We start from the raw sequence: 62,787 nt of genomic DNA on the forward strand, positions 1-62,787 counted from the left end.
ACCTTTAGTTTTAGTTTTTCACTTCAGACCTTTCCCCTTATCCTGCTTTACTCATTGATAGTACAAGATGCAAATACTGCTCTAGATAGCCATGTCTCAATTTCAGCTTTCACAATCTTCCATGTGTGTGTGTAGGAAATTGCTAAAGATATTCCATATTCCAAGAGTAGAACAGGCCGTTTGATATAGCAACCGACAGGGTCCTTTACACCACCTTCCCAATCATTGCCTTTCTCCTACCCCTCCACCAAACTTCCACAAATACACACCTTATCTGACTGAGAAAGAGGGTCTTGGTCTAGCCATTAGCCCAAATTATCATTCAACTATCTATTTATTGATTCATTCAACAAATTATTTGTCCATAGTCCCTTTGTGTTAGGTGCTGGAATTCAGTAATAAATATGGCTACATAGTCCCTGCCCTGATAAAACTCATAATCCAATGAGGCAGAGATCAACGAATAAGCACTTTTCTAATCATAAGAGCTATCACTAATTGATTGCTTATACTGTGCCTGATAGTATGCTAAGCTCTTGGGATGCAGTGATTCATTTAATCCATTCAGCAAGCACATGTAATAAAGACTATTATTACCTCCCTAGAACAAGAATAGTTAATCCCTGCATCCTGTGCCTAGACGCGCAGAAAGACACCTGGCAACTGCAGGCAAGGGTGTTAGCCATGATTGCCTTTGGCATGGGGTATCAAGTTTAAGAAGAAAATCATCTAGCCCAGTAGCTTCTGGGGTCAGTGTTGACCAGGAGGGATTTCCAAGATTTCTCTAGACATCCTCAAAATCTCTCCTCTGGAGCAGTTTCTCCACGCGCATTTTCCTCTCCTTTCGCTCCTGCTCCCCAGTGCCCCACCCCCTTCCAGGCCGGTCCCTCCCTCTGGGCCGCCTCCTCCAAGAGTCATTTCCCCTTCCCGGCCCCAAAGACTTTGGTTGTCTCTTGGAATCCCTTCCCCACTAACAGGAAGTAAAGAAGGGCAAGCTGCTTTGGGAACCAGGTAAGTGCTTTCTGCCGCGAGGATGGGAAACAACTTCCCGCACCTGGATTCTGAAGGACCAAAATAGGGGAAGTTCCCTTAGGCAGTTCTGCTGACGTCCCTGAAGTTCCTGTGGTCTGAAAACCTGGTGGCTGGCTGTGGAAGGTGCAGTGCCCACCACCCTGTCTACTGGGACTGGAGTGTAGCGGCAGTCCAGTCCCACAGGCCTGCGGAACTGCGGTGGGTTTGGGTGGGATGAACTCAGCGGCTAGGGAGGGACCTCACCATTGTGGAAGCTGGAGGGCGGGACGGGTCGGCTCCAGAAACCAGCCATTGCAAGGAAGTTGAGGGAAAAGGTCTTGAGGATGCTGGTGGGAATGGGGGCGTGTGCAAGTGAGCCTATGGTGAGCTGGGAATGCATGTGTGCGAAGGGATGTGTATGAGTGTGGAGGCGCCTGAGTGCAGGGATATGTATGTATGTGTGGAAATGTGTGGGGGCGTATGGTGATTATTCAGGTGCGGGTGTAGGGGGTGTGCATAAGATAAATCTTGTTATGTTCCTGCATGGAGGGGTGTGTGTTGGGATTTCTTGTGACGCCTCTGGAGGTGTGTATGTGTATGGAACTGTGTGAGGTGATTTATATGCATGTGTGGAGTGCGTGGGGGTGCCGCGTACTTGGGGTGCGGGTGTGTAGGCGTTCATGGGGGATAGAGTTGAGAACCAAAAGGAAAGCTGACCCACCGAGGGAGCAGGGACTGACACTGCTTGTGCGCCCACGCGCGACTCAGGTAAAGATGTCACAAAACCTCTGGCTGACAGAACTTGAAGACAGGATTCTCAATGGTTTGTGTTTTCGGGGGTTGGGGGTGTGTGAAAGGGTGGGCATGGACCCCTTGGAAATCTGGGGAAAACTCTTAACCATCTAGTAAAAAAAAAAAAGTCTTCAATTTGCATATGGATTCCTGGGCCCCTGCATGACCATTTGACTCCAGATTATGGTTTAAAGGGGAATAGCAGATCCAAAAATAGCAGATCCAAATAGGTTACTTTGATACTTGTCATTGACTGTTTTGATTTCGTGAGAGCAGAAATGAAACTTGACTGAGCCGTTCTCTAATCTTTCTGTGGGCCTGTTGGGTTGCTGTGATAGGTGTGCTGCTCCTGTGGGACATAGTGCCCTCAGAATGAGGGGAGAGGTTAAAAAAAAACATGAGCACTCCCCAGAGTAAGTTTGCAGAAAGCTGATTGTGATACATTGTATGCAAGACCCTCTCAGAGGGGGTCTTGGGAACTCACTAGTCTCAAGGTTTACTTCTCAGCTCTTTGTTAAGTAAGGTTGGAACAAAGATTTTCAGTGCTTCCTTAGGGTACCCCTACCCACAATTCTTGGACAGTCAGTGGGTAATTTGGGAAGTAGGAATCTAAGTTTGGGACTTTGTTGGGTGTCTAGGAGACAGCAGACTTGGATTCTGATCCCATCTTTACCATGAACTGTGTTTAACCTTAAGTAGTTTTCTTAATCTTCCCATGCCTCACTTTCCTCTTATAAAATGGGATAGTAGCTCATGGGACAGCTAAAAGTATAAATATGACTATAATAAATTCCCAGCACATGGAAAATAGCAGTATACCTAGAAATACACACACACACACACACACACACAGTGGTCTGTAGGTATCCTAGGAGAATTGGCTCCAGGGACCCTAGTGCATACAAAAATTATCAGATGTACAAGTCCCTTATACAATCAAATGGTGTTCAATTTTCATGTAACCTGTAATATCCTCCCGTGTACCATAAATCATCTCTACATTACTTACAGTGCCTAATGCAATGTAAATGCTATGTAAATAGGTTTTATGCTCTATTGTTGAAGCAATAATGCAAGGAAAAGAAAAGTGAAGCTGTTAACAAGAGAGTGTTTGAAGAGATATTGAAATGATGCACCTTGGCACCAGACTGGATAGGGAGTGAAGCTGCTATGGAATGACCCCTGAGGGTTCATGTGTGAAAGGCTTTGGTTGCTGGCCTGTGGTAATATTAGGAGGTGGTGGAACCTTTAGGAAGTTCAGATACAGGTTCCCCACCTTGGCTTCTGGGGATTAAATTCAGTGCCTAACATGTGCTAGGTAAATGCTCTACCACTGAGTTACATCCCCTGTCCCAGTAAAGGTTTTTAAAAAAGAATTTTTTAGTTGTCAATGGACCTTTATTTTATTCATTTATTTTTATGTGGTGCTGAGAATCAAACCCAGTACCTCACACATGCTAGGCAAGTGCTCTACCACTGAGTCACAACCCCAGTCCCCCAGTACAGGTTTTTAAAAGAATAGTTTCAATCCTTTTTTAGTTGGATGCACAGACATGGAGCCTACTGATAAGGAGGACTGATTGAAAATAAATATACATATATAAAATATACAATATGTATATTTCCAAAGAAGTTAAGGTAAACATTTTATTCTGAGAGAAGATATTGAATTGATTTGTTTTTGGTTTATTCTAGGCACTCCTAGTTGTGCATCCTCAGTCAAAGTCAACTGGATCCAGCCTGTAAAGTCACACATCTACTAATTCTTACTTCACATTTGTCTGCTTTCCTCTCCTACATTTTTCAATTGTACCCTACTCCACCACTGTCTAGCAGTGTCACCTTTTGTAAGATACCTCATTTCTTTAAGTACTTTTACTTATTTGTAAAAATGATCAATGATATTTACCATGTATGGATTTTGTGAGGAGTAGCAGAGATGATGTCTGTAGATTGGCCCATAGTAGTAATTGCTTAATAAATGGTAGAGGAAAAATGGTAAGAGCAGTGAAACTCCTAACAAAAGAGTAGTTGAAGTGCTATGACACCTAAACTGGGTAGGGAGTGAAGTTCCTATGGTTTGGATCTGGAACATCTTCTAAGGGCTCATGTGTTTTTTTAAAAAACTCCTTTTTTTAAAAAAAAGTTTTTTAGTTGTTGATGGATATCTATCTATCTATCTATCTATTTATTTATTTATATGCAGTACTGAGAATCAACCCAGTGCCTCATACATAGTAGGCAAGTGCTCTACCACTGAGCCACAACCCCAGCCCCAGGGCTCATATGTTGCCAGCCTGTGGCCCTATTGGGAGGTGGTGGAACTTAGAGGAGGTGGGTCCTAGTGGAAGAAAGTTAGGTCATTGGAAGCATGCCCTAGAAAGGGATGTTGGGACTTCCCTTTCTCTCCCCCTCCTTCCCCTATTCCCTTCCATCTACACTACTGACCTTTCTGATATATATATATATATATATATATATATATATATATATATATATATAATTTTTTTAATTAGTGTCTTGTGGATTCTTGAAAATTGATGGTATACTGCAGGAATTCCATGTCTGCTCAGTGAGTATCTTCAGGTTATCAGTGCTTTCCCTGGTCTGACAACCTATGTTAGGGAGATTCAAATACCTCTGCTGGGAATTACTCATTCTCTCTCTAGGTAGGGACTCCTGCGCTTTCCCCATGGTAGGCACATCCCAGCTTTCCTGAGTTTGTTATCTGTTCCTCTTGAGGATATGTTGATTATTGTCTGTTTTTATAAAGTTTGATGGGAAAGTGTCTTTCATCTAGATAGAGGAGTGCTTTCCCTGCCCACTGAGCTAAAGCATACCCCACACTGCCACCATATGTGCCTTTATTAATTCTTTTTCTATTCTAGGACCCAAAATTTTGGGGTTTCTTCTAGATACTAGCTCATTGAGTTGCCTCCCTGTTTTTCCTTGTTTTCTTACCGCAGTTTGTCACTGCAGAACTACTAATTTAATTCACTCTTGGAGAGCTGCTGCAACACTGTGGATTCCTCTGAGCTGCCATCTTTATATATTCTTATGTTGATGGATACCTAGGTTGTTTTTTTACTTTTGGGTTATTATGGATAAATCTACTATATACTTTTTTTGTATAATTCTCTTTGAGGACATATGTTTTCATTTTTCTTGGGAGATACCTAGGAATGGAATTGTAGGACAAAAATGTATGTTTACTTTTTTGAGAAACTTCTATACCTTTTTATACTATTTTACTATTTCACCAACATCCTTATAATCATTTGGTAATATCAGTGTTTTTCATATTAACCATTTTGGTGGGTGTGGGTAAAACACTGCTGAGAATCCATCTGGTCCTGGGCTTTTCTTTGTTGGTAGGCTTTTAATTGCTGTTTCAATTTCATTACTTCATATTGGACGGTTTAGGTTTTCTGTATCTTCCTGGTTTACTTTGGGCAAGTCATATGTGTCTAGAAATCTGTCAATGACTTCTAGATTTTGCATTCATTGGAGTATAAATTTTCAAAATAAGTTCTTTTCAAAGGATCAACTCTTTGTTGCATTGATCCTGTGTATTTTTAAAAATATTTTTTTAGTTGTCAATGGATCTTTATTTTATTTATTTATATGTGGTGCTGCGAATCTAACCTAGTGCCTCACAGGTGCTAGGCAAGTGCGCTACCAGTGAGCTGCAACCCCAGCCTAAACCTGTTTATTTTTTTATTTTCAATTTCATTAATGTTGGCTCTGATTCTTATTATTTCTTGTCTTCTACTTATTTTGGATTTATTTTGTTTTTCTTATAAGGGTTTGAGGTGGGTCAAAGCTTATTTACTTAGGATCTCTCCATTTTTTGATGTAGGCACTCAATGCAATGAATTTTCCTCTTAGTGCAGATTTCATAGTATTGCAAATATTTTGATATGGTTTATCTTTGTTTTTATTTGTTTCTAAGAATTTGTTGATTCCCCCTCTCATTTCTTCTTTGATCTATTCTTCGTTTAAAAGAGTAATGTTTAATCTTAATGTGTTTATGTGGTTTCTATTATTTTCTTGCTGTCAATTTCTAGTTTCATTCCATTATGTTTCGATAGAATGCATGATCTTTTTGTATTTGCTAAGACTTATCTTGTGACCTAGAATATGGCCTGTTTTGGAAAAGTTCCATGTCCTGCTGAGGAGAAAGTGAATTCAGCTGCTTTGGGGTGAAATATTCTGTAGATGTTCATTTGATTCATAGTTTTATTTAAGTTGAATATGTTTTTATTAATTGTATACTTTGATAATCTATTGGTGATAAGAGTATGTTTAAATATTCAGTATTATTGTATTGGGATCTACGTGAGGTTTAATATCAGTGATTATTTTTATTAATGTAACTGGGTGTGCTGACATTTGGGACATAGGGATTCACTATCATTATATCTTCTTCATGGATTGTTCCCTTTACCAGGATGCGATGGCTTTCTTTGTCTCTTTTGATTATTTTTTGCTTGAAATCAGCTTTGTCATATTCACGTATAGCTATTCCAGCTTGATTTTGAATTTAATTTGTCTTAGATACTTTTTTCTATACTTTTACCTTCAGCCTGTGAGTGTATGTAAGACAGTGATTCTCAGGTTTGGTCTTTTAATGTTGTCCCAGATTTCCTGTTTATTCTGATCATGTTCTATTATTTTTCCCCTTTAGTGTATTCCATGTACTCAATTGATATATCCTGTCTTGCAGGCCTGAGGCTCTGTATTCAAGGGCTGATGTTCTATTTTCTGTGCATTCTAATCTGTTGGTGATTGTTGGTGATTTTTAAAAAATATTTTTAGTTGTTTTATTTATTTTCATGTGGTGCTGAGGATCGAATGAGGATCGAACCCTCACACGTGCTAGACAAACTTTCTACCACCCCCACCCCTTGTTGATGTTGTTTTCAAGTGAATTTTTATTTATTTATTTATTCATTCATTCATTCATTTTAGTTGTAGATGGACATAATACCTTTATTTTGTTTATTCATTTTTATGTGGTGCTGAGGATCCAACCCAGTGCCTCACACATGCTAGGCAAGTGCTCTACTACTGAGCCACAACCCCAGCCCTCAACTGAATTTTTTTAACTTATTGACAACAGGTTACTTTATCCAGCTGTAAAACATCAAATGACTTGAATAAATACCAACCTAATTTGTTATTTCTATATAAACCCGAGATTATTGCTGCAGATAATTTTAGTTGGCAAAGTGCTCTCATAAGCTCTACATTTAACTAAGTTTAACTTTTAAAGTACAATTTAGAATCTATAATCACAGGTCTGCATGGGTTAGCAAAAATCAAAAGATAGCCTTATATACACTTAGGAAACAGTGTTAATTATCAGAAATTGACTTAGTCAAAGCAAACAGATATAAGACAAGTCCTTCAAATGAATATGGCCCTTCTAAGACACATATAATGTATAAAGAGAGCACTCATTGATTATCTTGCTGGAAAACCTACATAAATTTTATTTTATAAACTTTTACATAACACTTAGCCAAGACTTAGACAGATATACTTCTCAGATGCATACGTATAACTAGTCACATATATTTAGGGTGTCAACTGTATTGTTATAACCTAAGTAAGAATTGCTTTTTTAAATATTTTTTTAGTTGTAATTGGACACAATACCTTTTATTTTATTTATTTATTTTTATGTGGTGCTGAAGAGTTGTTTGTTTAACCAGTTCAAAGTAATCATTTAAGACTTTAAAACAGGTGCAAACTCTAATTCCTTTAAGACAGTTTCCCCAAGTAATAAAACCTAACAAATACAAGAAAATTATCCTTTTTTAAAAAATATTTATTTTTTTAGGTGTAGTTGGACACAATGTCTTTATTTTATTTACTTGTTTTTATGTGGTGCTGAGGATCAAACCCAGGGCCTTGCACGTGCTAGGCGTGCACTCTACCGCTGAGCTACAACCCCAGCCCAAGAAAATTATCTTGATAAATAAGAGCTGATCAGGGTTTCAGACTTTGCTTCCTATTAAAGTTCAAATAACTTTGTGCTCATTATAGCCAATTTGATCACAAACACAAACTTTTTGAGATTTATCTTGAGCAAATCTTCTGTGACTTACATGCACAACTTGTTAACATCCTTAGATTTGCCCTCTTTCATTTTGGGCTTTAGCACAAGAATATTATTTTACCAGACAAAATACTTTCTCACCCAGAAACATTTATTTTACCTTCAAATTTTCCATACTAAAATATTTCCATACCTATAACTTTGTTTTATCTTTTCTAGTTTCAGACCTTTCTTAAATTAATACTCTGAAATAATCCTTATAAATGTTATCTTTTTCATTCCAGGAGAGGGTTGTACATTACAGCATATGTAAAAACTGTGCCTTAACATTTTCTCTCCCAGATTGCATGTAAGGGGTTGGAGCACAGGATATTTTTTAGCCTGACCTGTCTGCCTTGTCATTATCATGATGCCATCAACTTTGAGTTCTCCACTATCACTTATACCCAGAGGCTCCTTTTGGGTCTTTTTCTTATATTGGACATATTGATATGCAATGGAGGAGGCCCTTTAGGTTCTTTTTTAGGCTTCCTTGAAGATCCTTTTGCAGAGGCTGTCTACAAAACACAGGTTGGCCTTAGTTTCTTTTTCTTTTCTGGGTACAGTTGTTTATTCTGCCAGTCTCCCCATGCATTTAGTTTGATGGGATAACATTAAAGCAGGAACTGCTTTGTCCCAGTGATGGATATCCACTGGCCAAATGAGGTGTCCTGTCAGATCTTAAAAGGGGAGACTACTTCTGTCTCCAGGCTATAAACTAACAGTGCTAGAAATTACTGTCCCATCCTCTGTGGCCTGCAGCCTCCAACCCCCATGGGTAAAAGGGGTGGAAGGCAGGGCAGAGAGGAGGTTCTCTTGGGCCATTTTTTTTACAGCTCAGGCAGCTTTTCTGGGATTTCCCCTGGCCCCCCTAGTTTAGAGTTAGTTTCCTTGACCATAGTGATAAGATCTTCACTGCCTGGGGCCAGGCAGAGAAACAGTGCTGGGAGTGCCTACACTGGGTTTAAAAGATTGAAATCTTTTTGTAACCCTTTCTTCTGGTGTCCTGCTATCCTTATTCACCTGAGGCAGTGCCTTTAGGCTCCTTCAAATTAGTTCCTGACTGTTCAGAATCCTTATCATACAACTGCATAAATGCCTGTACTTACAGAATCTCTTTCATATACTTTACCCCTGACAGACTAACTTCAACTTCAAAATTGTGTTATAATCCAGAAAAACCATTCGAAGGCTAGATTGTGTTACAGTACCCTGTCTTTCTCTTAGACAGGCTTATACCTATAGGTGGCCCATTCAGTCAAGTTCTCTCTGCTCAAGAGACTACTGGTAAGATCAATGCAGCATGGCCCATGTCTTAAAGGGCCAGTAACAGATACAAAAAGAATAAAAACAGATGAGAAGATCACCAAAACCAGGGCTGACAGACGGGAACCTTTAAAACAGAGAGACCTGCACATACAAATTTCTTCTACTTACTTTACCTTTGACAGATCAACTCCAATTATGCAAACTTGTATAATAGTCCAGAAGGCTATTCAAAGCCAGATCATTACAGTAAAACTTTATCTTCGATAGGTTTATACCTAACAGTGGTCTTTCTAACTTACTTTACCTCTGACAGACTAACTTCAATTGCATGATTGGACAAAAAATAAACACAGGGAGAGACCACTAGAGTGGATCCCCAAAACCATGGCCAACAAACTGGAACCTTTAAAACAGACCAGCCAAGATCTTTCCCAAGAGGCTACCTATAGAACCAATGCAGTAGTGCCCAGGTCACTACTGGGTCAATAACAGATACAAACAAAAACACAGACAACCGGAGGGAATTCCCAAACCCAAGGCAAACAAACAGATGACAACCTAGAACAGACAAGAAGGGAGTAAATAACTTTATGTTCTCAAGTCATACTTAATCTTGACTCCTATACCAGTGCACCATAAATGTTCCCACAAAGAGGGACCAGATGTGTAGAATCAAGGGTCTTGACGTGCACACTGGAGGACTTAAATGGCCAAAGTTGTTGCAACTTTCCTGAGTTCAGTTTCCTTTTTCTTAAAAGTGGACCTCAATGGAGCAAGTACACTGTTTGGGGAGCGCAGGTGGGAGTTCCCTGAAGCAAAAGGAGCTTCAGCTGCTGCTGGGATGGTCCCTCAGTCCTTTCCTTTACTTACAGGTACAGCTCCTCTAGTGCACCCAAGGCAAACTCACCCATCTCCTAACTCTCCTGCAGTTGGCTCTCAAGTTCACAGCCTCCTTGCATCCTCAGCATGGAAGTGGGGTTCCTTGGAGAGCCAAGCCTTCTCAAGAAAGCTGGAGCAGGGGCTGCTCTCAGGTCCCACCTGCAGTACCAAATTTGTTACCAAAAGCTCAGTCCTTTCTCCGATGCCAATCCAATAACGAGGACACAATTTTGACAGAAAGGAAAACAAAGTTTTATAGCTTTGCTAGCAAAGGAGAAACACAAGGGGCTCCTGTCCAAGAGGCTGTGATTCTCTCAAGTGAATTTTTAATTTGATTCATTGTGCCTTTAATTTCCAAGAGTTCTGATTTACTTTCACTATTTCAATTTCTTTATCCAGGTGGTCTTTCATATCCTGTATTTGCTTTCTTAATCAATGCCTTAGATCTTCTTTTAGTTCATTGAATATTTTAATAATCAGTTTTTCATAATCTTTCTCTAGAATTTCATCCACTTCTGTGTGGGATCCTTTTTTGAAGAGTTCTGAATTTTGGGGACAGTGGTTTGTTTGCCTGTTTCCTTATGTTTTCAGGGGTACTGGATTTGTGCATCAATTGATGTGTATACCCTTACTCTTTTATATGTGTGTCCTTATGTGTGTAGTTTTTTTTTTTTTTTTAGTTCTGCAATTTCTGTTTTTGATATATATGTAGATGTTAAAGGGGAGGGCACATGAAGTTCCCTTCTGGGTGTTCCTTCTTGGAGCCTGGTTTCTGTTCTGGGCACTTTCTCTCCCCTAATTGTATGAGTTGAAGTTATATTTAGGCTCAGGGTGGGGTTAGATATTGTGTGGAGTGAGATTCACTATTGTTTGGCTAGCTTGTAAAAATTTCTCAGCAATAGGGTTTAGTCTTTAATCTTGAAGTGTCCCAGTCACTTTTCAGCCCCTCTTAGAGTGGGGGGTGGGGTGGGCTAGCAGTAGCACTAACATCAGTAACTCATGAATAAAGGTCTATCTAGAGTCTACTTTGATGTTTGTAACATTAATTGCCACCTTGCTGAGAAGCTGATGCTGAGGGACTGTTCTGAGATGCTTCTTTCCTCTAATCAGCCACCTCAATCCCCTCCCCCCACATAATTCTATTTTGTTTCTTTGGTTTTTGTTTTGTTTTGTTTACTTGGGATTGAAATCCTCAGGGGTGCTCTACCACTGAGCTATATCTCCAGCCCTTTATATATCTATATCTATATTTATAACTATATCTAACTATCTATCTATATATAATTTTTTTAAAGAGAGAGAGAGTGAGAGAATTTTTTAATATTTATTTTTCAGTTTTCAGTGGACACAACATCTTTATTTTATTTTATGTGGTACTGAGGATCGAACCCAGCGCCCTGCGCATGCCAGGTGACCGTGTTACTGCTAGAGCCACATCCCCAGCCATATATATATATATATATATATATATATATATATATATATATAATTTTAATTTTGAGATGGGTTATTGCTGTGTTACCCAGGATAGCCTCAAACTTCTGATTCTCCTGCCTTAGTCTCCTGAGTATCTGGGATTATAAGAGTGTGACGCCATGCCTGCCACATATGTTTTCAAGGGACATCTATGCTAGATGTATCAGTTCTTCATTCCTTTTTGTGGTTGAATAATTCTTATATATATATATATATATATATATATATATATATATATATATATATATATATCACATTTTATCAGTTTATCAATTGGTGGGCATTTGGGTTGTTTCCATGTTTTGCTATTGTGTACAGTACTGCAAGGAACATACTTGTACAAGTTGTTTGAATACTAGTTTTCAGTTTTTTCGAGTATGACTTAGGTGTGGAATTGCTGGGTCATATGGTAATTCTGTTTAATTTTTTGAGCAATTGCCAACTGTTCTCCAGAGTGTCCACATCATTTTATGTTCCCACCAGCAATGTATTAGGGTGCTAAGTTTTCCGCATCCTTGCTATAATTGTAAAAATGGAAAATAGCAAGGATGTGGTATAGCCATTCTAGTGGATATGAAATTGATTATTAATCAGCTATAAAAAGGGAACAAAGTACCAATACATGGTATACTATGCATAGGCTTTGAAAATATAGTGGCAAGTCAGAAAAGCCAGATACAAAAGACCATATATTGTATGACTGCATTTACATAAAATGTTCAGAATAGACAAATCCTTAGAGACAGAAAATAGAATTGTGGCTACCAAGTACTAGGAGTAGAGAGGGAATAGAGAGTATTTGCCTTATTGGTGCAGTTTTTCTTTTTGGGGTGATGTAAATATTTTGGAATTAGTGGTGATAGTTATAAAATGTTATGTATATACTATAAAACATTGAATTGTACACTTAGAGTAACTTTATGGTATGCTAATTATGTCTCATGTTTTTGAAGTGCAATCTCATTTTAGGCTTGGGAATGAGGGTTGATCTTTGAATTTTTATTGCATATATAACTAATCCTAACACAAAAACAAGCAAAGGACTGAATGAACATTTTTTTTTCCAAATATGAAAAGGTGGTAAGCATCATTAATCATCAGGAAAATGCAAATGAAAATTACAGTGAGCTATCACTTCACATTTGTTAAGATAGTTGTCATAAAAAAGACAGGAAAAAACAAAAGTTGGTGAGGGGTGATAAAAAGGGAACCCTTGTATTCTGTTCCTGGGAAAATAAATTGGCACATAGCCATTGTGGAAAACAGTGTGAAAGATCCTCATAATATTAAAAGTAGATTTGCCATATGATCCAGCTATCCTACTTCTGAGTATAGAGTCAAAGGAAGTGGAATTAATATTTTGAAGAGAATTCAGCACTCTCACATTCATTGCAGCATTATTCACAATAACCAGTAAAACTGGAAAATTATACTACCTCCCCTATTTTTGGTAGCATGCATAATGTAGAGTCATCACGTAGAGTTGAGCAGTTTGTTGAATGAAAAGGCACACAGCCAAAGATGTGAATGGGGACTGAAATTATCCTATACTCTGTTATAACTTGTGTGACCCATGGAAACAACCCGAGTGTCTGTCAATAGATGACTGGATAAAGGAAATGTAGTATGTAATGGAATATGAAAAGAAAGAAATCTTAATATTTATAATATGGATGAACCCATAGGACATTACACTAAATGAAATAAACCAGACACAAAAAGACAGAACTGTATGATCTCCCTTGTTTGTGGAATCTAAAAAAGTTGATCTCACAGAAGAAAGGTGGTTACCAGGAGCTGGGGCTCTGGAAAAATGGGAAAGTGTTCAAAGAGTATAAGCTTTCAATTACAAGATGTGTAGGTTCAGGGGTTCTAACATACAGCACAGTGACTATAGTTATACTGTATTGTATACTTGATATTTGATAAGAGAATAGATCTTCAGCATTCTCACCACATAAAGAAAAAGAAAAACTGAAGTGACTGATATGTAAGCTTGATTGTGGTAATCATTTTACAGTGTATGTATATATCAAACCATCACATATACCTTTAACATATAGTTTTTGGTTCTCATTTATACCTCAATAAGACTGGGAAAACATTCTAGTAAATTCCCTATTTTTGGCAGCATGCATTTTGTAGAGTCACCATGTAAAACTGTGCAGTTTGTTGAATGAAAAAACACATATCCATAGATGTAAATGGGGACTGAATTTATTCTGTACTCTGTTCTTACTTATGTACCCTAGCTTGGTGCTGTGTTGTCTCACAGGAAAGCATATAATTTTATCATTTTATTATTCAGCTACCTAGAGGAGACAATCTTATTTGTCTTCTTGGAGAGGGTACCTTTTAATACCTTGCATAAAGATTTCATATGTTCTACTGGTAATCCTAGTACAATGAATACTACTTTCCTATTCTGGAATTTGGGCCATCTCTCAGCCTTTACTCTAGCTGGGACTGATATCCAGCAATAAAATACCTCCCCCATAATTCCCAAAGCATGTTAACTTTAATTCACTCTCACATATAACTTTTATATTAGAATTCTTTACTTACATATAGCAGAAATTGATTTGCATAAGTTAATTAAAAACAGGGATATTTGGAAAGATACTGGGTTGATCAAATTCAAATCGAAATGCTGAAAATCAAGGCCTTGAGCTCAGGAACCAGGGAGGCATTTTGGTAGTAGAACTCCAGAATCTTCAATCAAGTTTAAAAATTCAAGGATGAAGAATCTGATTGTTCCCTTGAGGTATTTTCATTTCTTATTAGAGCAAAGGTCAGTGAAAGAATGCCAGATGAATAAAACAACAATCAAAGGAGGTAAAAATAGAGAGATGTCAATATATATATATATATATATATATTGGATATGTTGAATAAGCTTTTTGTTGGGGGTGAGTACTGGGGATTGAACCCAACACACTTAACCACTGAGCCACATTCCCAGCCTTTTAAAACTATTTCATTTAGAGACAGGGTATCGCTGAGTTGCTAAGTGCCTTACTAATCTGCTGAGGCCAGCTTTCTACTTGCAATCCTCCTGCTCAGCCTCCTGAGTTGCTGGGATTATAGGCATGTGCCACTGTGCTCGGCTGAATAATCTTTTAAACATATAAATTGGAATATCAGAGGAAGGGACTAGACTGGAATAAACAATTAGGAGTCAAAAGGATAATTGAAATAATGGACAAGGAAAAGAGCAGGAGACCATGCATCTCTCCATGTCCTTTATCCAGGACAGACACTTTTACTGGAATAATTTATAGCTAGAGCATTGATTCTTTTTTTTTTTTTTTTATGGTGCTAGGGATTGAGTCCAGAGCCTTGCACAAGCTAGGCAAGTGCTATGCCATTAAACCACATCCCCAGCCCAAGGATTGATTCTATCTTGAGGGGGATAATGATATTACTAGAGATTGGGAAAAAATATAATTCTATCTTGGAAACATTTCACATGATAGGAATTAAATTTTTATGTATAGATTTTAGTAGAATATGACTTATTTCTGTCAAAGTTATAATAAATGACATCTTATTTTTTTCTCTTAACATTTACCATTTGTATTGTACCTGTCCCCATGCTAAGAATTTTATGAATGCTATATTATTTAATCCTCACAATTAATGAAGTAGATATTATTCTATCAATCATATTTTACATGTGGGTTACTGGAGTCTTAGTTTAATTTACTCAAGTTCATTTTTCTAGAAAGATTGGAAATGGGACTTAAAGTCTATGTGAGTTCAAAGATATATCTACTCCATATAAAATGATAAAATACATTAGCTATAGTTTAGGATTATTTAGTCCTTACTATATACTGCATAGTGGACTAAAACTTTATATGCCTTATCTCATTTGGTCTTCATAACCACCTTATAAGGAAAGTACTGTTGTTATCTCCACTTAATGAATAACAAAATCTGATGTGTAGAGATGTTAATTCCATGGTTGTCGCATAGTAAATGGTAGAATCAGGGTTTGAACATACTTGTTGGATTCTAAAACTTCTGTGCTTCACTAATCCATTTTTTTTTTAAATCAAGAAGAACCAAATCTTAGAACAGTGGCTTTCTTTGCTGGCCGTGTATTGGAATCACCTGGAGATGCTTTTAAGAAAATCAATGCCAGACCTCACCAAAGATTCTGATTTATCAAGAGTATGGGCCAATAATTGGATTATGTTTAAAAGCATCTATCCATTCAATTTATTCATCAAATATTTAATATCTACTCTGTGCCAAACATGTACTAGGCATATGTGTTCTATCAAGATTTATCAGTTAGCTATTGCCACAGTGGTATGTAGCAACCACATAATCTCTGTGATATTAAGCACTTATATTATCACAACTTTGGAGGCCATCTGGGACTCAGCTGCTTAGCTCTATTGGGCAACTGTAAGACTGAGGTGGCTCTACATTTTTGCTCTAGGATTATGGGTAAACTAGGTGGCGTGCTTCACATACTCCTCCTTCTTGGACCAGTGGACTAGCTGAGGATTGTTTCTCTTAAGACTCCTCTCCTAATAGTGATGGAATTACAAGACAGGGAGAGATTCAAGATGGCAGATTAGAGGAAGGCTGCATTTCTAGTTGCTCCGTGGCTTGGAATTCAAGTAGCAGGAGTATTGCTTCTCACTGAGGTGGGTGAAAGAGCAATCTTGCCAAAATTCAATAATTGGACAGAGTGTCTTAGAGACTCAGAAATTCTGGCACATTGAACAAAGAAGAAAGAGTACATAAAATCAAACTGGTTGCAGCAGAGGCAGCAGTCTGGTTTACCACAGAGGGGACAACACAGAGAGAAACACAATAAACAGATTTGCTACAGAAAACCCTATAGATCAGAAAAGCAGCCTGAACTTTGTTGAACCGGAAACTGCACCACAAACTGATGTTTTAAAAGTGGTCTGTATTTTTTCAACTGGTAAGCGGAGAGCTGAGGCAGGAGCCATTTTGAGATAGCCATGTTGCAGCTAGCTGTTTCAGGAACCCAGGAGATCATAGCAAACATAGCCATATTCTCCTGGCAAGTGCCTACTGTGTGGCATAAGGTGTATCTAGTAGAAAACATGAAAGAAACAAGCACAGGGAAGATTGTTCCTGGGGGATTCAGTTAGAAAAATGAAGAGGAGCTCAGTTCACTTCTCCTTTGAGTCTGATGGCTCATGTGACCAGCTGAAGAGGCTATGGAGTCTGAACAGGTGGATGTGAATATACTCAATGACTAAGTGTGGATAGGCTGTGTTCATGGGCAGCAGAGTGTGTATAGGGTTGGTTTCCCTGCCCAGTAAGTAGAGTTCTTGGGAGGATCCTGAAATTCAGACTCCCATCAGAGATCAGCATCTGAGGGGGCCTAGGGGTGTGTTGATCTAATCTCTCCAGAGCAGATAGCATCCAACAAAACCCCTAAGGCCTGATTAATCCTACGCCCTAGCTGCCAGAACTTTCCTTATAGAATTTTGCAGCAGCCCCACTCTCGGAGTGCATCTGTCTCGTCTGTCCAGACAAAAATCCAATCAGCAGTACATACCACTTCATCTAACCTTAAACTGGTGAGAAGGGAAACTAAAAGCTATTTTAGATTCAATCCTTAGACACTTGAAATGGCAGCTTTGTGAGCAACACAAAAAGAGGAAGCATTTAATAACCCCCAGCCCTTGCATGCATACATACCCCCCACCTCAGTACAAAGCCCATATGACCCAGCTAGCTATACCACTTCTTGGTTTTCATCCTGAACAATTAAAGTCATCTTGTTACAGTGATAACATGTACCCCTGTGTTTATAGCAGCATAACCCACAATAGCCAAACTATGAAACCAGCTTAGGTGTCTGTCAATGGATGAATGGATAAAGAAAATGTGATATATATAAACAATGGAGTTTTCTTCAGTCATAAAGAAGAATGAAATTATGTCATTTGCAGGAAGGTGGATGGAAGTTGAGACCATTATGTTAAGCAAACTAAGTCAAACCCAGAAGGTCAAGGGTCATGTGTTTTCTCTCAAATGTGGAAGCTAGAGAGGAAAAAGGAAAAGAAAGGTTGAGGTGGATCTCCTAAAAATTAAAGTGGGATCTGTAAAACAATAGAGGAAAGTGACCAGGGGATGGAGGAGGGGAGGGGGGAAGTGCAGGGGAGTGATATTAGTTAAATTTATTATATTGTGTGCACATATGAATATGTAGCAACAAATCCCACCAGTATGTACAACTATAATGCACCAATAAAAATATGGGGAAAAAATGAATTTCAAGAGGGGGCATGTCCAATTATGGGTATACTGTTTTGGTCAAAGCAAGTCTCAAGGTTGAGCTAAAAGGAAAAAAAATAGAAAAATAAACCCCACATTTTTGTGTAGAATTGTAAAGTTCATGGCAATGACTATAATGCAGTTTAGGTGAGAAAAGGGTATCAAATATGCCAGGCATGTTATTAATAATAGCATTTGAGGGCTGGGGGGATTGTGGCTCAGAGGTAAAGTACTTGCCTGCCATGCATGAGTTATTGGGTTCGATCCTCAGCACCACATGAAAATAAAATAAAGATACTGTGTCCACCTATAACTAAAAAATAAATATTAAAAAATAATAATAACATTTGAGCAACAACACATTCAACAGTTAAAGAATGACATTCTCACCCAATACTCATACTCATAGTGCAAACCTCATCCTCCTGAATGTTGTGTTCTTGCCTGCCTCAGTGTTGTGACAGTGATCCCTAAACTGTGTCAAATTCTAAAACAAAGTGCCAGATAATCGATGGAAGATTTGCAGAAGAGGTTGCAAAAGCTGGTTTGCTCTATGTGGCCCATTACATACACAGGGCATACATGATTGATGAGGAGAAATTGTTAAATTAATAGGAAATATTTCTTTAGAGAGACGGTCATTGAACTACTGCAATGTTTCCCATCTTTTCCCTCTTTCTTTACTTAAAAGCTAGGGTGGTTAAAGAAGCCACGTGGACAGCAGTGCTTTCTGGGATTTGGGAGCTGCAGGGAATGGACTGAAATTGGACTTACAGACTTCTCTGAGAACAAAGCAAAAAGAAAGTCTGCTGCGGAAGTGAGCTGTTTTTCCACTGAGGGGATGTAGTATAGTAAGATTTCTTGAAAATCTGAGATAGTCCTTGATCATACCAGACTGTTTTTGTGATATTTTATAACATTCATTCTTAAAATTGTGAAATGGAATTTATAGATAAGACCACCTACCTACACACAAAATTTCAAGATAAAAAATGCAATGCTCTAACTGCAATATCAAAAATAAATAAAATAGATTTATAATAAAATAATAACCATATATAAATGCTTTGGCATGATCACACTAGATAACATAATTAATCAAATGCTTGCAGCTGCTTATAAAGAACAGTATTCAAATGAGTTCAACTAAGTCCTTTTCCTTCTATTTAACCATTTGAATAAGGATTAAGTGTATTCCTATATATACACATAGAATTGCTACAACAACAACACCTACTAATGAGTAATTTGATAGTCATATTGGTAATTTATATGATACAAATATTGTGTCTGTTAGTGAAATGGTTTTCTGAAATGGTGAACAACACTTGACAAAGTTCTGAGCAAAAACAGTGTGCAGTTATCCTTTGATATATCCAGTGTTCTCAATTTTGGAAAATTTAGTGTGTAGTAAACCAAGGCAAAAATAATTTGTATTTATATGTTTTATGTATACATAAGTATCCAAAAAGACATTAAAAAATCATTTGCTACCAAAAAAAAAAACAAAACAGTAAGTGTAATACATTGTAAGTTCCTTGCTTAGCATCTAGATGGTCATTTTTAAGAAAAAGTTTTGCTTTCTTGCCCAAGGTCCTTTCTGAGAAAGGTTCACCACTCTCTCATACCAACCCAACCCTTCACTGCCTAGATTAGGACCCATGCAGCTCTGATTCCTGAGCCTGCCCTGTAAAAGTTGGAACCCAAGCCTGTATTGCCTCTCTCCTTCTATGGAGAGATGGCCTTTATTTGTCAGCTCTGATAAATAAACTCTCGTGTGTATCTCTGCCTGGTCTTTGTCTTTCATTTATTGCTCACCCACCTCCTGGTTCCTTGCTTTCCTTTAATACAAAAGTAAATTACTAAATATATTAGAATGTGATAATTCATATTGCAAAGAAGGAAAATTAGTTCCAGATGGTAGTATAAAAATGATTCTAATATGCAATGGTATAACTGAAAACCACTTTTCTTTCAATGTGAAATCTAAAAAGAAAGAAACCTGGTCTAGCATTTCCTCAGCCATTTTGAAAATAATAACACAGACCAAGAAAAGTAAATAATTTTACACAAATTCCATAGGTAGACAGAAATGGAACTAGGGCCTATGCCTCTTGATATTCTAGACTATTTTTTCTACACTACAGCATTCTAACATATAGTCTTAGAATTCTCTCTTTACCAAGATCACCAAAGATATTTTGTAGAAGGGTATTATAGCTGTTATTTCTGTTTTCTTGATTTTCTAGGATGAACAGTCAGAAGAAAAGATATGGAACCTGCTTGTATCTGGAGTTTGTTGTCTGCAGAGAAAGGTAATTGAACGAATAAGGAGTATTCTAGATAAAACTTTTCATTCTCTTTCTTCTATTTATCATAGCCTTTGTGATTCTTCTGAAAACTTAAATTTTTTGTTAGATGTATGTGTGTGTATGTGTATGTGTGTGTATCTTAAGATATTACTTGGATACAGTATTTACTTAATTTAGAATGGACTGCACAATTTTTGTGTTGCCCAAACTGAGGAAAAAGAAAGCAGAAAGGTGAAGAGGCAACTGTGGTTTATTATTTTCCATAATCTCCAAAGCATTCATAATCATATAATCAGAAAAGGCTCATCATGTCTTTCTCCCTTTGCTGTAACCACAGCTTTCTAACAAGAGAGCACAAAAGAGCAAAGAGTAAACTTTGCTAGAGTCCTCCCCTGGTGGCTGATTCTTGAACTACAAGGAATGTTTAGCAGCTGGGAACAAAACCTGGTACCAGTCTCTTGCCTTCTCATTTCTGTGACATTCTAATGTCTGCCTCTGCAGACCCTGCTTCCATCCATCCACCTTTATCACCCATCTAGTCACACCTTCTCCTAGAGGTTGCAAGTAGTAAACAATCAATAACTACTACTATAGGAATGTGGACTTGTATGCTTGCTTGTATTCTTATTTATTTACTTTTATGTGCACGTGTTTGGATTGAACATGGATATATGTATGTGAATGTAGGCCATTGTATATATTGTTAAACTAATATCCACCAATGCTTTATTCTTTCCCATTTACCAAGTTAGGCTCAAAAGAAGGTTCTACAGAAGCAATAGGCTAATTAATGTTCAATGGAAAGAAAAATAGCAGAAAACAGTCATTTCAAGTATTGTATACATCTTTAAGTTAATGCCTAAATTTTTCTTATTAATCATAAGTTAAAATGTTCACAACCCATATATGTATGTAAGGAGAGTTCTTATGTTTTCCTTTATGGTGGGCATTAGCTATAAAATATCTTTGTGGGTACATTTAAAAAAGATGGGAAGTGACTTACTTTGTTCCTTGTATTTCTGTTTGAGGAACAGTGTGAATGGCTGTAGCAATGTGGCTATATTTCTGTTTGTTTCATGTATGAAGGTATATTAGGTATGAAGGTATATTTGTGCTTCTCCTAACTCAAACTCTTCCTCCACAGCTGCTTCTGGTTCTCTGGCTTCGTTTTTCAAGGAAGGAGCTTACAAGTAGATGTCTTTTTTATTTTACCCTCTTTTTCTATTTTGGTATTAGTGTCTCTCATGAACCACCTTCTCATCCCCAACCTTTTCACATTTCCACTTTATTCTTTAGCAATCATTAACAAAAGTTGTTAAGAGACAGATGTAGAGATTTTTATAGGCTAGCAAATTCTCTTTGGGAATTATGTAAATAAGGACCAACAAACTGTAGCTAGTAGGCCAAATCCAGCCAGTTGCCTATTTTTGTAAAAATGTTTTACTGGAAAAGACTATTCATTTACATATTGTCTATGGCTGCTTTCATGCTAAGATGGCAAAATTGAGTAATTGCAATAGAGACTGAAAAACCCAAACTATTCATGACAATTTTTCAGAAAATATTTGCCAACTCTTATGTAGTTCAGCATTCCCCTTCATTCTACAGACATTGTTTTCCAGGAGTTAACAACTTTGCTGTTAGGGTTCTTTAGTCATTTAAGATCAGAAAATGTTAGATTAAATAAATTTAAATAGCCTATTTAACTTGAAATAAAGAAGCATTTCATAAGCTAATATCTAACATTTAGAAACTCAGGGGAAAGAGGGTGCATTTCCCTCAATTTATTTGGTCACAGAACACCTTTTTACAGCTTTCCTTACTAATATATCGCATAATAATGTTCTAAGGAACAACTCATTTGGAAAATGCTGTGTAGACATTCACATAACAGTAGTTTGAACTGGATATCTGATTTCCTGAGTTACTTTTTCTAGATGCAGGTGAAAAGCTACTTAGTATAGTGTTTAAGCACATAAACCTCAGATAAACCTGGATCAGAATTAAAGCTCTTCCATTTACCAGAATTGATCAAGCTACCAAATGCCATAAGGAGGACTGGCTATATAATTTGCAGTTTTGTACAAAGTGAAAACACAGGATCTCTTGTTCAAATGTTAAGAATTTCAAGACAGCAATAGCTGAACATTAAATCAAGCATGGGTCTTGAGCATGAAGACCTGATACACACTCCAGAAGCCAGTCCTGGTTATATGTTTGAATTTCTTCAACTATCAAATGTGGACAATACCTAACTTTTGAGATTGTTTTGAGAATTAAATCAGAAATGTATGTAAAGGGCCAAGCACAATATAAAGCACAGAATATTTAATAATAAATGACTTGCTTTTAATTCAAAAGCATTAATAGCCATATTCAATAAATATGTATTTAGTGTCCACTATGTGCTGGCCACTGTGCTAGGTATTCTGGGTACTGTGGTGAAAAAGACAGATAAGACCTTTGTTGTTATTTAGATTATTATTTAGTGAGGAAGACAAATAATTGAAGCAAAAAATAAGATAATTATAAATTGTGATAAGTGACATACCGGGAAAAATAGGGTGCTAGGAAGAGGAATAGTAGAATGAATCTTAATTTCGGTGGCCAGGCAGAATCTCTTCTGAGAAGTCCTATTTGAGATCAGAAGTATGAAAAGAAACTCACCATGGGAAGAACAGGAGGAAGAATATTCAAGGTAGAAAGGACTGCTATTGAAAAGGCTCTGAAGTAGGAGAGAAAATGGTATTTATGAGAGGCTTTAGTGGAGGAAGTAAGGAGAATGATATAAAATGAGGCTGGGGAGGGGAGGTAGGTAGGGTCCAGATCATGGAACACCTTGTAGGATGAAATAAGGATTTTGTTTTTTAGACCAAGTGCAATGAAAAGCTCTTTAACTATTTTGGACAGGGCAGTGACATGATCTAATTGATGTTTATAGAAACTCACTTTGGATCAGATGGATAAGAGTAGAAAAGTAGGAGTCTGTTTCAGCAGTCCAGTAGAGTTCATAGTACCTTGGACTTACGTGATCTTGAAGACATGCTGATAAATAAATGAATTTGAGGCTTATGCTTTTTAAAATTTTATTAAATTTCATTTCTAAATTTTATTTTTATTAGTTCTTTTTAGTTATACATGACAATAGAATTTATTTTGACATAATTAGAGAATCATGGAATAAAATTTGTTCTAGTTCACTCCCCAGTATTTCCCCTTCCCTTCTCTTCCTCTCGCCCCCCTATTCCCTTCTCTGTATTACTTTGATCTTTTTGCTGTTTACATTTAGTTTTTTTAATTTGTCTTGTGGGTGCTCATGATGGAGAGATTCATTGTAGTATATTCATATATGTTAGGTTACATTCATTCTACTGTGTTTCCCTATCCCATCCCACTACCCTTCTCTTTGTTTCCTTTTTCCTACCCCACTGGTCTTCTTTTTTTTCTTGGTACCAGGGATTGAACCCAGGGGCACTTAACCACTGATACCTATCCTCAGCCCTTTTTATATTTTATTTTGAGACAGGGTCTCAGTAAGCTGCTCAGGGCCTCACTAAATTATTCAGGGCATCACTAAGTAGCTGAGGCTGGTTTGAACTTGAGATCCTCCTGCCTCAGCCTCCCAAGCTACTGAGATTACAGGTATGCACCACCACACCTATTCTTTTTTATTTTCAACCTCCCCACCTTATTTTGGACTAGCTTCCGCATATCAGAGAAAACATTCAACCTTGGACTTTTTGGGTCTGGCTTATTTCACTTAGCATGGTAGTCTCCAGGTCTATCCATTTACCAGAAAATGCCATACTTTCATTTTTTATGGCCAAGTAATACTCCATTGTGTATATATACACATTTTCTTTATCCATTCATCTGTTGAGGGACCCCTAGGTGGTTCCATAGCTTAGTGAATTGAGCTGCTATAAACATTGATATAGCTGTATCACTTAATTTTAAATCCTTTGGATATATACTGAGGAATGGGATAATGAGGTCAAATGGTAGTTCCATTTCTAGTCTTTTGAGAACTCTCCTTACTGCTTTCCAGAAATCTCCTTACTGCCTCAGCCCCCTGAGCCGCTGGGATTATATACTTTTGCCACCATGCCTGGACTGATACTTGTATTCTTGATGATTGCTAAGGCTTATTTTTGAAGGTATGAATAATAGACCTTGTTAATTGACATAGATAATTGAAAGAAAAAATAAACATCTCAAAGTTTTTCTGATCAATTAGATGGCATCATTTTTTTTAAATCTTTTTTTAATATTTATCTTTTAGGTGTAGATGAACACAATACAATGCCTTTATTTTATGTGGTGCTGAGAATCAAACCCAGGTCCTTCCCATGCTAGGTGAGTGCTCTACAGCTGAGCCACAATCCCAGCCCCAGATGGCATCATTTAACTGAGATAAAAGATGTCTGGGGGTGAGTTGTTTGGGGGCACTGGGGCTAAGTAGGTATATAAATCAAGAGCTCAGGTTTAGACATGAAAAATTTGAAGAGCCTTTGAGTCATCTAAGAAGAGATGGTAGTGATGGTGGTATTAGTCATAGTTGTTGTTTGCATTGCTATCTTCGATTCTGTGATTATTTACTCTTGGTGTCACCTCATTAGACTACCAGGAAATATACAGAAAACATCTAAGGGAAAAACACATAAAAATAGGAGTTGATAAATGTTATCACCATGGCAAGCATATAGAGTCACGGCTGCTTCTTGTAAAAGAGAACTGTGTATCAGAAAAGACACCATGTGGAATTCCTCAACAATATCATTTTGTTAAGATGGAACATGTATTTAATCCTAATGAAGAAGATTTCAGCTCATCCAGAACTCTGGTGCTTCAGGGATGTGCTGGGACTGGGAAAACAGCTGTGGTACACAAATTCATGTTTGACTGGGCAGCAGGAATGGTTACTCCAGGCAGATTTGACTATCTCATTTATGTCAGTTGCAGAGAAATCAGCCACACTAATAATCTTAGTGCTGTTGACCTGATCACTAACATATTTCAAGACATAAAGGGACCAATCCTGGACATTATACTTCTATATCCAGAGAAACTTCTATTTATTCTTGATGGATTTTCTGAGCTGCAATACCATGGGGGTGACCAAGAAGACGATCTTACTAGTAATCCCCAGGAGAGGAAGCCAGTAGAGATACTCTTGTGTAGTTTGGTGAAGAAAAAACTTTCCTGAATCCTCTCTCCTAATAAGTGCCCAGCTCAAAGCCATGAAGCTCCACTCTCTGTTAAAGCAACCTATCCAGGCAGAAGTCCTAGTTTACAGATGCTGAAAAAAGAGCATATTTCTTGAGTCAGTTTTCAGGTGCTAATGCAGCTATGAAAATCTTCTATGGTTTGCAAGACAGTGAAGGTCTTGACATTATATCTTCTCTTCCAATTGATTCCTGGATGTTACGCAGGGTCCTGCAGTAACAAGGAGATGTTGATAGAACTCTTCTGCAGTCCCTTAAGACCATGACTTACATGTATCTGTTCTACTTTTCCAAGTGCCTCAAAACCCTTATAGGCATATCAATGTGGAAGGGACAAAGTTGCCTGTGGGGCCTTTGCTCTTTGGCTGTGGAGGGTCTACAGAAGCATCGGGTTATGTTTGCAGTTAGTGACCTCAGAAAACATCGAATAGGAGTTTATGATACTGACTGCATTTTTCTCAATCATTTTCTAAAAAAAAATGAAGGAGATGTCAATGTCTATACTTTTCTTCACTTCAGTTTCCAAGAATTCCTGACTGCTGTGTTCTATGCCCTGAAGAATGACAAAAAAAAGGATATTTTTTTTTGGTCATGTGGGGAAAACATGGCAAGAAATATTCCAACAATATGGAAAAGGGTTTTCATCAGCAATGATACAATTTTTATTTGGCCTCTTACATAACAGAAAAGCAAAGACTGTGGAAACTACTTTTGGGAGAAAAGTCTCTCCAGGACTTCAAGAAGAGTTATTGAAGTGGACCAAAAGGAAAACAAAGGATAAATCTTCTAGATTACAGATTAAATCAGTGGACTTGTTTCACTGGTTGTATGAGATACAGGAATAAGAATATGCAAAAAAGATAATTGATAATTTACAGTCAATTGTACTACTCCAATCTACCTATACAAAAATGGACATTCTGGCTATGTCATTCTGTGTAAAAAGCAGTCACAGTCCTCTTTCAATGTCTCTGAAGTGTCAGCACCTACTTGGATTTGAGGAGGAAGAGAAAACCATGGCATTCATGCCAACAGCCTTAACATTTAATCAGTGAGTATATTCATATCCTTCCTCTAGTTTTTTTGGCCTTCTTTCTTTTTTTATTACTTATTTATTTTAAGTACTTAGGCATATGATCATTTCAAGTGTCATCAATAAGTAGAAGTAATCACCTCAGCTTTCCATATTTTATGTCAGTCAATAATGTAAGGATTTACTGATTATCTACCATGCATTGAACACTAGCCTAGGTAAACAATGAGGAAAGCTAGTTTTTTGAGCACTTACCATATACTGGGCACTGTGTGTGTGTGTGTGTGTGTGTGTGTGTGTTTTGTGTGTGACGCGCACGTACGCATTAGTCTTCATTGTCACTCTGTGGATGTGCTTTATCATTATAAAGTGTTATAAGCATTTAAAATCTTCAAGACCCACGATTTTGGTGTCAGTGACCATTCTGGGAAAGTTTGCAAACCTAACATTGGATTGGTTGTCACTCTTCTGCATGTATATACTTCATCACTGAGGCCTCAAAAATTTCCAGGTTAAGAAGAGGAGCTACATGTCTGTGTATCTTTCTGTAACACCTGAGCTCTTCCTACCAGACCTTTATAGAGGACTGAGAGCTGAAGTTCAAAGAGACATAGGTAAACCACTATTATAATATGAACTCTCTGTATACGATAAAATGCAATTCTAGTTCCTTTTTATAGTATGGATTCTGTACACTATATAAAACAGTTCTACTGACTGATTAAAGCAGTGAATAACTATATCAATCTGTTCCCAATATCTGAGTTATGAAAGACAATGCCTCTTCCTTATTGTGGGGCCAATTGAGTGGTAGGGGACCTTGAGGAGAAGAGTGAACAGAAAGCTCTCTTAGAGGAATGCATTAATCCTATTCTTAGCTCTTATAGATGGATTTCCTCAACTGGCTGTAGCATAGAGGTGGTAATGGGCAATGGAGAATTTGTGTTTGAGGGAAATAGGGAGGGACAGGGAGTGCAAGAAGAGTTTGTTTAGAACTAGCAGGGACAGGGGTAGGAGAGGTTAAGTTAACAAATAATTATGAAGGATCTTGGTTATAAGGTCCCAGTGAATTCGTTGTATATTATAAAGTAAAATAATTGACAAATACATTTGAGAGATTTAGAAAACTCTCAAATACATTTGAGAGATGGAAACAAAAAAGGGCTTCTGATTAATTCTGGGTTTCCAGAAAGTCAACTTTAGATGGAGTCTCCACCCCCTGCCTTTATTGCCTTTATCAGAGGGCTTAAATGCCTGTCAAAATTTAAGCCAGAACATTCCTTTCCCAACATTAGCATATTGGTGAAATGAGAGTACACTGTTGAACTTAAACTTGAGTTTCAATTACTATAATTAGTTTTTCTATTTGAACGGACAACCAAGAATCAGTTATATTGTACAGGTAGCTTGGAGAAGTCACTTGATCTCTTAGAACATCTGCAAAGTGGTGATTATAATTTTAAAAGCCAATAAATAAATAGAAGGAGAACCAGTAGAGAGAGGGATTATGGGAGGGAGATAGGGAGGGAGAGAAAATGGAAGCACTAAGGATTGACATGGAGCAAATTATATGAATTTATGAATATGTTGAAATAAACCCCACAGTAATGTATAACTATATAACAAAGTTTTAAAATGGTGATTATAATAGTCATTATGTTAAGAGCCAGATAACCTTGATGCCTGGCACATAGTAGCATGGGTTTGGAGTAAGACCCGATTAATGGTCTCAGTTCTTTGTCAACTTATATGATTTTGACCAAATTGCTTAACATTTTGTGCCTAATTCCCTAATCTGCAACATGGGGTGACACCTTCTAAGGTTTTAGAAGAGTCAATTAATACTAGCATAGAAAAAGAAGCCAAAATAAGCTTTTTGCTTAAAGTTTTAAAATTATTTTTGTTTTCTCATCTCTTGTAGGTCCTTTTAGATGCGCAGTTTCCTAGTGTCTCAGCTACACTTGCTTTGCCAAGCACTGCGTAATCCATAATGTAAAATCAAAGATCTGAAGTAAGTTGAACTTTACTTTAAACTCTGAAGTATTTGCAGATAAATACTGGGTTGCCAGAAATTGCACTGTGGGCTTATTGGATCTGAAAACAAAATATAACTAGTGTTCAGTTTGTCCATAGTGGAGTAGCAAATAAAAAGATGCTACAAACCTAGAAGAAAGGTGTGAGTAACATCTTTGTCCACATGCCTGTTTTTTTGTAGGTGCTATTTCTGCACATAACAATGCACTGCAATGAGTGGGTGGCAAGTTGTAACACCTAAGAGATTTGTCTGTGGTTCGTTCTGGATCTACCCCTCTTCCTTTTCCTACCAGACCCCTGAGATCCTTCCCCTAAATTTTCTTTCAGTTGGGTCCTGTCCTACTGTGGATCTGCAGTGTGGTGATCATTTTCTCTCCCTCCATGCCCAATCCACTGCCCCCATTTATTCATCAAAGTGCCCCAAGAAGCCCCCATCCTGGACACTTTCAGATATTTGTCTGCATCACAAGCATATAAGCACAAGCCTCCTTGATTTTCCATATCTATTTTTCCACATAGATCAGTTTCTGCAGTCCTTCTCCTGTCCTATCCCAGAGGAAGAAATGGCCTTTCCAAACCCAAAGAAGCCAGTAAATTCAGTTTATTTGTATTTTTTGTGAACATTTCATTATTTTACTTTCACATCACAGAATCTTAAAACAATATAAAAACCTTTCATCCAGCTGACCTATACTCCACCCCATCCTCCATGCCCCCACCCTATTGCCTTCCATTCCCTGACCCCTGAGACCACCCTCTCTAGGGTAATATCTTATTTACTAATGTGTTTCCAGATCTTTTCTCTCCTCACACAAATAGGAATTTGTAACATAAGACAAACATAATCTATAAAGATATACAGCATACATAAAGATACAGAACTATGGAAGGTTTGTTTTACACAAAACAAAAGTGACTTATATAATTGTTTTTTCATTTCACAGAACAGTAACTATGCCTCAAATACAATATGTGGACTCTACCTCATTCTTTCACATATTTCTTGCATTTTCAAGCTTCTTTCTGTGATCTCCTTCCCTATGACTCAAGCTTCTCTCAACATTTAGAACTCTCTCTCAACCACATGTCCTGTTACATTCAAACTTTGTCCTTAAAAACAGCTTCCCCTCACTGACTCCACTTCTGCATTTTCCATTCACTCACTCCTTGCACTTTGGCTTCTATCCTGCCACTCCCCTGAATTTGCCTGAAGATCCAAAGTAAATGCCAAGCCAAATGGACATTTTCAGCTTTTGTTTCTCCAGGCCCCTCAGCCTACATGACCTTTTTTAAAAAAATTTGGTTTCTAGTTGTAGTTGGATACAATACCTTCATTTTATTTTTATATGGTTCTGAGAATTGAACTTAGTGCCCCATATGTGCTAGGCAAGTGTTCTACCACTGAGCTGTAATACCAGCACCCCCTACACACCTTCTCTTTTGATTCATCCCCCATTCAAACTGTTCCTAATTATTTAATTGCCTCCAGCCATCTCCAGCTGGGATGATTTTAACATTTTGTGGATATCTAGAGACACTTTTGTCTGTCATGGCTGAGTGAGTGGGGTAGGTACCACTGTCATCTAGTGGATAGAGGCTAAGGATTCTGCTGAACATCCTACAGTGTACTGGCAAGCCCCCCATAATAATGAATTATCCAACTGTAACTGTCAAGAGTACTGAGGTTAGAAAACACTGTCTAGAGGGATATAAACAAAACAAAGACATTTATGAAATGTACAGTTTAAGTAGCTGGCCCCCAATTTGGATGGTGATTGTCTACACCCTTCCCAACAGGAGGAAGCCGAAAGTCACATCTCTGCTGGATGTCCTAGAGCCATGGCAGCTTTCTGGTATGTAGGTCCACAGTCCCTAGGTGATGTCCAGGACTCCTCCAGTCATGTCTCATTGTGTTCCAGTTGCACACCTCCTCCCCATCCTTCCACCTGAGGGCTAAAGCACACTTTTAGCCCCCTTCAACACAGCTTATGGTCACCAGGGGGGAAAGCAGACCAACCTCCCACCTATCCCCTTCCCTGACTCACTCTCCTCTTCCTCCCACCTCTCCCCCTCCCACTGGCAGTTGATTTCCCATTGGATATTCTTCTGTTCTATTTCACATTTATGAATTCACTGAGAGCTTTACAGCCAGATTCCCTTACCACATTTTTCATGGTGGTGGGTTGGAGGAGAGAATGGTCTAGATGAGTATACCCTCTGAGTGTTATGAATTTCGGACTCACCTTGGCAGTGGTATGAGTTCAGATCTGTCTGTGGTTTCATCTACTGATGAGTGGGGAGGATTCTCCTGTCATGAGACTGTGCAGTTATAGGAGTCCTTGCCAGCAGCTGGTGCTGCTGGCTTCCTTTGTATGCAGCCCTGTGGGATTCCCTTGGGGTGGCAAATCTCTGCTGTGTTAAGAATAAATGTGGGGCAGGGCATGATGGTGAATGCCTGTAATTCCAGCCACTCAGGAGCCTGAGGCAGGAGCATTGCACATTCAACCCAGCCTCAGCAACTTAGCAGGGCCCTGGTAATTCAGCAAGACCCTGCCTCAAAATTTCATATATATATATATCACATACATATACATATACATACACACACACACACACACACGTCTGAGCATGTTGCTCAGTGGTTAAGCACCCTTGTGTTGAATCCCCAGTACTAAATAAAATTAAATTAAGTAAACCTGAGTTAACCCCAGACTTGTTCCGATTATTTCTTATTATTTATTTAACTCCCTTAGAACATGAGCCATTCTATTCATTTTGCTCCTGGGGACTTTTGGGATGCAGGAATTCCTATTACTTTACAAGCCTGATGGAACTCCCCAGCCAGTTCCAAATTTTCTCTTTTTTTGGTTGTAGATGAACACACAGTATCTTTATTTATTTCTATGTGGTGCTGAGGATCGAACCCAGTGCCTCACACATGCGAGGCAAGTGCTTTACCACTGAGCCACAGCCCCAGCCCCCCAAAATTTTCTTTGATGGTTTTTTTGTTTCAAATTTCTCTGCTAGTACCAGTTTCTGACTGGGAAGTAATCTGACTCTCCAGAATAGGAACCTATTCAAGTTAGCTTAAAGAAAAAGGTATCTGGGGCTGGGGTTGTGGCTCAGTGGTAGCACACTCACACTCGTGTGAGGCACTGGGTTCGATCCTCAGAACCACATAAAAATAAGTAAGTAAATAAAATAAAGTTATAAAAAATGTTTAAAAAAATAAAAGAATATCTGGGTAAAGTGGATCCTCATGTAGCATAATTGCAAGATGTGAAAGGAATTGCATCATAGCCACTCTCTCCAGCTCTCTAGAGTTACTGGATCAACTCGTCTATGCCTGTCTGTACCCTGGAAACTCATGCTGGTGTCCTCTAAAAGATACCTCTGTAAAGCACTCAGTTTTGCTCCCGTTTTCAGGGCCAGGCCTTGGTGTTTGTGGCTATGACCCAGGCCTCAGCAAAATTACTCACTGCTACATTGACCAACTCCATCATGACTATGGCATCTACCTCTCAGTGCTTATGATCTAGCCTGGGAATCTGTGTGGCTCAGGATAAGAGTCAAATGACCAGTCCTATTTAAACCATCATAAGGACTAGGTGGGCAGAGGATGTCCTTTTATATACATGGATTTCCAGGCCCACCAGACACTAGGATGGGGAAACAGACAGACATAGATCTATCTCTGTTGATCTATAGATAAATCTATAAATCTATAGATCGATAGATATAGATATATGTATGTACACACACATACAGAAGCTTCAGTAATTCTAGTGTTGAATGATAATGCTCTGTAATACAAGAGGTGTAATCTGACCTGGCATGGTGGCATATGCCTTTAATACCAGCTACTTGGGAGGCTGAGGCAGACAGATTCCAAGTTTGAGGCCAGCCTGCACCACTTAGTGAGATCTTGTCTCAAAATAAAAAAAAAAAATTAAAAGGACTGGGGGGGCTAGGGATGTGGCTCAAGCGGTAGCACGCTTGCCTGGCATGCGTGCGGCCTGGGTTCGATCCTCAGCACCACATACAAAGATATTGTGTCCGCTGAAAACTAAAAAATAAATATTAAAAAAAAATCTCTCTCTCTCTCTCCTTTCTCTTTTTTTTTTTTTTTAAAAAAAAAAAGGACTGGGGATGTAGCTTGATGGTACAGCATCCCTGGACTCAATCCCCAATACTACAAAAGGGGGGGTAATCAAAGCATATCTTTCCCTCCACCACCTACACTCTCCCCATCTCTCATCCCTTACCTCCCTCCCACACCTAACCCCCAACTCCCACCCACCTCTGAAAATTGATTTCCCACTGGGATATGTTTCGGTTCTATTTCATATTTCTGAATTCACTAAGGGCTTTGCAGCCAGATTCCCCTCCCACAGCGGAAGCAACTTTCCCCTCGTGAAAAATTCACAGCTTTACACCAAGGGCAGTCCCAATCCCCAGGCCAGCGAAAAACCGGAGGTTTTCTCTGCTGATGGGATTCAAAGTCTTTCCTATTAAGGGTTTCTGGAGGGTCTAATCCCTGGGCCCCCATATCAGACCACCACAGGCTAACATCAAAGGCTGAGCTGTGGGGAAGCATCTGAGGTGGAGCAGGTGCTGTGACCATGCCTGTTGGTGGAGATGATGAAGGTGAGGGTGAGGCTGGGAAGGGGGACAAAGGGGATGAATGTGAGTAAGAGAATGAGGCAGGGAGCTGAACAGGGAGGGGTTCTGATGAGGCTATGGACCCAGGATTCAGGGTCCCAGCAAGAGAAAACATGGTATTTTCCATGGATCTGTGTTCTCCCTCCCTCTGCCCACCAGAGGTGTAATTTTTTGGCTCAGTAGTTCCGAGAAGCTGCAGGAAGCTCCCACCCATCTCCTGTTCGGCCTCCATGGGGGCGGCTCCCACTGCATCACTCTCCTCTCTTCTTCCTCCTCCTCCTGTAGCATCATCTGCAGCAGCTGTTGCTTCTTCCATCTCACCTGTTACTTCGGTCCCTGCCCCTCTGGCAGTGGCCAAGCCTGGCCCCTCTACAGCCTGGGCTGGGAGGGCCCTCAGCTCCTGGGGATAAGTGGGCAGGGCTGGAATATGTTCTGTGGGAAAATCAGGGGGCAGACCTACTATTGGGGTGGGGGGTGGGGCAAGGATGGTGGGGTGGTAATCTTACCGCCCTGAGAAGCTTCCACCTCAGTAGATCCCGCTCTTTCTGCACCTCTGCCAGTTTGGCCTGGGCCAGCCGCAACTGCAAGGCAGCCTCCTTGCGTTCCATCTCCTGCTGTGCTCCAAGCTGCTTCAAGTCTGAGGCCAGGGCATGGGCAGCTGACTTGTGTAGTTTGGAAAAGTCGTGCAGCCACTGCACCCTGCATCCCTGTAAATGCCCCTGCCTGCGAGTGAAGCGCACACCCAGAGCCAGGCTGCTCCAAGCGCAGGCTTCCTGGGCCTGGCTGGACATCTCGCTGTCCTCCAGGATGGTTCTGATCTTATCTTCCACCTCCTCCCAGGACAAAGACATATTCTCAAGGTAGAACTCAGGGCCTTTCACGTGCCTGGCCATCTTCTCGTTGATGAAGGCCACCACCTTGCTATGCCGAAATCCACTACAGGGGTCCTCAGGTTTCAAGGCCATGATGTCTAAGGGGCTTGTGGCTTTGTGGGCCCTGGGAGATGGATCAACCAGTTGTCCTGTCCTTCTCCTTTAAGACCCCCTAGTCCTCAGCCTCCCCACCCACACCCCAGTCGCCTATAGTCCCCCACCCCATCACTCTTAGTATCCCTCCCCTGCCTTTAGGGCCCACCCCAACCCCCATAGCCCTTAGCCCCTCCCCTCACCCTCACTCCCCTCCCCCACCCTTAGCCCCTCCCTTCGCCTTTACTCTCCTCCCCTTTCCCTCGCTCCCCACCCCTCTCTTCTCTGTCCCACCCCTCGCTTCTCTGTCCCACCCACTCATAAAGAGCCGCCTCTGCCTCAGTCCCCTCATAGAACGCTTCCCACCGGGCTCACCAGAGTAGATACAGGGCTACCACAGCCCTCTCCCAGGCAGAAAGGGGTCCCTCTCGCTTCGAGGGCTCCGGGAAAAGGGAGCCACGCGGCGAAATCTCTAGGCTTTTACTCTAGGACTGTTCCAACTCCCAGAGACTGCGGGGGTGCCGAGGAGGGAGAGCCGAAGGTCCCGCCCCCTCCTGGGCTCCTAAGGGAACCCACCACATGGCTGAAAGCCATCGAAGGCGGGAAGAAACGGGACTGGTTAGAAAAGACCCAGAATGAAGAAAATGAAGCTCTCAGAAGTAAGTCCAAAAGGTCCCACCCCACCATGATGGTTTGTTCCAGGCCTGGTGAGCCCCCTCCAATACTTGGAATATTCTAGAACAGGAAGTAACTCCAACACCTCTGTGGCTTCCGGTAGCCCCAAGGAAGAGGAGAAGCCAGGAAACAGCCCATCCCCCAACGCCCGCCCAACGGGACACTGCAGTAACTTTGGTAATAAACAGTGGCTATTTCCATCCTCAAAATGTGCCCTGAATCTGTTCACCCCCATCCCTGATACTAGTTTAGCCCCCCTCATTTCTTCCCTCAACCACTGCAGCTCTCTGACATCAGATACTGACCCGATCTAACCGTCATCAGTGTGATGTGATCCTGTCTCTCAAAACTTTCAATGACTTTCTGAGGCTTATAGGATAAACTAAAGAGATCCTAGGTTGAGTCCCACTTTTTTTGCCATTTTTATCATCTTGAATCTCAGTTTCTACCTATGGGCCCAGGATGAGGACAAAATGTTGAAAGTACATGTAAAGTTGAAGAAGTAATGGTTTGTGTGATCCCATTTTTAAAAAATGTAGAAATAAATCTCATATCTCATACATATGTAATCTAGTATATATTCATGTATTTCTATAATCAGATAATTGGAGTGGGAAAGGGTGGCACCACACTCTTACCATAGTTATCTCTGGAAGGTGGAGTTGGATGGAAGGTTAGAAAAAATTTTTAACTTTTAAAATACATCTTTCTGTGATATAATGTGATATAAACATGTAATTACATGTGTGTGTGTATATATATATATATATTTATTTAAAATATGGAAAGTTATATGACAGCATTTTAATAATGGTTCTTTGGGTGCTGGAAATATAGACTGTGGGTATGGATATATGGGGGTGTGTTTGTGTGTGTGGCCTTCCATCTGCTAGGCAAGCACTGTACCCCTGAGCAATATCCCCTTTAAAAAAAACCAACTTTATATTTTTCTCTATTATAAAGATTTTTTATAATAAGCCAGGCACAGTGGTGCATGCCTTTAATTCTAGTGACTTGAGAGGCTAAGGCAGGAGGATCATAAGGTCAAGGCCAGCCTCAGCAACTTAGGGAGACCTTGTCTGAAAATAAAAAGGGCTGAGGATGTGGTAAAGTACCCCTGAGTTCTATCCCAAGTACCAAAGTTGTTTTCTAGAATAAGCAATATTTTTTTCAAACTTTTTGAAAACCTTTTCCCCAATAATGTCTGATCATGACAAATAATTTGTAAGTACCTGAAAAGCACATATCTTCCTATAATTCCACCCTCCCCCTATCCTGGGAGAAACCCATTTTAATTCTTGATACACGTCTTTCCAGCCTTTTAAAATAGGCAATAGCAAATAATTTTCAGTTTCTTAAAGGAGGCCTCAGTATATTTTCTCTTGCTTCCTTGCTTTTGCACAGGCTATTCTTTATGTGGTTGGCCCTCAGCCCCTCTGACACTCTTTCCATTCCTGTTCTTATCTACCTAGTTCCTATTCAGTTTCCATTCCTCTTACACAGGCACTCAAGCATTTCTCCCTCTGATTCTCCAAACCCCCTTCTGAGCTAGGCTGAATTGTGCAACATTTTTATGTCCTGATAATATGTGATAATATGTTTTGTATACCTCTTGCAGTACTTTTCACACTGTATTATAACCTAATATTTTAAAATCTTTTTCCCCATTAACTGGGCATTACGTGAGGGTATAGTTTGTCTTAAATATGTCTTGTTTTGAACATCTCACATAGTAGTAAGCATTCAATACATTATTCATTAAATAAATTGAATGTGCAAAGAATACTTTTAAAAGAACCATGTTTTTTTTTTTTTTCCTTGTGATATCTTTTTCTTCATATACACCGATTTTCTGCCACCTCACAGCTCTTGTGGTAGGGACCTCTCCTCAGTATTTGAAACCAACCAGTGTCTGACAGATTTGGAGTTTGTAAAAAATACCCTGGAAGATTCAGGAATGAAGCTTCTGTGTGAAGGATTGAAATAGCCAAATTGTACATTACAGACATTGAGGTAACTGGTAGCAGGATAATATGTTGTTTGTGTGCATTTTCTATTTGGGGGCAGGATAAGAGCATAAATTAGGTAATGAAGCTACTTTTCTGTTCTTGAAAGGTTTTTTTTAAATATTATTTTTTAGTTGTAGTTGGACACAATGCCTTTATTTTATTTATTCATTTTTATGTGGTGCTGAGGATCAAACCCAGGGCATTGCACATGCAAGGCAAGTGCTCTACCGCTGAGCCACAACCTCAGCCCTCTCTAAAGGTTTTATCACCCATGCCTTATCTCTCCTGCGTCTTGTGGGTCACTTGCTGCTGTTCTTAGCACCAGTCAGTGGCTAACTGAGCTGGAATTTAGTGAAACAAAGCTGGAAGCTTCAGCTTTGAAATTGCTCTGTGAAGGCTTAAAAGATCCAGGTTGCAAATTACAGAAGCTCAAGTAAGTTGCAATTGTTAGTTGCTATTCTGCAGGAATATTTAAAAAATACACAATTCAGGATGTGTGTGGTGTTAAAAATCACATTTCAAAGAGTTATGGAAAACAAGAAAAAGAGTGGCAATCCCTGAACTTGTACTGTGTAACAAGTTTGGAAAAAAATATTTTTTATTCTAAATGGCATATTATCAATGTCAATATTAACTCATTGAGTACTTATTGAGTTCTTTATAATAAGCACTGTGCTAAGTGCTTTGTATAATGATTTCCTTTAATCTGTGTACAGCTCTAAGAGGTTCAGATTATTGTACCCATTTTAGCAGAGGAGGAAATGGAAGCCCAACATCATTAGGCTAAACAACATGGCAAGGGCAGAATTCAAAACCCAGATTTATATGAATTCACAGTCCATTGTATTCACCTTAATTAAATATTTGTCATCAGTTAGGGTTTGACAGAGAAACATATGGATAGGATGTTTGTGTGCATGTATGCATGTACACACACCCACACATGTGACTGTGTAGAGATTAATTTTAAAAGATTGGCTCATGTGATTATGGAGATTGGTATCTCTGAAATCTGCAGGGGAGGCTGGCAGACTGGAAACCCAGGGAAGAGCCCATGTTACAGTTAAGTCCAAAGGCTATTTGTTGACAGATTTTCTTCTGAGGAGAAGGTAAGTATTTTTCCATTATCTTTCAACTGATTAGACATGTTTCTCCCACATACATTTTTCAAAGTCTACTGATTAAGATACTGATCGCATCGTAAAAGTACCTTCACAGAAACATCTAGAACAATGTTTGACCAAATATCTGGGTACCATGGACCAACCAACTTGACACATAAAAGTAACTCACAATATATATGTGGGATTTTAAAAAATTTTGGCAGCACTGGGGATTGAACCCAAGGGTGTCTTACCATAGAGCCAAATACTCAGCCCCCTTTTTAAATTTATTTTTTATTTTTATTTTTTTTAATTTTTTTAGTTGTTGATTGACCTTTATTTATTTGCTTATATGTGGTGCTGAGTATCGAACCCAGTGCCTCACATGTGCTAGGCAAGCACTCTACCGCTGAGCCACAACCCCAGCCCCCCTTTTTAATTTTGAGACAGGGTCTTATTGTTGAGGATCTCAGTGAGTTGCTGAGGATAGCTTCAAACTTGAGATCCTCCTGCCTCAGCCTCCCAAGTAGCTGGGTTTACAGGCATGTGCCACTGTTCCAGCTTATGTGGGATTTTTAAAAAGCAAAAGCTCTTTAGCATTAAAGCTTTATAAAATCCACTTTGAGAACTCATTTTATACAAAGTACCTCTTTTTAAAATTTCAAAACTGGGGAGCTATAAATACATTTCCTTTTGAACCTTATTCAAGACTGAGTTTGGTATATCCTCTACTCTTGCTCTGTGCCTTCTCTCCCTAAAAGTAGACCTCAAACTCCAAGATCTTGACTTCTGGGACAGCTTCCATGGCAAGGTTCCAGGACTGCTGGACTGACATAAGGGGAATGTACCTGGCCCTGATGGAGCAGAATCTTGCCAGATATGAACTTCGAATAGTTGAACCACCAAAAGTACCTTTTGGGAAAAAACCCCAAATGCTGATGAATATGGTCCAGATATTGAGCCCAACCTGTGGATGTGGGTGAAACCCAATGTGGTGTATCCCCATGGCAAGCTAGAAAGGGGAGGATCTGATGAGTGAATTCCCATCCCTGCTGCAGTCTGGCTGGGCACAATTCAGGAGCCACTTGTCAAAGGAAACGAACTTTATTTTTAGAACACACATACCGGACCACACAGCTCTTCAGGAAAACCCTCAGAGCCCAACTGCCACCACCAGCTTCCCACAAGCCTCTCAACCTCCCCCACTCCTCCTGCTCTTAAGGCCGATTGGCTGGGTCGCATGGGCAGAGCCAAAAAGAGTTCCCCAATGAGCAGCTCTGTGGTCTGAAAGGGTGGGGAAACAGCCCAATGAGCATCAATGCAGAGGAGCCAATCATTTGGCAGCTAGAAGTTTGCTGGGGCCGCTGTGAGCCAATCATCAGCTGGCAGCTGCAAGTTTGCTGGCAGCTGGAAGTTTGCTGGGGCCCCTTCGGCTGTGGCTCTCAACATCTCCCCCTCTCTGTTTAAACAACAAGCATGTGGCTTAGGGACCATGCCTGCCTTAGGTTGTCCAATACTACATATGGTTCTTACCCATCATCGGATGAGCTGACCTCAAGGTGTCAGCCTCCTGTCTTAGGTTGGTACCATTGCAATTGGATCTTACCTGTCATTGACTACCGGTCCAGCATACAGCCACACCTGTGGAGAGGTCTTTGTACCAGCGGGGGGGGGGGGGTGAGGTTCTTTGCCTCACCTCTGTTGGCCCCCAAATTTTAGCTGAACGACCATCACAAGCAGAAGGGAGGAAGATACACCAAGTCAATTGACGGCTCCTTTTGGAAAAATTGTACCACCGATGACACCATCAGCAAAAATACCCCAACACTACCACAAGTCTCTGCACCAACAGATAGTTCACAATGCATACAAGTGAGTTCACAATGCGTACAAGTGATACATAGTCCAGGCAAGTTCTGCAAGCAGTTCAGTGATAGCTATTGCAGAAGCTGTAGATTGGTTTTATCTTTGTCTTCACTGGCACTGGGATGAAGATAGGAATCCTGGCAATAATGGCTAAAGAAAAAATTATGTAACATTCCAGAAGGCACTAAAAGAAAACAATTTTCTTAACCAATTACATTATCTTGAAGAGACTTATGAAATATAATGAAAAGGAAAGGTGAAAGTAAACAAACAGATCTGTTAATCTCCTTTTTTGTTCACATATTAAAACAATCCTCAACACATCCCCTCAGCCACTCCTGAAGGAGGAAGATTCCAGCTGCTTAGAGGTCACAAGGGCAAAATCATTGCTGCATTCCTCCAGCGAGCAGTCTATCCCTTGGAAGCACTTCATCTCTTCCCCCAGCAACTGGGAGCTCCCTGAAGAGGAGGAGGCTAAGGACCAGGATGACAGCTCCTCTGTGGCTCTCTGTCTCCTCACTCAAGGGCCCCCCTCCAAAGGTGGAGGCTTCCCAAAGCCATCAGCCCAGAGGGGAGGGCTCTGGTCCCAGCCCCCTCTCAATTACTTTCACCTAATTGCCCTGGCACTAAGAAACAGTTCCTGCTGTGGGTGGCCTCAATATGTAGTAGATCTACAGTTTCATTTGACAACACTTCCCCTTTTTCTGGACAGCACAGAACCAAAAGGCTGGAAGAATACTGTTCATCACAATCTCTGTTTCTGTGACAGCTTTGAGAAAGTGTCCATGTGATGCCCTTCCTCTTTAACCTTTAACTCTAAGAAGCAAAGTCTGCCATGCCCTACTAAAGTTTCTTTAAACAGCCAAAAAAAAAAAAAAAGACTTAGTTTGGAACATAGTGAGTCAAGAAAAAAATTGAGGATTAAAAGATTGTAGTGTATATCTAGAAATTCTTGAAAGTGGTAGAAGAAAAGTTGATGGAAAATGGTTCAGGAATTTGACTACTTAATATGGAGAAACAAAGATTAAGGCAACAGGGAAGTCAATAAAAAACACTCTTCATTCCCAAAAATAAATATTATATGGATGATTCTGATAAATTAGGTTTCTCTAAGGATGGGGAACTAATAATAGTGGATATTTAGATAAGAGGAAAAGAGGGCTGGGGTTGTGGCTCAGTGGTAGAGCCTAGCACTTGTGAAGCCCTGAGTTCAATCCTCAGCACCACATAAAAATAAATAAATAAATGTCTATCAACAACTAAAAAAAACATTAAAAAAAGAGGAAACAAAGTGCATTGGCTATAAAGTTTATTAAGGACAATTATAGAATTTTCCCTCTGGGATTTGAAAGAAATGAGATAGAGTGTTAAATTAATACAGGAATTTAAAGTTAGATTAGATTATCAAGATTTCGGCAGTCGCAGTTGTGCCAGGGCACCAAGATGTCGTTTCCAAAGTATAAGCCCTTGCGTTTGGCCACTCTACTCCCTACCCTTGACCCCGCTGAGTACACCAAATACAACATATCTCCGGAAACCCTGAAGGCGCAAGCTGAGAGGTTGGCCATAAGAGCCGGGCTTAAATGGGAGTATCTGCTTCAGTATAATGACCTCAACCGTGGAGGGCTCATTGAAGATCCTGCCTTAATTCGCTGTACCTACGCAAGATCAGAAAATATCTATCCAAATTTTAGACCCACTCCCAAGAACTCACTCTTAGAAGCTCTGTTTGGAATTGAACCCCTGTTCTTCTGGTATTATGTTTTCAAAACTTATAGGGATAGGAAGGAAAAACTTATCCAGGAAGGAAAATTGGACCGGAAATTTAATATTTCCTATTAAGTCTGGCAATGATTACTAATATATTCTTGCTTAATAAATCTTCTAAAAATCATTTAAAAAAAGATTTCCTCCCAACCCTTTTCTAAGATAAGTCAACATTTATTGAGTTCCCACTGTGAAACACCTTGTTTTGGAAACATTTCATAATTTTGTGACATGCTTAAGATTTGGGGTCTTGGGCTGGGGATGTGGCTCAGGCGGTAGTGCGCTCGCCTGGCATGCGCGCGTCGTTGGGTTTGATCCTCAGCACCATATATAAATAAAGATGTTGTGTCCGCCAAAAACTAAAAAATAAATATTAAAAAATTCTCTCTCTCTCTCTCTCTCTCTCTCTCTCTAAAAAAAAAAAGATTTTGGGTCTTATAACTGTGAAACTTTTTTTTTCTGTTCATGTGGTATTATAGGTAGAAAATGAGTAGTATTCTAAAATGGCCAATTCTGTCTCTCTTCATCTTTCTTTTCAGGTTGTGTGCTAGCCTTCTCCCAAAAAGCTCAGAGGCTGTTTGCAAGTATCTTGCCTCTGTTCTCATTTGCAACCCATATCTCACTGAATTGGACCTGAGTGAAAATCCCCTGGGGGACAAAGGAGTGAAGTATCTTTGTGAGGGTCTTAGACATTCTAACTATAAATTGGAGAAACTAGAGTAAGTTTCTTACAACTCTCTTGCATCATCTAATGATCACTTGTTGAGTGCCAGCTATGTGCTTGGTGCTTCCCAGAAGTTATCTCACTTTATTCACTACTTAGAATAAACATAAAGGGCAGACTTTCTTATCTGCATTGTACAGATGAAGACACTGAAGATTAGAGGAAAAGTGACTTGTTCAAAGTCATACTGCTAATAAGTGATAGTCAGGATGTGATTCCAACATATGTCTTCAAATCTGATATTCTTTGTAGTATACCACAGCTTTGTGTTTATAGGAATGACATCAATTATTAACTACATAAAATATACCTACTATGTATCCAAAGATTGTGGGGATAGATGTCAGTGGTGTTATCAGAAGTTCTTCATGTGACAGGGCTACCCTTAAGAACATAACAGATACGTAAACATATTGTGGAATCGTTTAATGTCAGATGAGCTCAGGAAGAGGATGAGGTCACTGTTGGCTGGAGACATCAGGAAGCGCTTCTATGAAGGTGGTGGGACACGAGCTGGAATTCAAAGGAGGAAGCAGGGAGGCTGCTAGGACATGCCCAGGAATCCCAAATGATGACAGTGGCTGATTTTTCTTTTCTTTTTCTCTGATTAGCTTAAGCAAATGTTACCTCTCAGATGTGAGCTGTGTGGAGCTCTCTTCTTTCTTGCAAGTGAGTCACACTTTAAAAGAAATGTTTGTGTTTGCCAATGTCCTGGGAGACAGGAGTACAGCATCTCTGTGAAGGTCTGCTGCATGCAAAGGGAGTAATTGAGAATCTTGTGTATTGTCTGCTTATCCTTGTCCTCATGAGCTTTTGCATTTGAGGGTCAGCAGGAATCCCAGCTGCTATAGTTAACAGCCATCGTGGTGTCTTCATCTTTCCAGGCTTTCTGAATGTTCCCTCTCTGTAGCTTCCTGTAAGCCGCCTTGCCCAAGTCCAGAGCTCCACCCGGAGCCTGACAAGACTGCTTTTGATTAATGACAGAATTGAAGATTTGGGACTGAAATTGCTGTGTGAAGGATTAAAACAGCCCGGCTGTCAGTTAAAGGATCTGGCGTAAGTATTCTGGACTATAGCCATAGGCAGTTTCTTGATAGTTGAGCAATTCCCCAAATTAAATATTTCTTGGCCTGGTGATTGAATCTCCAAGGAAGCAATAAATGAAGAGCCAAATAATTTAGAGGGAATAAATTATCCTTTCTCCACAATCACTGCTTTGCTCTGACCTAAGGGATTTTTTTCTAACGTGGCACTCTAATTATCTAATGTGATTTTCTGACGGGAAAACACAACTCCTATAGTGACCTGGTATAGATGAAATGTCATCAGCTTTCTCTTCCTTAATTATTGGCAGGTTATGGACCTGTCATCTGACTGGAACGTGTTGCCAGGATTTTTGCAATGCACTCTATACAAATGAACACCTGAGAGACCTTGACCTCAGTGACAATGCCTTAGGGGATGAGGGCATGAAGGTGCTGTGTGAAGGGCTGAAACACCCCTGCTGCAAGCTACAGTCCTTGGGGTAAGTGTATGGAGATTCATGTCTAGTGAATTTTGTTTTGTCTTTTTTTTTTTTTTTTTGTATCAGGGATTGAACCCAAGGGTGCTTGACCACCGAGCCACATTCCCAACATCCCCAGCCCTTTGTTATATTTTATTAGAGACAGGGTCTTGCTGAGTTGCTTAGGGCCTTGCTCAGTTGCTGAGGCTGGCTTTGAACTTGTGATCCTCCTGCCTTGGCCTCCAGAGTTGCTGGGATTGCAGGTGTGCATAGCTGTGCCTGGCTCTGGTGAGCTTTTGTTTCAGGCTGTTTATGAAAGGGAAGGCTAGTATGGAACTTGGGATTTCACAGATTTCTTTCTTAAATCTTCAAACCCTTCAGGTTAGCAGAATGTCACCTCACAGGTGTGTGCTATGGAGCCCTTGCCTCAAAGTCCTCAATAGAAATGAGAATTTAGCATTGCTAGACTTAAGTGGAAATGACCTCAAGGATTTTGGAGTGCAAATGCTCTGTGATGTACTGATTCATCCAATATGTAAACTTCAGACATTCTAGTAAGTCACTATGGTTGGGGAAATGGGCAGAGGGCCCTTTTCAGGACAGGCACATTGGGTTTGGTCATCATTCACTTCAGTGAAGAAAGAGAAGTAAAACTGAAGGCAGACAAAGCTTAGGCAAAATAATAAAGTAAGTGTAAGGGGAGAATCTGAGAACAGGCAGCCTTGTATCTTGCTACTAAAGGAAGAAGCATGGTAGGGGAAAGAGAGCATAGGATCTAGATTTTGCTAGGTCTGGCTCAAATCCTGGATCTTAACATCTACTGGCTACATGACCAGCATGCTAACTTAATCTCTCTGAACTTCAGTATCCTTGTCTGAAAATGGGGATGAAGCTGGTATTGACTACCCAAGGTTAACATGGGCATTGAATTTAGATGTACAACCTTTAGCACATAGGAGGTACTCCATAAATTTTAGGCCCTTTCCATTTCTACTTTTAATACATTATGAATGCTTAATATGTATATTTTAAGTGTCTCCAAAACTCAAGGGGATGAAGCTGTAGTTGTATAATTACAGAAGATGGAGGTCTTGACCCTCCCTGATCAGTGTCCGTCTGTCAACTCAGCAAGCTGGCATAACACACAAAGTAATTCTTAATTACAATACAACTGTGCTCTGTTGGTAATTAACTAGTGGCCAAATGGCCATTTGTTTCTGGCATTCAGAACTGGAACACATAATGGAAAATAAAGCCTGAACAAAAATTCCACATTCCAAAATCAATTTGATAGGTTGAATTGTAAATGAAAACAGCATAAAGGATGGATTACAAGTATGTCTAAAACAAAACTGGTTCTTTACCAGAGAATGAAGTCTGTTGGTTCCAAAGGCTCGAGAGTGTGGTGATTATTGCCCAAGCAGAGGTAATTATGCACAATATTACAAACCTCAGGGATTAGGGAACTTCATAGTGTCTCTTTCAAAAAGATGTAGATGGAAACTTTATTTTCAAGAAAGTTAAATAAACTCAGCTAAGGTTTATTTAAATGAAAGTAGTTTTAACGTGGCAGCACCCAACAGTGTGTATGGTGTGGTAAAGTTTCTAAATAATAGCAAGAAGAAATTATTTTGGGGGGCATGGTGTGCAGTTACTTGTTTTTGTTGTTGTTATTAGTTATAAATTGTTACACTATTTCCCATTTCTCTTATGTTTTAACCTATGTATTTTAACCTATAAGCTTTAATTATGTTTTCAGGCCAACTTTCAAACCCTCATAACTTGTCAATCCACAAGTTGAGAGCAGTGTGCAATTGTAAATTTGAATAGAAAATAAAGGACACACAAACAGAGTGGAAATAATATGTTGATTTCAAATAAATTTTGAGTGTTAGAATGTATACAAAACAAAATTGAAATCATTGGAAACAGGTACTAACCCAAGTTAGAGGAACATGTGGATCATTTAATATAGTGAGCCGGAAATGAGTCAATCAAAGAGAGCCTCCTAAGAATTGTCTTCTGTAGAAATTATAAAGGCTATAAGATGGTTATTTTCTATGAGCTGCTTCAGTGAAGGGTCTGAATCTTGTTCCTCATTATAGTTCCCCTGTAAATTTCCTGGCACACTGCTTGGAACTACATATAAGAAGCCAGTTAGTAATTTAGATCATCCAGGGCCAAAGCAAGAAGACAGTTATTATTATGTTCAATAAAGACTAAGTGTCTAGATGTTCAGAAGATCAAGAAAAATAAAAAGTGTGTCCTTAAAATGACAAAGCTCATCTTCAGTCATTCCACAAGCACTTATTCCATACCTCTTATGTGTCAGATTGATGTTCCAGGTGATGTAATGAAACAAGAATGAATAAGATATGAGACTTTGTTAATACTTTTCAGGGGCCAATGAGCCCAGTAGTAGAGAGATACCTAAACTCATTAAAGCAATGAGATAATCAACCAAGAGGTATTAAGGAAGCCATTGCAGGATACACTAACCCAGCTCAAAAGGGTCAGGGAAAGCTTCTTGGAAGAAAGGCCACAAGAGCTGAATGTTTATGACTATAGCTAGGGGAGGTGGGGGTAATGATGGAGGAGGGTAGTCCAGGCTTAGGAGATAGCATAAGGAAAGGTACCCAGACAACAAACAACATGGTTTATGGTTCATGATGAGAACAGGGGTGTGAAATTTCTGAGAACTTTGGCATTGCTGGAGCACAAATTGCTAAGCAGTATGTCAGTAAATGGGCCTGGGGAGGAGTCAGGACCCTCATATATCATATGTGACGAAGTTAGACCTGTTAGTAGAATTTGAGCATATATTCAGTCATCTCTTTATCCTACATGCTCCTGTAGTAATAGTACATTTTGGAACCACTCCTTATCCCATATTTCCAAAGCTAGATGGGAAATCAGTCTATGGTTGCTGCTGCTTCTCACTGATCCTTGGTGTTCATCTTGAGAAAGATCCTACCCATTCAAACAGAAGTAACTGAACAGTGATGCACTGGTTGTTCCAGGATCCCTGCTAGCCCTGCAGTGACATTACACTTCCACTCCACAGTTACAGATATTTTAATCTATATACAAATGTGCACTCATTGTTTCATAAAGTACCATTTGTGTCAGGGTAGCTGAGTGTGGAGGAGCTCCATTTATCACCACAGGTATATACATGCTGAAGGCTTCTCTTGCCCACCAAGGCCTTTGAGTGGAGCAATGTTCACCATTTAAGCCTTCCTCTTTCTTCAATTTTATTTTAGTCATCTTGGCCTCTTTCCCAGCCAGTGGACCTTGGATGAGATTCCCTAGCTCATCCTTGATACTTGTTCCTAATTTTAAATGTAGAAATAAAGGGTTGTGAGTTCTCTTTACTTCCAGAAGACATCTAGGCTTCCTGATAAAATTGCCCCTGCAAACCCAGTGATAAATGCTACCTATAACAACAGAAGGCAGCTTTTGCTAGGTCACTCAAAATATTCTAAAGGTGTTGTTATACTTGTATGGTATTAAATATACACCTACCATACAATTATATAAATGAAGCCATTCATTTTGCTTTTCTAGATAAAGATTAGTTTTTATCCACTAAAAACTATACTTCATTCATAATTGAAAGAGTTGTCTTTTGTAGTCAGTAGGTTTTAATCATGGATACATATATTGGGTTTGAAGTGCCTAAGAAACACTCAGGAAGTTTTCTAGTAGGTAGGCAGCTGGATACAGGAGTATGACCTGGGAAGCAATCATCTATGTAGAAATGATATCTGAAGTTATGGCAGTGGTTAGGATCTGTTAGGAAGAGTTAGGAGAGAAGAACATGAAAAATCTCTCTGGAGGAATAGGTCCTGAGCAATATCAGCTTTTAAGAGGTAGCTATGGAAAGGAAAAACCATGGAGAGAACCAAGAGAGAATGGTGTTCTTGAAGCCAAGGGGAAAATGAGTTTCAAGGAAGAAATGCTCAACAACATCAAATGCAGCAGAGAGGTCCATTAGAATGAGTACTGAAAAATGTGCATTGAATTGAGCAATTAGGAATTTATAAGTGACCTTATGAAATGATGTTTTAGTGGTGTGGTAGGGTCAGAAACCATATGAAATAACTCGAGAGAAGTAAGGAAATGGAGAGAGCAGAGAGTACTTTTTCAAGAAGTTTGTGAAAAGTACAGATGTAAGGTCACAGCTGGACGGAGGTGTGGGGCTGCAAAAAGTAGGGAGTTCTCTTTTTGCCTTGAGATAGGTACGTTTGTAGGCTGAAATAAAGGAGCCCATAGAAAGGGAGACATTGCAGCTACAGGAGCAGGAACTAATGGACTAATGGACAGGGGGTTGGACAAGGCAGGGACAGGAGTGAGAATCCAAGAGGAAAGGAGTTAAGGCTGGGGGAGGAGGTAGATAAATGAGCGGATGCAGTAACTGATTGGTGCCATGGAGCAAGTATGAATGGGAATGTTATCCTTTAGAATAGGAGAGTTGCTTCAAGAATTTGCTGGCCTGACTTTACTCAAGATTTTTTCTTTTTGTTTCTCACAGCATTGACACAGATCATTTACATGAAGATACATTTAGAAAGATGGAAGCTTTAAAAATGAACAAGCCTGGAATTACCTGGTAATTTCCCAGGAGAGCCTCTGAACTGACTTCATAGAGACTCTCTCCATTTGGTACCACCTTTAACAGATGTGCAGTATTGTTTTTCCAAATCTGTTAACCTTTGCTGAGGAATCTCCTATGAAACAAGTGTCAGTGATTGCCATTTCTTACATAAAACCGTCTACTAAATAGGATGTAAAAGACAGAAGCACCTTAGTTTAAATGTCTTCAGCAATAATACCTTATATTTATATATTGTATTACCATGTTAACTGTACTGTCACAAGAACCCTCTAAGGTGGGAAGGTTAGGTTTAGAAAAGTTGTGACTAACTCCAGGTTACACAGATCATTAGTGAGAGAGCTGAGGCTGGAATTCAGCCAGGTCTTCCAAGTCTCAGACCATGCAAAGAAACAGTAGGAAAAACATACATGAATGAGTCTACTTAAACAAGATCCTTGAATCGATTAAAAGACAAAGGAGTATACAAACATACATTATATCTTATGGTGCTGATTTTAAGTAAACTTATATTTCATGAAAGAGAGAAATGAGCTAGATTAATTGGGAAAGTCTCATGGAGGAGGTAAGACTTGATGTTGGTCTTGAAGAGTGAGAAGGATTGAGATAGACAAAAGTATAATAGACCTTGGTTTTAAGACTGCAGGGTGACACATGCCTGTAATCTCAGCAGCTCAGGAGGCTGAGGCAGAAAGATTGCCAGCCTCAGCAACTTAGTGAGTTTAAGGCCAACCTCAGCAACTTAGTAAGACCCTGTCTCAAAAAATAGAAAAGACTGGGGATGTGGTTCAGTGGTTTGGCATCCTTGAGTTTAATCCCTGGTACCAAAAAAAAATTAGAATTTAAAAAAAAAACTGCAAGGTTACATGGCTATTTTTGTAAGTATCTCAGTAAAAGAGAGAAGAGAGAAATATTTGCTTTAGAATTTCGTGAGCTACCATAGTATCCATACTACTACTAGGCTCCTGAGAGTGCTCTCCAGTTCCCAGTCTTAATTCTTTTACTGGACCTTTTAAAAAATATATATTTATTTTTTACTTGTAGTTGGACACAGTACCTTTATTTTATTTGTTTTTATGTGGTGCTGAGGATCAAACCCAGGGCCTTGAATTGCTAGGCGAGTGCTATACTGCTGAGCCACAACCCCAGCCCCAGCCCCAGCCCCTTTTTTCTGAACTTTTAGTATCTCATAAATGTGTTTGTATTTGTTCATGGGTTACCAAGACTAACACACTCCTCATTCCTGACATCTCACTTAGCCCAACAGTGATCATTCATAGCACCCTATTCCTATCTCTGCCTTGTTTCCACAAAATGTCAGATGAGACAAATGCAGAAATAGAGTGCCAGGCAAGGAAAATAGCAAAAACTCATTGAAATAGATATGAATGGAGAATGGGATCAACAGAAATAGGCTGGCCTTATTAAAGTGTAGAGTTGTCCCTGGAAGCTATTCAACTACCTGTGTGACCCTGAACAATTCACTTAGATTCCTAGAACCTCCATTTTCTTATCTATAAAATGGGATAAATTGATTTTAGCCTTGAAGGGCTGCTTCCCAATGTTTTCTTCTCCACAGTAGGCATCAATTAGTTGTACTTGTTTGTATGAGTATGTGTCTATAGTATCATTCAGCTGTGTAGTCTTTAACTCCTAGATTTTCTTTCTGTAGTAATCTGAGTTAACTTTCCATTTGAATTAAATATGTGCTAGAGGCAGTGAATCTAGTGGTAGAAGAAACAAAGTGAGACAATACTTCAGGTGAGAGATTGTGGAAAACCCAGCTGTTCCATGACCTCATCCATAATTGTATATTTTTTACCACCTCCTGGGAGATGGTAACTCTCAGTAAGGAGACCAGGCTCCCATAAGAATAATAATCAAAATAGTTTGTTCCCAGATTAATCAAGTTCCCTTTACTCATTTAACATATATTTATTGAATATTTATTATATGCCAGGATTTGTGTTAATGTTGGGTTTACAGAGATGGTTATGCCTTTCCTGAGCACTTCCCCCCTTTTGTATTCTCTGATTACCCTAGTTCCTCTGTCAGTCTGGTAAAAATATGATAAAACTCAGTCACATTAAGAACTTAAAGATATAAAGTTAAAAGAAAAATTGCAAAACTGTGTGTGTGTGTGTGTGTAAAAATCATGTATATGTATTTGTATGTGTCTGTACAGAAAAATGTATGGAATAATATATATGATTAATCACAAATACTGATAAGCTCTGGCAAGAAGAATTTGGCAAGCAGGGCAATAAATAGAATAGGAAAGAAACTTTTTATCTATACCCTCCTGTTCTACTTGATGTTTTTACCATGTACATGTATTACTTTTATAATTAATAGATTTGCTGTTAAAAATAAAAATCATACTGGTGAGTTATTTTTCTTCTTTTAAAACACTTTGTGATACTGGTGCAAAGATAGATATACACAATGAAACAGAATAGAGTCTAGAAATATATCTACCCTCATTGGACAATTGATGCAATGCAAAGAGATAATATTTTCAACAAATCGTGCTATAACAATTGGATAGGCATTTGCAAATGAATGGCTTTACATCCTTAATTCATACACATATTGGCTCAAAATATAGCCATCACGTGCTACCTGTCCCCTGCTTACCCTCCCTTCACTTTTTAAATATTTCAAACTTTCTCTTGCCCTTCTACCTCATTTTCTGTTTACTTAAGGAGCTGTAATTTTACTACCAGTTAGAACAAGGCCAGAAGCATCACAATCCCTGATCTCAAATTATACTACAGAGCTATAATAACAAAAACAGCATGCTATTGGCATCAAAACAGAGATGAAAATGAATGAAATAGAAGACACAGAGACAAAGTCACATAGTTATAGTCATCTGATACTTGGAAAAGCTGCCAAAAATATGTCAGAGAAAAGGCAGCCTTTTTATCAAATGGTGCTGGGTAAACTGGATATCAATATGCAGACAATGAAACCAGATGCTTATCTCTTGCCCTGCACAAAAGTCAAATCAAAGTGGATTAGAGATGCCAGAATTAGACCAGAAACTTTTTAACTGCTAGAAGAAAACACAATGTCAATACTCTATCATATTGCCAGAGGTACTGACTTCCTTAACAAGAAACCTATACCTCGAGGAATAAAACCAAGAATCAATAAGTGACATGGCATCAAATTAAAAAGCTTCTGCACAGAAAAGGAAGCAAGAGCATGAAGAGAGAACCTGAAAAATGGGAGAATAGCTTTGTCACTTACTCCTATGACAGGGAATTAATGCCCAGACTATATAAAGAATTGAAAAATCTTAACACACACACACACACACACACACACACAAAGCCACCAATCGATAAATGGGTAAAATAACTGAATAGGTATTTCTCAAAAGTAGAAATACAAATGGCTAGCAAATATATGAAAAAGTATTACACATTCGTAGCAATCAGTGAAATGCAAATAAAAACTACACTAAGATTTTATCTCACTCCTGTTAGAATGGCAATCCTTAATAATACAAATAATAATAAATGCTGGAGAGGATGTGGGGGAAATGTTACTCTCACACATTGTTGGTGAATCTGCAAATTAGTGCAACTACTTTGTAAAGCAGTGGGGAGATTCCTCAAAAAACTAGAAATGAAACTACCAAATGACCCTGCTATCCCACTTCTTGGTATTTATCAAAAAACAAAACCTCTAAAATTAGCTCACTTCAATGTTTATCGTAGCACAATTCACAATATCCAAGTTATGGAATCAACCCAGATGCCTGTCAACAGATGAATGGAAACAGAAAATGTGGTGTAGATACACAATGAAGTTTTATTCAGCCATAAAGAAGAATGAAATTATGGAATTTTTTGGTAAATGGATAGAACTGGAGAGCATCATGCTAAGTGAAATAAGGCAGATTCATAAGCTCAAGGGTTGAATATTTTCTCTCATATGCAGAAGACAGAGCAAAATAAGAGGAAAATGGAGAAGGGTGGATTCCTTAAAATGCAAGGGAGATCAGTAGAGTAGAAGAAGAGGTATGAGGGGGAGAGATGTGAAAAGGGAAGAACTGAAAAAAGAAATTGACCAAATTATGCTATGTACATATATGAATATCCCACAGTGAATTCCACCTTTGTATATATCTATAAAGGACCAATAACAACAATAAATGAATACAAGGAAGAGCAGTAGAGAAAGGATAACATTAGGAGGGAGGAGGGGAGAGAAAGAGAAAGCACTGAGGACTGAAAGGGAGCAAATTATGTTCCATGCATCTAGGATTATGTCAAAATGAACCCCATTATTATGTGTAACTATAATGCACTAGTAAAAACATTTAAAAATAAGCATATGAAAATACACAGCATCATTATTAAATATTCATAAATTACTCTCATTAGAAAATAAAAATATTTGTATGAGAGGTTGTGACACATTAATGAGATTAAAATGTGAATATTATGCCAATACTTGATATAATAAGCATCTACATCTGTAAAAGTTTTTTATAGATACTTAACTACTGAAATATAATAATATTAACATTTTTAAATAGCTAATATTTCCTAATGTTCAGTTTAGCCCAAGCATGACTATCCATACATTAATTTGTATATAATAATTTGTTTATATAATACAATAATTTGGATGAAATAATTTGTTTCTTTCATATTTAAAACATTACTATCCCAATTTATAGGTAAGAAAAGAGTATGAACAGTTTGTGAAACTATGGTTCATTCTTTTTTTTTAGTTTTTTTTTTTTTAGTTATTTAAGTGGACACAATATCTTTATTTTACGTTTATGTGGTGCTGAGGATCAAACTCAGTGCCTCAAGCATGCTAGGTGAGCACTCTACCACTGAGCCACAACCCCAGCCTCTCTATGGTTCATTCTTATGTGGAGTCCTGTGCATGATTCTCACCTGCACCCTTTACCTCTGCCCAGTGGTATCATGGAAGTTACCATGACTCCCAAATCTGTGTTACCCCTTGTGTCCTTTTGAATTAACCACATTCTGTTTATCTCTCTGATGCAAAATTGCATTCAGAGATTAAAGAATGCTGAATAGCTCCTCTTTCTAATGTTTTTCCATGGAAGCACATCGTCAGGTTGATCATTATTATTATAACATCATTATTTCTTAGGAAAAATGAAAATTAAAACCACCATGAGCCTCAACTACACACCCACTAGAATGGCTAACATTAAGGTTGACCACATTCAACATTTATAGTGATGAAACTCTCAAACATTGATTATGAATGTAAAATTGTATATCCAATTTGGAAGAAAAATTTCAGTTGTTCACAATGTTACTTACATACCTCATATCCAAACTATTTTATTCTTAGGTATTTACTCAAGAGAAATGAAAGCATATGTCTACATGACTTGCCGTGAATGCACATACTAGCTTTATTCACAACTCAAGTCCCCATGAGCAAGTAAATGGATAAACAGATTGTACAATATCCATACAATATAATACAGCAAATATAAAAAGAACAAACTGTTGATGCATGCAGCAATTTGAACGAATCTCAGAATAAATATGCTGAGTGAATGAAGCTAGGAGAAAAGGATACATACTGTATTATTTTGTTTTTATAGATTTCTAGAAGATTCAAAAAGTACTGTGTTTGTGACAGAAAGCAAGTAAGGGCTAATTTGGGAATAGGAATGGGGAGATGAAGAGATAGATCAAAGGGGCACAAAAAAACTTTTCTGGGTGATAGATATGTTCATTATCTTGTCTTTGTTGATTTCAGTCAAAAAATTTCAAATTGTATTTTTCAAATGGATTCAGTTTGTTATATGTCAATTATACCTCAGTCGAGCTATAAACACAAATATCCATACACATATTCATAAACATGTCTGAAAGAGTCATTTAAGAACATAATTTTCTAACTCCCTTATTCTACAGATGAAGAACCTGGGCTCCAAATAGGTCCAGGTCACACAGTTAATTCATGATAAGGCTGAGATAGGAACTTAAATATCCTTATTCCTGTTCTTGTTCTTAGTATACCAGAGGAGGAATTCAGATCAACATAATAAATTTCATTTGGTGGATTTTCAGGCTTTTGTGTCATACCAGTGGAAAAGACATACTTAATGACAAGTGGTGACTTTCCCAGGATCTTTTCAATAGTGTGCTGGAACTGACTTGTACTGATTCATGAGTACTGGTGGTTAATTTCCAAAGGAAGTTTTCAAGTTAGTGGTTGAAAAAAGTCATTATTAAAATTTAGATCATATAAGCCTACAATTAAATAAGTTACACTAAAATAAATTTAATGAATACTCAAACTCATCACTTCCTAATAATTTTACTACAATCTATATTATTAAAGTTATTTACATTTTTGTAATCTGTGTAATAGAAATATTAAATAACTGTGTTTTATTTTACAACTCTTCTCTTTTCCATTCAGTGACATCACATTGGTAGCCTGAAATTGGCCATAGTGGGAGTGTCTACACCTGATAAATTAACAAATATTACAAATCAGGGATCTCCTTCCTACCCAAAGAACTTGTTGTTAGACACTAGTGCATTTCTGCCTTGAAGCATCATTTTTCTCTGGCATTCATTTATGTCTGGACTGGAAGACAACCCATCAGTGCCTAAAGTCATGTTAGATAAACAATGGACCATCAGTAAGTGTTCTAGGGTAACTATCCATCCCAGTTTGCCCAAGACTTTTCTGCTTTTAACACTGATTATCCCAGAATATCCTTCAGCTCTGGGAAAGCCAGGATGATTGATCATTTCAGTGTTAACATACTTTTCAAAAATAGGAACCAGTTACTAAGGAGGCTGAGACAGGATGATTGCAAGTTTGAGGCCAGCTTGGGCAACATAGTGAAAACCTGTCTCAAAATAAAAATGAGAAGGGCTGGAGATGGAGCTCAGTGGTAAAGTGTCCCTGTATTCAATATCCAATACCACAACCACCAAAAAAAAAAAAAAAAAAAAGGAATCAGGTGAGTAAATCAATTGAAAGGTATAACATTTCTTGGAAAATTAGACCATCTATGAGATAAATAGTGGACACTATAATCCCATACATTAGATGGGGCTGGGTTTGTGGCTCAGTGGTAGAGTGCTTGCCTAGCATGTGTGAGACTCTGGGTTTGATTCTCAGCACTGCCGCAGTCTGGCTGGGCACAATTCAGGAGCCACTTGTCAAAAGAAACGAACTTTATTTTTAGAACCACACACGCCAAACAAAACCGCTCCTCAGGAAAAACCCTCAGAGCCCAACTGCCACCACCGGCTTCCCACAAGCCTCTCTCTCAACCACAAGCCTCTCCACCTCCCACAATCCTCCTGCTCTTGAGGCCGATTGGCTGGGTCGCGTGGGTGGAGCCAAAAAAGTCCCCCAATGAGCAGCTCCATGGTCTGAAAGGGCAGGGAAACAGCCCAATGAGCATCACCGCAGAGGAGCCAATCAGCTAGATGTTGCTGGGGCGCTGTGAGCCAATCATCAGCTGGCAGTCTGAAAGTTTGCTGGGGCCCCTTCGGCTGTGGCTCTCAACATCTCCCCCTCTCTGTTTAAACAACAAGCATGTGGCTTAGGGACCGTGCCTGCCTTAGGTTGTCCAATACTACATATGGTCCTTACCCGTTATCGGATGAACTGACCTCAAGGCGTCTGCCTCCTGTCTTAGGTTGGTACCATTATAATTGGATCTTACCCGTCACTGACTACTGGTCCAGTATACAGCCACACCTGTGGAGAGGTCTTTGTACCAGCGGGGGGGGGGGTGAGGTTCTTTGCCTCACCTCTGTTGGCCCCCAAATTTTAGCTGAACGATCATGACAAGCAGAAGGGAGGAAGATACACCAAGTCAATTGACGGCTCCTTTTGGAAAAATTGTACCACCGATGACATCATCAGCAAAAATACCCCAACACTACCACAAGTCTCTGCACCAACAGATAGTTCACAATGCATACAGGTGAGTTCACAATGCATACAAGTGATACATAGTCCAGGCAAGTTCTGCAAGCAGTTCAGTGATGGCTATTGCAGAAGCTGTAGATTGGTTTTATCTTTGTCTTCACCGGCACTGGGATGAAGATAGGAATTCTGGCAATAATGGCTAAAGAAAAAATTATGTAACATTCCAGAAGGCACTAAAAGAAAACAATTTTCTTAACAATTTACATTATCTTGAAGAGACTTATGAAATATAATGAAAAGGAAAGGTGAAAGTAAACAAACAGATCTGTTAACCTCCTTTTTTGTTCACATATTAAAACAATCCTCAACAGTTGTTTACCCAATTTAAATTAAACCATTTAAATCACGTGAATAAAAAAATATTTGGATCCATTTTTTCATGAGCACTCATCATATATGATATATGGACATATGGACATTCAAACATATAACACAAAACACAAGTGTGCACACATAATATAATACATACAACACATAACATAATAGTAAAGGCCTTATAACTTTTTACAGGTGAAATCTCCATTGCAATGTTTAAAAACTCTATAGTCAAAAAATAGAACTGATCAGCAAAACATTAACCTAGGTCTGTATGAGCTCAAAAAACAAAATAGAACTTCATGATGTGGGAAAGGGCAATAATAAAATAGATATTGAAAAAAGCATCCTGGTTCTGTCGCAGATGTAAGGATAGCCAAACTGGAGTTCTGCATATCAGCTGTTATGGATTTGAGCCAAATCATCTTCTTTTTGGTCTGTAGAAATTGCTTTAGTTAATCTCTCTGGAATTCAAATCTGCTGCTGTTCTCCCTGTGGAAACACACAAACAGACCCCTGACTCCAGACAATTACTGGGTCAGGACCTTTACATTGTCCTGTTAGAATATCCTTCCAAAGTACCTTGGGCTTATGTACATTTTTTGGACACATATGCCTTTCCGCAGCACTAAGCCCTGATGAATCCAAATTTAAAAAGTTTAGAGTAAAAAGGGTTATTTTAAGTTTATCTTTGGGGAATATATAACCCTTCCCAATTCCTTCTTTTTGCTTTAATAAGTACATTTTAATAGTTTGATGAGCTCTTCAACTATGCCTTGTCCCTGTGGGTTGTATGGGATTCCTGTTATATGAGTAATGCCAAATGATGAGCAAAATTGTTTAAAAGAGGTAGAAGGATAACCAGGGGCTTTATCTGTTTTTAACTGTTTTGGAATGCCCATAGTGGCAAAATTTTGTAAGCAATGAGCTATAACATCTTTAGTTTTTTCTCCGGCATGAAGGGAGCCCATCAAAAATCCAGAAGAAGTATCAACTGTAACATGCAAATATTTTAATTTCCAAATTCTGGCAAGTGTGTGACGTCCATCTGCCAAATATGGTTAGGTATCAATCCTCTAGGATTGACTCCAAGATTAACTTGTGGTAAAAAGGTCACACAATTTTGACATTGTTTTATTATTTGTCTAGCTTGTTCCTTAGTTATTTTAAAACACTTTTGTAAAGTATTAGCATTGACATGGAACTTTTTATGAAAATTTATAGCTTCTTCTTGTGTAGAGAAAATATGTATGTCATGTGTAGTTTTATCTGCTAAATCATTGCCCAAACTAAGGGCTCCAGGCAATCCTGTATGTGCCCTGATATGTCCTATAAAGAATGGATCTTTTCTGTCCCAGATTAGACTTTGTATAGTGGAAAGCAAAGAGAAAACAGTAGAGGAAGGGGAAATCCTACCAGCATCTTCAAGGGATACTATAGCATTAACTATATACTGACTATCGAAAAATAAATTCAATACAGAATCTTTAAACATCACAAAAGCTTGTAATACTGCATTAAGCTCTACCTTTTGAGCTGATTGTTTGGGTACTAAAAATGTAAAAGTTTGATCAGGTGTAACTATTGCTGCTGTACCATTATTTGATCCATCAGTGAATATATTTGGAGCATTCATGATAGGGGTTTTTCTTGTCATCTTTGGAAAAATTACAGGATGTGATGACCAAAAAGACAATAAAGGATTAGATGGTAAGTGGTTATCAAATGAAACATTAGATTTGCACATGATTATTGCCCAAGTATTTAACTCATTAGCTAACTCATCAATTTGATTCATAGTATATGGAGTAATAATTTTATTGGGAGAAATTCCAAACACTCCCTTTGCTGCTTTTATTCCTTTGAGTATTAATTGTCCTACAGCCTCAGGATACCTAGTAAGAATAGTGTTAGGAGAATAAGATAAATGTATCCATAATAATGGACCTTCTTGCCAAAATACTCCTGTAGGAATATTTTTTGTTGGTAGTACAATAAATAATAAAGGCAAACTTATATCAATTCTATCCAAATGCATATTTTCCATATATGTTTCAATGATTTTTAATGCCTTTCTTGCTTCAGGAGTTAACATTCAGGGTGAATTTGGATCTGATGGACCTTTTAGGATATCAAATAAAGGTCCCAACTCTCCTGTTGGTATACCTAGATAAGGCCTTATCCAATTTATGTCTCCTAATAACTTTTGAAAGTCGTTAAGTGATTTGAGTTGATCTACTCATATTTGAATTTTTGGTGGATGGACCATCGTTGAGGATAATAGAACTCCTAAATAATTAATTCGAAAATTTAATTGTACTTTATCTATTGCTATCTCTAGATTATAATTTTTCATAAGTTTGTATGTGTGGCATAACATTCTAGCAATGTGTTTTTAGCTTTGTGTGCTAATAATACATCATCCATATAGTGAAATATTTGTAGTTCAGGATTTTGATTTCTAAGTGGCTGGATTACTTTGTTAACATAAATTTGACACATAGTTGGGCTGTTAGCCATCCCTTGAGGGGGTACTTTCCATTCATATCTCTGATCAGGACCTTCATGATTCAGTGCAGGGATAGTAAATGCAAAACATGGACTATCCTCAGGATGAATTGGAATTGAAAAAAAACAATCTTTAATATCTATAACTAAAACATACCAGGATTTTGGCAAAGCAGACAATTGAGGAATCCTTGATTGAGCAGGTCCCATAATAACCATCTCATTATTAATGGCTCTTAAATCTTGCAATAATCTCCTTTTACCAGATTTCTTTTTGATGACAAATATGGGAGTATTATGGGGAGATACAGAAGGTTGTATATGTCCTTCCGCTAATTGTTGTTTGACCAGGTCATGGGCTGCTTGTATCTTTTCTTTAGTCAGGGGCCACTGAGGAACCCATACTGGTCTTTCTGATTTCCAAGTAATTTTTATTGTCTCAGTGGCCCTTTCTGAAAATCCAACCCATGTCTCTCTGTTCCTTGATCTATTTGTATTGGTGCTGCTATACCTTGTTCTTGTTTTTCTAATCTTTTTTCCTTTCCTAAAACCTTGTCTAGTCATAATAGTGGGTGCATTTTGGTTGATGTTATTTGTTAATGTCAAACCTAATTGATCTAGGACATCTCGTCCCCATAAATTTATAGGAAGATGATCCAATACATATGGCTGTATAGTTCCTTCACATCCTTCAGGATCCTTCCAATCTAATACCATTGCACTTCTATGGGGATTAGTCGCCACTCCTAGGCCTCGAAGCGTTTGAGTGGCTTGTTGTAATGGCCAATGTTTTGGCCATTCTTGACGAGAGATGATGCTAAGGTCTGCACCTGTATCCAGTAGTCCATTAAATTCATGTCCTTGAATATTTAGTTTTAGCATGGGGCGAGAATCTAAATTTAAAGAAAGCATATCCCAATCTACACCTGTGGAGCCTAATCCCTTGGAACCTCTTTCTACAGCACGACTGGAGAATTTATCATGTAGGCTTGGTATTATTAGTAACTGTGATATTCTATCTCCTGGTGAAATTACTGATATACCCTTTGGAAAACTGGCTATAATTTTTATTTCATCTTCATAATCGGGATCAATTACCCCAGGACTTATCATAAGTCCTTTTAGGGTAGAAGAGCTGCGTCCCAATAATAAGCCTACTGTTCCTTTGGGAAGAGGTCCTTTTACCCCTGTGGGAATGATTTGAACTCCCATCTCTGGAGTTAGTACTGATCTGGCGGAGGCGCAGATGTCCAACCCTGCGCTCCCTCTGGTTTGTCTGATGAGGGATATGATGGACAATGTGTCCTGGGCACTACCCTGATGGGGTTGCTGGGTTCCTCCAGTGCTCTGTATATTTGTGGTTTTGGGCCCCGAAGCATTGGGCCCCCCTGTCCATTTTTTTTTAAAATTTTTTATTGTTGGCTGTTCAAAACATTACATAGTTCTTGATATATCATATTTCACAATTTGATTCAAGTGGGTTATGAGCTCCCATTTTTACCCCATATACAGATTGCAGAATCACATCACCCCTGTCCATTTTTTGGCAATGGAGCCCAATGCCTTTCTCCATGATATCGTGGATAAACACCTGGTCCTTGTTCGTTTTTTGATAATGGAGTACCCTCTATGGTGGTTTGAGAACGGCATTCATTAGCCCAATGTCTCCCTCTACGGCATCGTGGGCAAATACCCGGTATTCTACTCCTTTGATACCTAGTTTTGTTAAACCCTCCTCCTATGGGGCAATTCCTTTTAAAATGTCCTGTTTGTTCACAATTGTAGCATGTTCTTGGCCTGGCATCTAAAGCCTGTTTTACTGCAGCTGCCACAATTTGCCCTTGTTCATTAATGTCTCTGGCATCTAAAGCCTGTTTTACTGCAGCTGGCACGACTTGCTCTTGTTCATTAATATCTCTGCATAATTTAATATATGTGTTTAAATCTTCATGTTTCCATGGTCTAATGATATCTCTGCACCAATGATTCACTTGGTCATAAGCCAATTGTTTTATTAATGGCATTGCTTGTTCTGTATTCAAAAAACTCTGGTAGCTGTTTGAATAAGCCTATCTACAAATTCAGCGTAAGATTCATTAGCTCCTCGTATTACCTTAGATAATTGACCTTGTAAACCTCCATGTCCTTGTAAAGTCTTCCATGCCCTAACCGCCTCTACAGCAATTTGTGCGTATATGCCAGGATCATATGCAATTTGTTGCTGCTTATCCTCATAAGGTCCCTTTCCTAACAACATATCTAGATTTCTCTGAGGAAAACCAGCTGCTGCATTTTGCCTAGCCATTTCCTTGCAAAATTCCTCATTGGCAACCTTCCATAACAGGTATTGACCTCCATTTATCACAGCTTTACACATATTAGCCCAATCTGCTGGCGTCATGTTCAAGTTGTTAATGGATTCGACCAAGCTTACAGTGAAGGGTGCTTGAGGACCATAGGTTGTTATAGCCTCTTTTAGCTGCTTCACTATTTTGAAATTTAAAACATGGTGAATTTGCTGCCCTCCTATCTCAAATACAGGGCATGTTAATACTTGAGATCCTGTCTCAGGATCCGAACTATCAATTGCGGGGGTTGGGGGCCTCCCAGCAAATGGAGGTGGCCTTGTTAGTTGGACATTTACATCCTCTGGTGATAGAAAGGTGTTAGTAGCAGTCTCCTGTAGAGGTGGCGCTGTTGGTTGGACACTTACGCCCTCTGGTGATAGAAAGTTGTTAGTAGCAGTCTCCTTTTGTAACTTTCCCCCTGATGGCTTTTTCTGCTCTAAGCTTTCTTCCTCTATCTTTGTCTGAACTGAAGGATTTGGACTAAGCAAATCAGATATGAACGTCCACAATGGCAATGTGCCAACTGGCAGAGTCCCTGGGCTGTTGTTTTCTATTCTTTTTAAATCTTCACCATGATGGTTCCATTGTGATATATTTAACAACTCCTCCTTAAAAAGCCATGGGCTACATTTTTGTATTGTATCAACATATGCCCTGACTGTTCTTGATTTTACTGAGATGACTCCTTCCTCTAACAATTTACTTAACACTCTTTCAGTTTGTTTTTTACTAATTTCTGATCCCGTATTTCTACTATAATACAACCCAACAAGATGACGCCAAACAAAACCGAGACAGAATGAAATAAAAAGGGAACAACAAAAAGTCATTATAGCCTTTCTATCCTCCTGACATGTGCATTCGTCCTTTCTCCCTATCTGTTCCTCAGACGTAAATAGTTTTTCCTCAGATGTGAGCGGTTTTTCTTCTGTCTCACTCATCTCCAGGGACAGGCAACTTAAAACAAAAGTGAAGCAAAACAAAAGAGGAATCTTAAAATGGCTACACATCCTCTCGCCCTGCCTTCAGGGGCCAGCAGTTTACCTTATCACTTACCCTCAGTCGCTCCCCGTGCGAGCCACCAAATGCCGCAGTTGGGCTGGGCACAATTCAGGAGCCACTTGTCAATAGAAACGAACTTTATTTTTAGAACCACTCACTCCAAACAAAACCGCTCCTCAGGAAAAACCCTCAGAGCCCAACTGCCACCACCGGCTTCCCACAAGCCTCTCTCTCCCACACAAGCTTCTCTCCACCTCCCACAATCCTCCTGCTCTTGAGGCCGATTGGCTGGGTCATGTGGGCGGAGCCAAAAAAGTCCCCCAATGAGCAGCTCCGTGGTCTG

General features: G+C 39.0%; 2 protein-coding genes and 1 pseudogene across 2 annotated transcripts; all 3 read left to right on the forward strand.

The window, feature by feature from the left end:
* The first annotated feature begins 885 nt into the window (after positions 1-885).
* LOC124076733 (NACHT, LRR and PYD domains-containing protein 12-like) lies at positions 886-50,691 on the forward strand. The gene is given in 11 exon segments (XM_046420811.2): positions 886-1,011; positions 20,053-20,118; positions 24,735-25,314; positions 25,316-25,372; positions 30,205-30,260; positions 37,737-37,827; positions 41,994-42,173; positions 42,790-42,847; positions 43,089-43,234; positions 43,533-43,703; positions 48,217-50,691. Coding segments are annotated over 10 exon segments (1,464 nt in total). The 5' UTR covers positions 886-1,011; positions 20,053-20,075; the 3' UTR covers positions 48,299-50,691.
* Positions 38,664-40,482, forward strand: LOC124076698 (forkhead box protein R1-like; annotated as a pseudogene).
* LOC124076687 (NADH dehydrogenase [ubiquinone] 1 beta subcomplex subunit 4-like) lies at positions 40,526-41,902 on the forward strand. Its single transcript, XM_046420746.2, has one exon. The coding sequence runs from the start codon at positions 41,131-41,133 to the stop codon at positions 41,527-41,529; it is 399 nt and encodes a 132-aa protein (XP_046276702.1). The 5' UTR covers positions 40,526-41,130; the 3' UTR covers positions 41,530-41,902.
* Positions 50,692-62,787: the final 12,096 nt, after the last annotated feature.

This window comes from Marmota monax, unplaced genomic scaffold (assembly GCF_021218885.2).
Source record: "Marmota monax isolate L192 unplaced genomic scaffold, Marmota_monax_Labrador192_F-V1.1 WCK01_AAM20220418_F8-fsc00050, whole genome shotgun sequence".
NCBI lineage: Eukaryota > Metazoa > Chordata > Mammalia > Rodentia > Sciuridae > Marmota > Marmota monax.

Excerpts from the sequence above, each read along its gene's own strand:
- LOC124076687 (XM_046420746.2), top strand. The coding sequence starts at position 41,131 with ATGTCGTTTCCAAAGTATAAGCCCTTGCGTTTGGCCACTCTACTCCCT.